Below are 72,089 nucleotides of genomic sequence, written 5' to 3' on the forward strand. Positions count from 1 at the left end.
AAAAAAAAAAAAAAATACAATTCTACAAGAAAAGTGATTTTTAGCGGCATTTGAAAGTGCCACTAAAGATAGGTAAAAACGCCACTAAAGGCTATTGCGGCATTTACAAATTACACCACCGACATCTAAGTCGGTAAAAGTTTTAGTGGCATTTATCCCATTTTTAGTGGCACTTAAATAAATGCCAATAAAACTTACTTTCAGTTGCGTTTATCCAAATTTTAGTGGCAATTATATAAACGCCGATAAAAACCATTTTTAGTGGTGCTTTATTCATCCTTTGGTGGTAGTTTCAAATGCCATTTTTAAATTTAATAATGGCATTTATTGGCACATTTAGTGGCAATTCGTAGTGCCACTAAATAGCAACCACTATAGTGGCAATTATAAGTGCCACTATAAGGGTACCATAAAAGCGACATTTTTAAATATTTATCTGTATAGTGGCATTTATAATTGCCACTAAAAAGTCTTAATCATTTTATTCATTTAGGTTTTAGTAGCATTTACAAGTGCCTTTAAATGTCTAAATGTATTCACATGAATGCTAAAAAATAGTAAAAATGAAGCAACAAAAAAGATGTTGCTTATTATATAATGGTATTTGGACATGTATCAATAAATATTAATTTCATCATGCCCTTTAAATCAAATGCATATTATATATTTAATTAAAAAAAATCAAATAATTATAAAATTTAACCAAATAAATAATTTTCATATAAAACAAATTTATAATAAAATGTTTATAAATACAACTGTCACTTTCAAATCATAGATCCATAATGGATAAGTCCAAAAACCAACAAAAAATTATTTCGCTCTATGATGTCCAAAATCTTCATCAAAATCCAAAGTATACATCTTCAAAACCCTCCATGTTAACAATTTCCTGAAAAAACAAATACATCTTGTTAATAAAAATTAGATATAATATTATATCTTTGGAGTAATAATAGATGGCTTAGAGATAGATAGATAAATAGAGAGAGATCTTACATAACAGATATTAAAAACTAAAAAACAAACACAGCCTAAGACATCATCAATCATAGAAAAAACTAAAAGGGTTCGACTATGATATGGAAAAGATATGATATCTGAAAATTTTTTGACCAGTCAATTGGAGTCATAAACGTGGTAGCCAATTAGGTGTTATTTATCAAAATTCATGGGTGGGTTTTGATTGGCCAAAACTCTTCCCAAACCATATTTCCACATCATAGATTTTCCCAAACTAAAAAAATTTCAATTCGATGGCTATCTATTCAAACTTTCAAACTAAAAACCTAGGCCACACATAAAGAAGGTTAAATCTATTCAAACTTTCAAAGTTCTATGGACAATCAACAATAGAACCTTCACAAGTTATTGGGTATATTTGGAACCATGGTTGTTTCTCAAACAATGTTTATACCTCAGTTTTGTCTTGGAAATCATAAAAGTAGGTGATGTTGTGCAAAGAACCTCCCAATTGAAAATATCTAACAAGTTAAAATAAATTAGCAATCTAATGGATTAAAAGAGATTAATTTTTTTTTGTAGAATGTGGCTTGTCCTCTGCATGGACCGAATATGGCAAATGGTGGAGCATTGTGCACGGAAAGTAGAGTGGGTAAAGAATAGAACAAGGTAATTTTCAACAGTAATGGCTACATAGAAATCATACATGGATGGAGAGGTAAATACCCAAATGGGCTTTACCTTTGACAGACAACTCTGGTACCACCTACCTGACAAGTCAAAGGGCCAAAGCAGCTTGTGAAAAAGGGTTATGGCTTTTCGAATTGAAGTTTTAATGGTTTTGTTGATTGACACTCATAGTAGATCTAAGATGAAGTAAATTTTAACAGTGGTTATTTTGGAACAAGGTTCCTAATGGACTCATGTAAACAACCATCCTATTTCTGCCTTATCAAGTGATCATCCCTCCCATCTAGACTGCAGAAATTTGTCTCCTTGCAGAAGGTGAAGAAGATAAAGCATGTTTGGCCCCAATGCTGTCAAAAAGCAACATCTTTAGTAAAATAATTGTTTACAATTTCAACATCTGAAGATGAAAGAGGACAAAATGGCTGGCTGATTCATTGTCACTCTAATCCATTTTTTCATATAGAATAATATAAGGGCTCATGAGGCATAAGCCTCTCCACCTTATATTTGGAATTCTTGGTGTCTTGACCTAAAAAATGGCTAGCCGCCATATTTGAATGCAGAATATGAAAATGATAAAGTTGAGGTACAGCCAAAGTTAATACTATGCAGAAGAGCACCTAACAGGTTCCCATAAAGGTTTAACATGTTCACATATATGCTTCACAGTTTATTCAAAAAAGTTCATGCATTAATAAACATTCAATGAGGTATTAATGACTTGAACAACTATGTCCAATATCCTAACGGTAACTCTGAGGATTCATGGGGCATACATGATTTACATGGAGTCATTTACCTTCTTGTAGAGTTCCTGAAAGTAAGATGTTGGCAGTTTCATGTTCTCAACAAAATAGTATTATAATAGAGGAAATGATTTGAGAGTTCTTTAAGGGACAAAACCATTCCGTATGCACTATATAGCCATCAACATATATGAAGAACAATCAGAAATCACAATACATGCAACAATGAGTAGTTGTGTCATGTGTGCATGCACAATTCCTCAAAACTGTTGCAAAACAATGGAACCTACAAGTTGTACACTGTTCAAGCACAAGACATCAGAAATCGTTGAATCATGCCATTTGAGTTGCAACTTGCAAAGATCCAATTTTAGCTTAAACAATTTTCAAATGGATTGTCAAAAGAAAATAATGAACTCTATGGTCGATGGCAAAACTGCCATAAACTAATTAACAGGTTTGAATTCACACTAGTTGGTGTTGGTCACAAACTAATTAACCACTCATAAAGGAGAAACACAAAAATCATAAATATATACTTCTGCTTATGCAACGCAAACTCCAATCAAGAATTGTGAATAAGGAGAGTGATCATTTTGGATAAAGAATTAAATATGTTGATAAATGAAGAAATAGAAGCCTAATATTGAAAATTTGTTGTTAAACAGATCCTAAAAGTAAAAACAAGCTACTAATGTACAGTATACATAGATTAAGATACTATGTGCTTAGAAAAATATAGTCGGGGTCTGCTTCAAACACCAACATGTAAAATGGGCTATGTAACCAATCACAAGTAAACACACCAGTGTTTCATACACATGAGACCCACATGTGGTATGCATGTGGGTCTCATGTTTACTAAACACTAGCCTATTTACTAGTGATTGGTTACATAGCCCGGTTTAGACATAAGTGTTTGCAGCAGGTCTGGAGTTGGAAAATGCTTAAGAGTGGGTGTGAGATAATTGAAGATCCTAAATATTTCCAGCATATAGTACTGTATAATAACATGTCTAGTACCAGTGACATAATCTAACCTAGAATGAAATATGCGGTGAATAGACAAACTAGATCTTCAATAGTTTTAAAATATGAGATTATATAAGTCTCATGTTAATGGCAATTGCTTGGTGCAATGGTAAAATCTCAGATTGATAAGTGTGAGAGAATATGGATTTTAGTATAAGAGTAGCCACTTTGGGCAATGGAAAATGAAGACATAAAGAGAAAAAAATCCAAGGTTTAGTTTCATGTCCATTCTACTTGTCTCCAGACCCAAGAGAACCAGGACAATCATTAGGTAATGGCCCTTTTAGATTATATAGGTCTCAAGGTTGAAATGGGATCTTTCTCTGTTATTTGGGAGCTTATTGTTTATCCTTTTTTATTAGTAATCAGACCGGACTTTATTAATAAACCAACAAGGTGTAATTCAAATTACACAGCAATCTGAAACAATTTTCACCACTTGGCTAGTCAACAAGCTCCTCATTATACACAACTGCATTCCCTAAATAGCAGGACTACAATGCATCTTTTCCCCATTATGCCATATCTGGCCAGCTCACCTTCCACTAAGTTAACATATCTTTGAACCTACCTGAAAAAGAAATTTGATCTGGACATAAAGGACCTCAACTCTTCTCTAATGTAACATTATAATATCTAAGGAACTAAGGTCCCCTCTTTGTTCATTCATCCATTCTATTACCAATTTGGAATCTCCCTCAGAATCATTGGAGAATGCATGCCAAAGATCTACCAAATTGTAAACCTAGTAGTAAAGAAAGAATCTCTGCCTGACTGAAGTTCAGTACCCATGGGCCCTAAGTAGACCAATGGTTCCTTCATGATTTTTAAAAGCATTCCCCCACCTTGGACAGGTCTTAATTGCCTAAAAAGAACTATTTGAAGTTTAGTTTCAGTATTCCAATATGAGGTTAAAGCCGATGTAGGTTCTTTCTCAATCTCAAAGTATTTACATCCACAAAATTCATGAAATTAATTTAATCTTACTAACATCATTCCACTACAAAAAAAAGTTTGCAAACAACCAACCAATTTTGTAGTAAGACAAAAGTAAAGCTTAAATATAATTTTTGTTTTGGTAAAGGTTGAATGAAATTTGTCTTGGTTGCAAACCAAGTTTCGTTAATAATCCTTGCAAAACAAGCTTTGGTAAAATCATGAGTTTTTTTTTCTCAATCTCAAAGTTGTTTCCATCCCTAAAACCACTCAAGTCACAAAAATATGACTAACACAGTGATTTAATAAGAAGCTTTGATTTGGGGAGGAATGCCTTTTGCGTCAGAGGAAGACTGTGCAGTTGTAGTTCAACTCTATAAAGGGATAAAGGAGCAGAATTGGGCTGACTATATGTACACATATAGTGACTATACTTGTATGTCATCATTGTATATATTTTACCATCAAAAAGCACCACCATTTATCAATAAAAAGTTATTCAAGAATTGTTGGTCTTAGAATATTATTAAAAATGCTCTATTTCACTTGTTCTCCATGATGTCTTAGGGAAAAACCTATTGTTGTTTTATTTTTGTACTGTACGGAGGCTACAAAGCTGTTAGCTAATGGCTGTTGACTGTAATTCTACATTGGAACTGTCAGTCTAAAAGGACTCCACGTGTTGCTAATTGTTAGCCCTTCAATGGGAGAGGAAACCCTTTTCTTCTTCTTGGGTTTCCTTTTTCATTAACAAACATGAGGCTGAAAGGCTCCAATAATGGGATTGGCTTACTAATTAATGAGTTCAAACTTCAATGGTGGACAGTACCATCCCTCCACATGGCTAAACTCCAAGTGGAATGTTGATTTAGTCAAATCTAAAACATCCATTTAGTTGGGATTCCTTAAGGTTGATAGCACCAAATTCAAATGGGTATCCTTGCTTCAAATCCAACAAGGTATGTTCTGAATCTAGTGGAAAATCTAGAGAATAGGTATTGGTTTTTTTCTAGTAGCAAAGAACTACAACCTACAAAAATCCAGGTAATAAAAACTTGCTTTGTTGTTGAAGCAAAAACTTTTCCTAGTGCATATTTGTCCAAAGATCACATGTCTACAGCCTACCAAAAGAAAATAAAAATTAGTAAATCAAAGGTTCTAAAAAGGTACGAAAACTAAACTTCAATGAAAAAAAAAACTTACCAATGAAGTCAGCCAAGCAACACTTGAACCATTGCATATATTATGATTTGCATGTGATGTAGTGATACGATTCGGTAATCCTTCGATGTTACAGGTCTCAGAAATTTGAGGACCCAGTAGAAGGGGAGGAAGCCCTGGTAGCAAAGTTCAAGAAACTACATGAGAGATCCTAAATAAATTCAAGAAACTACATGAAAGATTCGGTAATCTTCAAGTGATCTGTTCTTTCTGATCACATGTATTAGTTAGTATTCTTATTTTATAATCTTCAAGTCTGTCAAATATGAAATACAAATACCTACTTAATAGAAATTATCATTCTTATTGTGAGAATACAGTTGAAGGACTTTCATTTGGGAATGGTCTGCACTGGACTTAGAAATTACCAGATCCCATGCAAAACTTACTAATTAGAATAAAACAAGACCATGAAAGTTCAAAGAACAATCTGCATAAATAAAAAAGAAAGATCATTCTTTCATAACCTTTTTTAGTTGTCTATAATAATAAATATATTCTAAGATTATTTGTGGGGATACTGTTCTTGAATAGTGTCACATATCAGAAGAGGTCAAGAAGGGTAAAGCTGAAATGAAAATCTAGAGCATCCACTCTTGAAAAGAAGATCCTTCAAAGCTTTCTTTGCATCTGCACGTTTTTGACGTGTTGCATATCTCACATAGTTTTGATTCCAGGTATGTTGCATTAGGGAATCTCAAAGAAACATATATGCAAACGTTAAATGGAGGTAACAAAATAAACTAATGCAATGCTGACCTGGATTGTTTAATGCTGAATAGGGCAATCCTTCTGGGCTGGATTGGGCAATGTTGACCTGGCAGAAATGATCAAACCTTAAATGGAGGTAACAAAATAAACCGATGCAAAGGAAGAGGTAATATCAGTAGGTCAACATATATGCAAACACATGTTTCACAAGTTGCACTTTTAAGACATTAGACTATTAAGAAAGACTAGGAAAAAATAAAGAAAAGATCATCAATTTTTTATCGGAACACAACAAATAAGGGAATAGAATTCTTGAGAATTGCAAAGTCAGATGGACTCTGGCTCAATTGAAAGAGGTTCTTGGTCATACTAAATAGGCTTTGCATACATACAAGTGATTCAGGTAAAACCTAGTACAATCTTTCCCATTATCTGGATGCAAAATCAAACAAGTCCTTTAGATCAATTATTTTAAAACAAGGAGGCAACATGCAAGATGTTCTACCATCCTAAGGCATGAGGTGTAAGCCTCCCAAGCATGGAATTTTTAATTAATAGATAATTAAAAATAAGATCAAATAAACAAAAAAGTAAATATCCAAAGAATAGGAAAATTTACGAGAAATCAGAAAGTTTCATATTTGCAATTTCTAATAATAAAACTATCACATCTAAATATAGAATTGAAGCATTCGTATGCAGCTAACTTTTTTCCCACATCAAGTGGTCTAGCCTTCTCTTCCAACATCTTTTTCCGCCAAGAAATAAAATCCTCATTATTTTGAGGGGGACTTAAAACCATATCTACACACAGAATGGCAATAGGGAGAGATTAATCTGAACACCCCTGTTAACTAAGTTCAATTTTGTAGGTAATTTATCTAAAATAAAAAACCAAAGATATACTTTTATTTTTTCTAGACATCATAAGCTCTAGGGTTTCTTTAGTTGTTTTATTAGATCACCATTTTGCACTACTTAGCAGTACAAATAATATTTATACCGAAATTTCTAATCAGGAGCAAGTGGGTGGCTCCTTAAAAAAAAAGAAAAACAGAAGCTTGTGTTTGGGGGCTTATGCAACGAGAGAAGATAAAAAATAGAAAAACAAGTTCTTCAAAAACTGTTACAAGAAGATTGCCCAAATATGAGACAGATTCGATTTGGCAATGACAAAAATAGGTTCTTCTCTAGAACCCAAAGAAGCAAAATGATACCCAATAGAGAAAGAAGATAAAAAAAAATAGAAAAACAAAAAAATACATAAATTGAGAACGCCCAAATGTGAAGGGTTCAATTTTGAGAGGAGATTAATAGTTGAATCAGCAACAAGAAGCTTCTTCGATGGGGATTGTTCACCAGAGAGAGTTCGACTGAGTTCTTCCTTGAGAGAGTTGAATCGGCAGACTGAGTTCTTCCTTGAGAAAGTTGAATCGGCAGACTGAGTTCTTCCTTGAGAGAGTTGAATCAGTGTGGTGGTAGACTTCGACTCTGAGAGAGTTGAATCAGCAGAGAAAAGTTAAGGTGCGACTAAGTTCTTCTTATTCGTTCTAGAGTGAAAATGAGCGGGTAGAGAGAAAATGCGCATAGGAGGAAGAAAATTGCATCCCCGCCTTTTTTCTTTCCTCTCATTATTAGATTTTTCATTTGCATTCTCAACCATTGATTTTAATTCCAATCAATGGTTCAAAAAAATAATATAGTGGCGTTTTAATGGCAAGTTCATAAATGCCACTTAAAACAAAGATATAGTGGCGTTTTATACATGCATTTTATGGCAATTCTTAAAATCGCCACTAAAACTAACATTTAGTGGCACTTAAATAAATGCTACTATAGAAAATGCCTCTAAATAATGATTTTCTTGTAGTTAAGACCTTTATATACCTCCTCTATAATAAACTACCATGGAAAAAGAACCTGCTAAATTGAGGAATGAAGATTGATGGGGTCTTGTAGTATTTGTGGTAAAGGTGAAGAGTATCTTAACCACATTTTTGTCAACTGCAACCATGCAAAACAGATTTGGTTGATTACCCAAAGTATATTTAAGCTCACAAATGAATTAATTTTCTTAGTTCAAGAGGTGTAGAAACGTTGAATGATAATGATCCAAATATCTGTCAACATTCAGATATTAAGGAAAATTTTGTAATTTTATGAAAAAATAGAAATGAGAAAACTTTCAAAAATAAAATTTTGCATCATGCTATCATTCTAGATAGAGCTCTCTGCTCTTTTTGGGAGATTAAATGGCTGAGTCTGTGTTTAGATGCTATTAAAGTAAATTTTGATGCTTCCTATGTAAATGGACATTGTTCTATAAGTTGTGTTGCAAGGGACCATTTGGGAAATATTCTTGACCCAAAAGCCTACAAAATCGGATCTACCACTATTAACTTAGCTGAAGCTTGGGCTGTTTGGGAGGCCCACGAGATAGCAAGCAATTTCAAAAACAGGTACATCATTATTGAAGGTGATTCAAAGCTCGCTATCACTGCCTCAACAAAACCAAACTGCCGTGGAGATTAAAGCCTATCATTGAAGATTGTAGGGCCATGAGATATAGCTTGGAAAGAAAAATTCAATATCAATATGTTTTCAGAGAAGCAAATATATTTCAAAATTGATTAACAAAAAAAGAAAAGGCTGCGTTAGGGGCTGTGTAATCAATATGCTCCACTTCTTTTATCCATGCAAAGTGAGGGATTGTGGGACAATACACTTTGTGGATTGTGGTTGACGTGGGGCGTTATTATTGGTTACACAGCCCCTAACGCAGCCATCAAGTATAGCTAATTCAGGCTCAGTGAAGAGAGAAATTGGAGCTCCTGATAATCTAATAGGAAGATATAGATGTGTGTACCACAGTTTCCTTACGGCCCTAAAGTTGGATCTGGGCAACAGTCCAAGCCCAGTAAAAGATGTAGATTTTGGAAAGGCATTTTGGCGACATTGAGTGGGCCAATCAAAGCTGCACGTCTCCCTACCTATTTATTACCTAAGACCCACTACGTCTACGAGGGTTATTTTGAACTTTGAAAGGAGACCAGTTTTATAGTAATTACATTGAATGAATCAAAGCTCAAGAGACCAGTTTTTATAGTAATTTTATTCAATCGGATGGAATTTGGTTCACTCAAAAATCAGAATCCAATTCCTGGTTCAACTGCGGTTGAAATGGGTTTGGCCAAAGTCTGGAGTTTCTAACCATATTCCAACCTCTTCAAGTCTTCATATCTGGAAGAAAGGGTCAATGTCCGGTTGGACCCAGTTCAACAATCTGGTCTAGTCTGGTTTTCAGAACCCAAGATTTGTCTTAGCAGTTGGCATTGAATATCAATTGCAGGGACACATGGTGTGTTTTCTGTTTCTTTTCTTTTTTATTGAAAAAGATTGCTCGGAGCTATCAACTTTGTATACTCTAGGCTTATTCCACATTGTGTCAGTGACTCGGTGCTCAGTGGGTCCGATCTTTTGGAATAATCTCACGTCTAGATCGATGTGGCAAAAATAGTTTGTACTACTCATGAAATGAGATGCCTTACTGCACTAAGAATCAGTGGAAAGAGACAATGGTGAAGAGATGGTAGAGAAATATAGTGATAAAACCAAAAACAAATAAATAAACGAATTTAATTCCAATGGTTCAATGAAAGAAAAGTGCTCAATTGAATGTGGGCTGGGCCAGACATTTACTTTTACCTAGTCTAACGATTTATGGGAACCATAGTGTTTTGGTCATAAACCCATTTCATAGCCATTGTGGGCCGGGCAATTTTCTAAAGCCCCAGTTGGGCTAAAATAGTATTTTTCTTGTTCAGTGTGGCTGGCTAGATTCTCCCCCAGCCCCAAGGGGAAGTAGCTCTAATAATCAAATTATGAGGTTGATTTGTAAATTCAAGAAATAAAACTCTGTTTTTAGAGGAAAAATCTAGAGCTTGACCATTCACGAGGCAGGCTCCTGCATTCTCCTTCCTCTACGCAAATTAATTTAGGTGCTGTTTGACAAATCCTTTTTAAGTAGATCTTTTGACAATTCAGTAGATGGGAAGACAGCTTTTGGAGTCTTGTCTTTAAAAGACCAAGAATGTTTGCTAAGCATCTTCCTCTACCGGACTGCTAAAAAACGGATTGGAAGGCTATTTTAAGCAAGGAAAGACCAAAAAACTTTATTTGAAGTTTCATGAATTTTGGCTATTTATCTTTGTGTACGTTCTCATCTTAGGTCAAGATACCAAACAGAAAAAGATCTTTTTTTTTTTTTTTGACCTTTCAACAAGCATGCCTGTTAGTTGAAAGAGGTTGGTTTAGGCTAACAAGTCTCAATCCAAAGAAAAAGAATTAAATTATACAATTTTTTTCTTTAGGTTCCGTTTGAGAATGATGCAAATGGAGTGTAAATCCCGGTTCAGGGTAAATGTGTACTCTGATTTAATTTTGCCGGTATTTGGCAAGAATGCAATTATGCATTGACATGACAGAAAATACATTTTTTTATGCATGTTTATATCCAAAATGAGATGTAAATGTACATCCATAAAAATTAAAAGAAGTAAATTTGCATTGAATGTGTTCTTTTGTTAAAAAAGACATTTTATGAGCCCAGATTTCCTACCCACCGTGAATTGCAGCCGCACATCTCTCAATTCATAATACAGATGCGTGGCTCCAATTCACGGCGGGTAGAGGGTGGGTAGGAAATCCCTAGTGATATTTTATTGGCATTCTTGTTTACATCCATTACAGCTAAATCACATTCATTAGATCATATTGAGAGAGAACTGGGTGCGTCCTCAATTGACAAAATCAGATCCATTTCATTCTCTTAGTTCGGTAATTAAGGAACCTCTTTGATTAACCACTTGTACAAAACCCATGTCCATTTAACCTGCACGCCCTTCCATTGATACTTGGCACCACCTTTGCAATTCTAGAACTTTCAGATGAATTCTAAAATTTAATTAAAAAATAAAATCTCGTTAGTATATATATAATACTGATTCTGTAATTCACTTCTTTGCTACTCACGTAATTCTAATAGAAAGAGCAGTAGCAGCATGAGTTGCTGCAGGGTTTACGATGTCCCACCTCTCCAGCTGGTATGGTAGGTACATCTGATCCACCAGTTTGTTGCATTTTCTTCTTCTACATTTAAAATTGTTGAACAAGTATCAAACATAAAATTGTAAGGATAATAATCTTGGCCATTAAATCCTTATCCGATCCCCATGATGACTCTTGAATCCATGAAGAAGTGAAAACTGCCATCTGATGAGACAATATTCTTTGAGGTCAAAACCAAATAACAACTAAGAGACTAATGTGCTTGGTACCATTGCTTTTGTTTTGGGTTGATCAATACAAATCAAATTTGTGAGAGAGATTTTTTTTTTTTTTTTTCATCTGCAACGTTTTGGATTGATCAATATAAATTGCAGTTTCTACTTGAAACATCAAATTTGATGTATCAACTGCGAACGTTAATTTGTAACTTTGTATCATCACTGATAACTTTGCCTTTCAGTGGTTGATTTGTAACTTTGTATCATCACTAATAATTAACAGAAAATCATCTGTTTCAATCCAGCTTAATTATTTTATTAGATAATTAAACCCATTATCCATCAATTGCAGAATTCCATCTCCAAGCTATTCAAAATGGTTACCACTTGGACAATGGAAGGCCTGTTTTTCCTACTGTTACTAACACAAGCTGAAGCAACCTTGGCTAATCTGACTAGAGGCTTTATATCTGAGGGAAGTTGGAGCCCAGGATCCAAAATCTCCTCAATCTTCATGTCTTTAATAAATGGTAATGCCCACTCAACAAGCATCCCTTCTTCACATCTCCTCCCACTCAAAAGCTCCAACAAAACCACTCCAAACCCAAACACATCACTTGCCTTGCAGACTCTCTTCTCCGTCCAGTACTCAGCATCAACATAACCCACAAGGCCTCTCCTCTCCTGGGGAGCCAAGAAAAAGAGTCCATAGTCACCAACTCTAGCACAGATTCTCAAATCTATCAAGATGTTGGAAGGCTTGACACAGCCATGGACGACATGGGGTGTCATGTCCTCGTGCAAGTATTTGATACCTCGCGCAGCTCCTGCGGCAATCTGGAGGCGACGGCCCCAGTCGAGAAAAGCTGCACCGTTGCAGTCATGGTGGAGGTGGTAGTCCAAGCTCCTCATACCCATGAACTCCATCAGAATTATTCTCTCTCCCGGTGCCTCGGAAAACCCGATGATGGGAACTATGTGAGGGTGATCAGCGAATGAGAGAGACTTGACTATTGATGAGAACCCAAAACCGGCATTGCTCAATACAAGCCGTGGGTGGATCCTCTTTATAGCAATCAACTCCCCTCCTGTCAAATGAGCTTCATACACAGTTCCAAGGCGGCCCTGCCCGATAATCTGCCGCTTGTTGAAGCCATCGGTGGCGGCATCAACATCTGTCAAGGAATAAGCACGGACAGAAAGCTTGAGATGCAGACTTTCTTCCGACTCCACAGCAGCTGGTTCCTTCTTCTTACAGAGGATGAAGATTAGGGCGACACCGAGGAGGAGCAGGGCTGTGGCAAGAAGTGCCATGACGCCATCGTAGGCGATGATGCCAACTTGGCTCATGTTTGTGATCGACCTTCCTCGAGCTCTTCTGTGACTCGGCCTCTCTGGTTTTCTGACTATGAGCTTTTATATATATTGGGGGGTTGGGAGAGAAATTAATTAAGGACTGACAAAGAAAGATGTGAATGTGAGGATTTAGCTTCTGAAAATTGAGGAAGATTGGTACGTAGGTTGGGATTCTGGTATCTGGGTATGTGAGGTTGGTTGGTCGCCCCTCTATCTATCCTACTTAATTAATCATGCTTTTGTCTATTACTTAAATAGTTTTAGTTAAAACAAACAAAGTACAATTGGTTTACTTATACAAAAATCAATGGTTCCAACATTAAAGAACAATTCTTATTGGTTCTTGAAGTTGAAGTTAGGTGGGAGATTCGTAAGAGGGAAAAGACAGTTAACAACCCATGGATAACAAAATTGTGAAAAACAATAGGTCGAACTTGAATAGTCTATTGGGGTTTTGGATTCATCTAAAAAATCAATCAACATGAAATTTTATCAGGTTCAATTAAGTGAAGCGACAAGGCCAGAGGCTCTAGCTTCATAACTTGTTACACTCCTGCTTTTGATTGATTGATCAAGAAACACGCCATTGAAATTTGAACAGATCGAGTTATTATAAACTGTAAGCCCGCATACAGCCAGCTCATCAAGTATATCTTTGGCATCTATGCTGCATATAAACACCATTTTTTGAGAAAACGTTGTCTTTTTTTTGTTTGGAAATGTTGCTGTGAGATAGGACGTTTCATGAGGCAACAGCAACACTTTCTGTTTGGTACCAACGCTCTATATTTGTTTTCAGCACTGGTATTCATTATAGGAAGTCCATGTCACTATCACATCATGTTCTCGTTGGCAACAAGAAGCTCCAAATTGAGAAAATGTCGAATTCGTCGTTTTCCCATACCACGTCTTCCCGATTTCTAAGGCATGGTTTGGAATATCATTTTTTATGGAAAAACGATTCCAAATATATTATTGTTTTCTAGAGCATCGATTTTTTCAACGTGGTATCACCATTTTCTAGAGCAACGACATCGATGCCAAACACAGCCTAAATGGGCCAAAAAATTAGCATGGGAAGACTTGGCCGGACCAATATAGGCCAACATGAATGGCCCCGGCCCAGACCTTTGGATTTCAACCAAGACTAGGTCGAACCAATAAAAATGGTAATTAATTTACCTCTTCTTTTCTTTTAATTGTGAATCAATAAAAATTTCATTAAGTGCTAAGTACATAGCAAGTTGTTTTAATCTGAAGGTATTTCATGAAGACATTCAAAGATACGAAAGTCATGTGGCTATTATTTTATGTAATACTTGATCATTTAGTGAATCCCATGTTTTTGCCCTAATCCATGGTAAAGAGAATGGGTATATATACGAGGCATTCAAGTAATTAAGAATCTAAGATCTCGGGCTGTTAAGCGTGAAAATACGATTTTGAGTTTGAGAATGGTCACTTTATGTAATAAATAAAATAAGTGTGAGTTTCGAAAAGCTCATGGCCGATTCAAAAAGTAGGAGTCACTACTTATTTTATTTAGAAGAAATGGATTCTCGTTTTTAGATTCAAAATTCGATTTACTTGTTTTGATAGTGACTCTGTTCTCCATAGGAAAGGACACAAGACCGAAAGACTTTAAACCCAAAAGGACTGGGAGAGGGAAGGTGTTAGGCACCCCTCTCTCCAAGTTGTTGTGGCAGCCAAAAACAGGAATTTGGGCTCAATTTCTAATGGAAAACAACAATGAAAAGTGTTACTCAGAACTCCAAAATCAGGCGAAAACGCTCCCGACTTTACCCAAAATTGAATTAAGGTGATGTTATCAGATCTTAGGTATTGATATCCCTAAGACCCCAGCCTAGGGCGGTTCGGTTAACCGAACCGTGGGGTGATTTTCTGGACCGAACCGAACTATTCAGTTTTTCAATTTAACCAAACCGAAACCGAACCGATGCAACCAGTCGATCGGCCGGTTAACCACGGTTTGGTTTTTCTGTTCTTTTATGCCCTCAATATTTAAACAAGGGGGAAAAACCTTCCCTGCCAATGGTCGGGAGAGAGTGAACACTGGACAGAGCCGTGAACTAAGGAGAGCGAGATAGAGAGAGATGAGTGACTGAGGCTGAGAGAGATCAATGAGTCTGAGTGTCAAGTGAGTGTCAAATGAGAGAGAAAGACTAAGAGATGAGAGATTGAGATTTCAGATTTGAGAGGAGACGCCAGATGCCGATCTGAGAAAGTGAAGGTTGAATCTGAAAGGAGACACCAGACGTCGGTCGAAGGCTCGCCCGTCAGTAGGTTTGGCCTGTTGGGGAAGAAGAAGAAGAAGAAGAAGAAGAAGAAGAAGAAGAAGAAGAGTATGAGAGAGAGAACAAAGAACAGAAAGTGAGATAAGACAGACACAGTTGGTTGCCTGGTCAAAGTGTCGAATGTCGGTGACTCGATCTGTCAGAGGCCGTCGGTGATTCGGTCAAAGGGCAGAGCACCAGAGGCCGTCGGTCCGTTGGGAAAGAAATAACTAAGAGTCTAAGAGAGTGAGACTGTGAGAGACTGTGAGTCTAATTCGAAGAAGTTGTGGGAAGGAAAACCACCGAGACAAAAGAGAAGAAAGGGCTAAAGGCTTGAAATTTTTCGATTTTCGAGACTGAGAGACTGATAGTCTCGAGTATAGCACTCTGGCAGAGGCTGAAACTTTCTCTTTGAAACTTTCAAAGTTTTTCTTTGAAACTTTTAGAGAAAAAGTCTGAAAGTCTCTTAGACTGCCCAAAGTGCCGAAACCGAACCGAAATTATCAATTTTTTAAGAATATCGAACCAAAACCGAACCGACCAGTTCAGTTAACCGATTTTTCGGTCGATTTTTTTAGTTTTTTTTCACCCCTACCCCTACCTCTCTACCTATTTTTCTCAATCTGGATGAAACTAGAAATGCAAGTATTCTAATGGTTTCTAGACTTTAAGCAACCCAGAACTAAACTAAGAACAAAGATTACAAATTCAAGTTCAAATGCTAAAATGAGAAACTTACCTCTCGTGTACAACCTTGATAGGAGTTTCCCAACAGTTGACCTTAACAAAAGAGTGGTTGGATAAACTCGAAAGAGGTTTGAAACTATTGAATGCTTAGAGGCTTCATGCAAATTTCAAATCTGAAACATAATAGAACAAATTTCGAATTTTGGGTTCAAATTCTTGGGGGTTTTCTCATGAATAGGGAACCTACAAGAGTTAGGAATACTTCTTAGATCTCTTTTTTGTTTTTTCTCTTATTTTCCTCCCCCCCCCCCCCCCAATTGAGTTCAAATTAGATCAGTATTTATAGAAAAATGGAGGGGGACAAGTCTGAATTCTTCATTTACAGTGCTTAGAATTTAACAGAGGTTTTTCATGGAAATAGGTAAAGACTCTTCAAAGAAATAGATACCCAGTCAAGTTTTCCTATTTGGTGAAATATTTTCTTCAATTTGGGAGTGATTTTCATGGGTTTTGTGTGTCCAATGGGAGCTTGTGTCGTGCCTGACATGGCAGTCTCGTATTTGGGGCTGTCAATGGCAGAAAATGTAAATTTAATGAACTTTTAAAAGGGTTTTGTCTTTTCTTAGTTTCAAATGGGGTATCTTTGGGTTTTTAGGTTTTTTGGGTCTTTTTAAGCTCAATTTCATTAGTCTAGATGTTTGAACAGTTCAAGAATGACATCAACCATCACCTTTTTGAGGTTTCAAGTTAGGACAAATGAGGTGACGATTCGATCTAATGCGTCAAAATGTTTTTTAGTTTAACGGTTGAACGGGTGAATTAGGACTTGAAATTTGAAGTGTTCAGGGTTTCTTGGGTCTCTAAACACAATTGTGAGGTCTAATTGGCCACATAGGGTCGGGATCATAGAGATCTATGGCTGACATGTTCAAATCAATAGGATTTGCCAAAATAGAATCTTTATTTGATGAAGGATCAAACAAGGGAATTTTAAGTGGGTAGGCATTTTTGAATGTCCTAAATATGATGGAAGTGATGGATCTTTGATGTGGATTGATAGGTTTGGTTTGGGTCAATGGTTTATCAGTTAACGAGACGATCCAAAATGGAATCTCACTTTTTTAACGGTTAAATGGACGAGTTTGGTCGTGAAATTTGATGTGCTAGGGTTTTTGGGGTTTTCAAAAACAATGATGAGGTCTGATTGGTTAAATGAAGTTGGGGTGATGGATGACAAGCTCTATTCGATGAGATTTGCTGAAATAGGACCTAGGCTTGATGGCGGGTCAAACAGGGGAATTTTATGATGAAATTTGGTGGGTAGGCATGGATTAAGGTGTGGAGTCAAGTGGATGGTTCTGATCTGAGAAATAAATGGTTAATCTAAGTTTTCTAAATCTAGTTGTGTAGGGTTGTTAGAATGAAATTTATGTGTTTTTGAAGTTGGTCATTGTAGACTTGTAGTGGGATTCGCTAGTTGATTGTATTCTAATGATCTTGAGGCGATGGGTGCATTGGACCAAGGCTGTTATAAAGGAAGTTGGCATGATTAATGGTGGATGTGTGACTAATTTATAGTTTCCTAAGTCTCTAGGCCGTATTTAAATAGACATCGATGTTGATCTCGAGGCTTTCATTTGTCCTATGGATTATGTCAAAGGAAAAATTTTTGGCTTTGTAAAGCTCAATTTGATCTAGTTGTGGTTCAAGTTTTGGAGTCTAAAAAGAGGGTACAAAGAGGTAAGGTGAAGGGAACAAGCAAAAATTGGGTATTGACAATAAGAAAATAAAGTTAAGGTTTAGTAAAATCTACATGCATCATTGGATTTAGGGCGTTTAATAATTTTGCATGAAATTGATGGAGGGTGTTTTAGTAATTTGAACAACATGAATTTTAAAGCAAAGGGTGTTACAACATTACTTTGGTCAATGTGAAGTGGAGCTTTGATGTTTTGATGTGATTCATTGAATAGCCTAAAATCCATGTCTCCTTCCATTACCAGATTTTAACACTTGAAAAGGACTCTAACACTGTATTTGATTGGAAAAGAGAGAAAAGAAAGATTTTCTTTAGGAAGAGAGTGGGGAGTGTTTTGTTTCCTCCCTTTCTCTACTGCTCTTCTTTGCTTTTTGGCACCTTTAAGAAGAGAAAAATAAAACATGTCAAAATTAAAGAAATAGTAAATTCCTATTTCATATAAATTAACTATCCATCCTTTAATTATATGTTATGTGCCGAAGCTCAATCTGATGTCTCAAGATCACCCTTATTCTCAGAAGCCTTCTCATGGAGTTGGAGTTGGTGAACATTCTGAAAAGAAAATCCTCGGCCAGGTCTGGTTAGGGTGCACTCATATCTTGTTGAACAGTTCCACATGAATCCGGATCAGCTGAATGCTTTAGCTGTGTAGTGGGCTGTGAAATCAATAATAGCGCCCATGCTACCTACAAAGTACATGAGATGAGACCCACACTGAAAGGTTAAATTAATGGTTGTAGTCCCCATGTATTATAGGACTGGTGTGGACTGCTGAACAGCTATTGCATTCAACTAAGTGATGCATATTCCTTGTTTCAGCTATTCTTACGTGCATGTGGGCATTTTGGTCAATGCATGTGTGAAAGTGACAATAAATTAGGGACAATTTAACTAATAAGAATGTTTAGTATTTTGATCTCTTCAGGCTTCATCTAAAGTCTAAACATTTCAATTGCATTATTCTTGAGGCCATAAAAACATCTAATTACTACTTTATGTTAAAGGAAAGAAAAGGTTTTTTTCTCAACAAAGAATAAAAAAAAAAAAAGAAAAGGAAAAAAAAGGTTTTTTTCTCAATGTAATTTTTTAAATATTTCAAACTCCAAAATAAATTTTCATGGAAACATGTTTAGAAATGAAATTTATCAACTAATATGTGGTTATTTCATATAAGTTCTTGAAAAATTCTGAAATAAAGCATGGTTGAAAGTATCGAACACGCAAGCATAAAACACAAAAATTGTGCACCGCACGATTCAAAGGATGATAGCCATCCATAGGAAGGGTATCAACAACTGAAAATGGTATGTTTGGCGTTTTGATGGTTTCAAAAAGCAAAAAGTATTGTGTTGAAATAGTTTTTGAACCTTGTTAAAATCTGTTATTGCACAAAATTATATATAGAGAGCCATGGATGAACCCTCCGTGGAAAAAAATTAAGTGGTAAGTGGACTCTAATCATATGCTTAATTAATTTCTATGGAAAAATAGGAATGAACAAAATTATAATCCTCCGAAAATAGTATTAAAAAAAAAAGCTTTGGGAGCCTTAGGCTATGTTTGATTTGAAGGAAAATGTAGGGAAAGGAAGGAAAAGGTAGGGAACCTATACAAGATTTGTGATGGTTTTCCAACCTATCCCTTCCTTTCCCTACTTTTTCCTTCAAACCAAATATAGCCTTAATGGGATTATAGAAAAGCTAACAATCTCTTAAGGAACGGGATGATAAGAGGTTGAATACATCAATTGGGTCCCAATTGAAACTGATGGATTCCTCAGAGTTGAATTAAATTAAAATTAATTTTGATGCATCAATGAAGATCCATGCTAGATGTGCCTTTAGGCCTGTCAACGATACCCGTAAACCCGCGACCTGATCCGATATCCGATCCTATAATCTTGGATTTGGATGAGGTAAATGTCATATTGGATCGGATTCAAATGGCAGAAGTAGAATCCGATTAAAAATCAGATCGAATTTGGATTCACCCCATCTGATCCAATAAAAATCTGAGTCTGATATATTTATAAATATGAGTATATTTTATATTATATACTTTTATATATTAATGGAATAGATAAAATTTCTTAGGGGTAAATGAGGAAATCTGTTCTTCAAACCCCCAATTGGTCAGCCCTAAAATCCTAAGCCCTCACTTAACACTTCAACAATCGACATTTTCTTCTCACTTCTCCTCTCTTGCCGTCACCTAACTCGCATTGCCATTTGCCAAGTTGCTGCCATTCTCTGCTCTCTCAACTCTCACTCTCTGCAACAATCAAGTTGTTGCCGCCGTTCTTTTTTCATTGTCGCCGTTATTTTCTCGCCTAGGTTTTCTTCTTAACCATAGAGCTCTCATGTACTATTTTCTTCTTGACCATAGGTTTTCATTTGTTCTGAATAAATTATAGATTATTTCAAAATTTTTGAAATAAAAATTTAAATTTTACAGATTATAAATAAAAACTTTTGAGTAAAAATTACCATTATAGATTTTGTTTTAATGATATTACAGGATTTAGATGAATCCAATAATCCGATGACAGCCTATGCGCCTTTACTTGCTTAGCCCAAATGATAAAAGCCATCAAAGGAGACTAGCTGAAATGACGGCAGCTCTGGAAGCCCACGAGCTATATCGACCCAACTCCCAGCTCCACAGTAATCATGTGGTGATCGAAGGTGACTCCACTTGACAATCCAACTTCTCTTGGGTCGTGGTAATCCTTGCCGGAGAAGCTGCTAGATCTCGACGGTAGAAGGTAATCAAGCTGCAGATTGGCTTATAAACAAAGGTCACTGTGGTATTCAAGTATTAATTTGAGGACAGAGATAGAGCCCCTTTATCTGCTTCTTTCTTATCTATCTTCTTGTTGAAAAAAAATGAATAAGTTTTTGTTGATGGAGGGTCCATGTTATCATTTCTGATGGTGTGTATACAGTAGACACAGCTGGGCGGCACAGTGACTTTTGCCTTCCATGAGTAATTTATTGATGGATCAATGAGGAAGATTATGACATTGACACCCACTCAAATGTCTGTAATTCTTCTAAGCTATCACCCTTTCGATGTTTAATGTGACAGTTATGCTTGGTTAGGTTTGCCTTTTAAAACTTTAATCTCTACTTCTCAACTTGGTCTCGTCAGCTGAGTTTTAATAAATTTTAGTGGGCTAAGATTTTGCCTATTTGGTCCCATCTTAACATAAAGATAAGAATTGGAAAAGTTTAACTTGGTCAAGTCAAGCCTCATTTAATAATTTTTGCTGAGCTGGACATCCCTGGACTTATCAACAGTCTACACGTACACGGTGGGCATTTCATCTTTATTGACCAGAGAAAGAGAGAGAGGGATGGAGAGATGGGCTTGGTGAGCCCAACTCACTCAAACTGGTTAATGGGCCATGGTCATTTACTCATTTAGTGATGAAGGACCCATTGTTGGGGCTTGGAGGTAAGTCAGGGAGCCCTAAAACTTTCAGTACTTCATTTCAAATTTTTAAGTTTTTAATTTCTGTGACAGTTCACTCATTCACTGAATGTTGATGTCAAACCTCCAGATACTGGGCCAACCATGAAACACCACGTCAGTCTGATGTAGGACTCATTTTGTAAGGAACTGACATGGCTTATTACAGTAGAACTTTAGACTACTTAAACTACCAAACCTCCTTGGCCTTGAGTTGGACTGGCTGCATGTTCAGACACTCCATGTCTGCTGGGTACAGCACAAGGACCCTGAAAAAAAGGTGATACTGTTTGATTACATTACAAATATAACATGCTGAGTAGGAGTATCAATGAAACTTAAAACATCACAAATTCCCGGGTCAGGTCTCTGGCTAGTGGCTTCCATGAATGAATTGAAGCGTGAGAATCAGTTCCTAGGATAGAAATCATGTGAACCCGCCTACGAAGAATACAATTCCCATGATTGACAATTGACTGATCATGGAAGAGGGAAAAGAAAAAGGTTGATATCACCGTTGACAGATCATGGAAGGGAAAATCTTTTTTTATTTTTCTTATGTCATTTGCATCACTGTATGAGAAAGATGGGCAAATAGTAAATCTTCTGTTGATGAGAATAATTTGAAAACTCCTTGGAGAACTTTTGTGGGGTTTTATGGTTGCCCAGAAATTTACAGGAGACCAGGTGCTACAGAGTCCAAAAGCAAGAGGTACCATTGAATGAGAAACAGAAACAGCGGAAGTAGGGGGGCCTTTCACTAAATGGGAAGGACCATGAAATGATCAAGATGGAAGAGAGAACCAACTGGCAACTGCCTTAATTAACTGGCATAGCTCTGCAACCACATGTAGGTCAAATTTTCAGTGCAGTTTCAGAGGACAGTAGACACAGCATTTAATCCTCCATGAAATAACAGTAATGTAGAAGAAAAGACAAGCCCATGCTTTGTTTCACTAGCATTAACTGCAATTACCAATACAGGTACAAGTGCCAATGTTAATAATCATCTGCCATATCCGAGAAGAAAAAAAAGGGAAAAAAAAGGCAACCAGCACTCTACTACTGATGAGAGGTCTTACTATAGATAGCTTTCTAAAAGCTTGTTTAAGAAAACTTTTAAGGGGTTAATTAATTTACAGTATACAACACCAGCACCTTAATAGAAACACAAACTCCACTGAGCTCTCACTCTCTCCTTGTTTCTTCTTCTCCCAATCTCCCTCCATGACACAAACAGCAAGAGGGGCTTAAAATTAGTAAATGAACCAGAGGAAAAGCAGTTTTCTTCTCACTTCCTTTTTAAGATTGTCTCTGCAAAACCTTGCACTGAGTTGTTAAACCACACTACCCAGATCAGTTGAATCCCCGTAGTAATAGGGTGACAACTTCCCATCCTTCTTTCCAGCCTTGGGCTTGTTTTCTGCACCCACTTCCTGCAGCATCTTCACCACCCTTCGCATGGAGGGACGGTTGATGGGGAGAGAGCTGGAGCAGAGGAGCCCAATATTAAGGACCTTGCATATTTCTTCCTTGAAACAAAGGTCAAGTTTGGGATCAAGCACATGTTCAACACCTTTTTGATCCATGGTGGTGCAGACCCACTTAACCAAGTCTTTCTCTCCGAATTCGGGGTCAACAGGAAGTCTCCCTGTAACCAACTCAAGAAGAACCACCCCGAAGCTGTATATGTCGCTCTTCTCATTTACACGAAGCGTGTATGCATATTCTGCAACAAGTTTAACAGAAAAAAAAAAACAGATTATTCAAAAAAAGAAAGAGAAAGAGAACAAATAAAATTAATTTCTTGAATGGATCACAAGCAAACCAGTAACCGTGATAGGTTAATGGTCCAAGCTTAAAGCAAATCCCAAACCAGAAGACGATTTTGTAATAAACAAAAGATAGGCCACAGTAAACAGAGCTTTCAAATCAAAAGCAGTATAATAGATGAACAAGGTAAGTATCACGGATCAAAGGATTGAAGAAAAAAACATCTTGGAACCATTTTATCTGAAATTTATGAGCATAAAAACAAACGATTACTATACCCAAACAGGAAAATGGAAGATGTAAGATGAAGATATGCATAAAGGATCAAGTGATCGAGTTTCACTAACCTGGAGCAATGTAACCACAAGAACCAGCAATGACAGACATAGACTTGGGCCCTTTTCCAACCATATCCACAACCTTGGCAACTCCAAAATCTGCCACACGAGCCCCAAACTCCCCATCTAACAAGATATTGTTGGATTTCACATCTCTGTGAACAATTGGAGGGACACAGTCGTGATGCAGATATGAAAGACCTTCTGCAGCATCCACAGCAATCTTGTATCTTATAGGCCAGTCCAACAAGCCTCCCTTACTGCTATGAAGCAAATCCCCCAAGCTTCCATTAGGCATGTATTCGTAGACAAGCAGCTTGCAATCCCGAGTTGTACAGCTGCACCATAACTTGACTATGTTCTTATGTCTGATCTTCCCCAACGTCTCCACCTCTGCCTCAAACCCACCATCCGCCATCCTGCCATTCTCAACATCACCACTGTCATCTCTTTTCTTGGATGCACCCCATAGCTTCTTCACAGCAACTGTCTCTCCATTGCTGAGTACAGCCTTGTAGACCTTCCCAGAAGCGCCACTACCGATCACGTTATCTTCATCGAGGCAATCCAAGATCTCATATTCACTGAAGCCCAGTTTGTGGAAGGACGTCAGCGTCCATTTCGATTTATCGACACCATTCTTTTCCTTCTTGTAATTCCTGTACTTCCACAAAAACCAGGCAACCCCAACGACAAGGACCAGAGCAGCAAGTATAAAGATTGACCTTAGCAGCCAAACAAAGCCCTGCCTTTTCACTTCAGTTTTGGTTGGACACAGACCTGCCAAATCTTTGCATAAACCAGGATTGCCCAAGAAGCTACCCCTGTAAGCATCTTTAGCGTAGAGAGGGGGAATATCTCCAGAGAGGCGATTGTTTGAAAGGTTGAAACGATTAAGCTTCAAGTTCTGCAATTCAAGTGGGATTTCCCCAGAGAAAAGATTGCCCGAGAGATCAAGGTAATTAAGTACCGGTAATGTCCCAAGGTCCTCTGGAATTTCACCGGCTAGTCTATTATTGGAGAGGTTCAGTTCATTGAGCTTCTTCATTGACCGGATTCCTAATGGAAGCTGACCTGAGAGCTGGTTATTGTGAAGATCAAGTGTGATGAGTTCAGTAAGATGCACCAGTGTTGAAGGTAGCGGGCCGTTCAGCCGGTTATCACCAGCATAGAACTCAACGAGATTATTCAACGATCCAACTTCTTCTGGGATGTTCCCTGTAAATTGGTTATTCGAAATAAGCAGGACCGAAAGATTAGAGGCGCCGGAGATTGTCTTAGGGATCCCACCAGAAAACGAGTTTCCAGCAAGCTCAAATAAAGAGACACGCGGAAGGCCCCAGAACGCCGCCGGGACTTCACCGGAGAGCTTGTTATTTAACAAACGAACTCTATTCAAGCTTCGGCACTGACCAAGGCTCTCAGGAATTTTCCCAGAAAACGAATTCTGGATCAACAGAAGCTCTTCTAGCAAACCTTTCTCGCACAAATTAGCGGGAATCTCACCGGATAACTGATTTTCTGAAACATCTATCAACATCAACGGGGAATTCTTCCCGAGATCCTTCGGCAGTTCTCCGGTAAGCCGGTTACTAAAGAGTCTCAACTCGTATAGATTCGGCGACAGAGCGATACTTGCTGGCACAGTTCCCTCAAAGTTGTTCTCATACAAATTCAGCGACTCGAGTGGCAAGCTACACAATTCATCAGGAATTGGTCCCTCTAAACGGTTCGTGGAAGCATCGAATCTCCGCAATGCCGTCATTTTAGACATTCCCCTCGGCAAATTACCGGACAACGAATTGTTGTAAAGCTCAACCTGTACAACACTCGAAAGCTCAGTAATCGACTCTGGAATCCGACCGACAAGGTTGTTCAACGCTAAGTCCAAGTCCGTCAGACGTTTAAGCCGGCCGACCGAGTCAGGAATCTGACCCTCAAGATTGCATTGAGTAAGCCAGATAACTTCCAGATTTGTCAAGTTACCTAGATCGGGCGGAATTGGACTCGGCGTAAATGGGTTGTAAGATAGATTAAGTTGCCTAAGAGTGGAAATGTTTCCAAGAAATAAAGGAAAGGGGCCATTGAGGAGATTCTCAACGAGGGAGAGCACCTCAAGTCTCTGGAATCGCCCAAAACTCTCCGGGATGTCGCCGGAAAAGTTGTTTCCTGACAGGTCAAGGCTGCGAAGAGTTGGGATTTCGGCGAGCGAGGCCGGGATAGGACCCACTAGATAGTTCTGGGCGAGGTTGAGGTCCCGGAGATTCCGACAAGCAGAGATTTCAACGGGAAGAGAAGAGTTGATGGAGTTGTTGTAGAGGGAGAGGAAAGCAAGGTTGCGAAGACGACAGATGATAGTTGGGAAAGGACCGGCGACGTTGGCACTGGAGAGGTCGACTGAGATAACCGAAGGAGGAGTACTGGAGTCGCAGCGGATGCCCGTCCAGTTACATGGAGTGTCGTCTCTCTCGCTCCAGTCGGCAAGGGCGCCATCCGGGTCATCGAATCCGAGTTTGACTCGTTGAAGATACAGACCTTCCTGGTTTAGAGAGAGAACCTGAGAAGGCAAAAGAAGAAAGAACAGTAGCAGAAGCATTGTTTGTCTCTCGAGACTTGCGAGAGGGACAACGGAGAGAAGAAGACACGATTTTGGTTTTGTATAATAAGAGAGAGAGAGAGAGTCGAAGGAGGATACTAGTCGAGCGTACCCGTCGCATCATTATGATTGTGGATCCCGAGACTGTTATAATGACATCGAATGGTCAATAGGTCTTGACCTACTTTAACTTACTAAGATGCAAATGATGGTAACTTTTTAAGCAAGTTGCCCATTTGCCATTTGCCAACGAAATGCAGTGAGAGACACGGTTCGACCGGTTTCTCCCGGTTCGTCTGCCAACTTTTCCTTTTTTTTCCCATCATCGAAAGTCCTCTCAGCTTCTGCTGAAGTGCTGAGTGCTGATATTTTCAAATTTCGGAAGCTTATTTTGGAATTTGTAAACATGCGCGAGGAGTGCGTACGGTACGCAAATCTGCAGACTGCAGAGTGCACACCGCACAATCCACTGCGCCATTCACCATTACTTTGTGCTCTGCCTCACGCTAAATTGCTTAGAGGGAAAAACCGAAAATCTATGCTTGACAGTCTTAGCACTTCGAAGTTCAAACCAAGAATTCTGTTTTCTTACAATGAAATTGTTTGGCCCGTTCATCAATGATCAGACGGTAGAAAATGACTGTAGTGACCGAATCTAACTATGAAACGAGTGTATGTTGCCCACGTGTCAATATCTTAACTGCCTTATGTACAGTCAGTGTCAGGCAGGCTTGAGCATTGACTGAAGTCCGTCAGTGGTCAACAGAAGAAACTGGGTCCCGCTTTGATTCAGTGCATTTCGAGTGGATCCAGCAGTACAGTATGGACGATCTCAGCGGGAAGAGATAGAATCCCATGCAGGTGGGGGCCGATGGGGCGCAAGCCCATACATCTTCTTATACAGATAAAACGGTTTGTATGAAACTAAACCAAGTGATTGAACTAGATGATGAGGAGCCGTTGGATTACGGGTGAAGTGATCGAACTGGATGACTAATATTTTAAGGAAATTTTCGAATTTGTGAGGACGAATGGACGTTAGATTGTTTATATACTATTCCTTAATTATTATTATTTATTATTTTATTATTATAAACAAATTCAGCCCATTGGGATAGTAAGGTGGAAAGAGAAAAGAGAGATAAAGGAGAGGAAAACCAAAAACGTGTGAAAACTGTGGTCTCCAAACTCCTGTCTCTCCCTAATGTAGAAGTCGTCCAAAATTTCCCTTTTTCGACAAATTTCCGAACAAATCACAAGCCAGCCACAATCTGTACGGGTAGACCTGGCAATTGGGTAGGGTAGGTCGGGTTCGGGTTGAGTCGAGGTACTTTGAGTTGATTTTGGGTTTCGGGTTGGATTTTCAAATGCTAAACCCTAATCTTAAATATTCGGATTAGGGTTGACCCATGGGTCAATTTGAGTCATCCTAAAAAATAATTAAAATTTAAAAAATAAAGAAAAATTACATGAAAAATGTCAAAATTAAAAGAATTAATCTTTAAATTCCAAATATAAAATAAAAAATTTGAATATTTAATAATTTAAAGAGTAAACAATAAAAAGTAGAGACTAAATAGAAAAAATTAAAAAGTGGAAATTTCTAACAATGCACAAATAATCCCAATTAGATTTGACAATTGGATCAGCTAATTGACCCGTGACCTAACCCAATTTTTTTCGGATTGGGTTGGATTCAATCATTTTTACATTCGGATAATTAAATATGAGACTCTAACCCTGTTTTTTCGAGTTGGGTTGGGTCGAATTCACAGATTGGGTCAACTTTTTGCCACGTCTATGTACAGGGTATGGACCGTGTATTTCCTGCATAAAGATCTGGCCCTGGCTAAATCAGCACCATTTCCAACCTGTTTTTGTTGTTATGTTCTGAGCCCACCAATCTCCATGTGGCACCTATCCTAGATCTACTCCATTCCCTAGAAAATCCACTGTCAGTCTCTCACCTGGCGAAGGAGGATGAACTGGAAGTTGCCAAATCAGATGAACCAGATTGGCTAACATTGTAGGCCCCATGTGAGTTCAGCTAATTTGGAATATAGACCCGTAGAGACACGGGCAACCACCGGCTACCGGCACTATATATTAAACAAGGAAAGATAAAGAAATTAATGACTTTAATATAATAGAATGCATTATATAGTCATCTTATTTCTATGCTTTAAATGCAACGAGCAACGAGTCAATAACGAAAATTCTATGATTTCTTTTAATAATACAGAAATACAGAGAGTATCCCATTTTGTAGATCGCACCTTGAACACTTTTTACACCAGAATTCATTTAGCAGCTACAAATCTTATATGAACGAATATGAACTAATAAATCCATCACTGAGCCTCAGTTTGGGAAGAATGTAAATATAAATATATTTAGACCGTCAGACCTCTTTGCTTACTTATGTATTTATCTATATTTATATATTTTCTGTAACTATGATAATGTCCAATTGTTCATGCATCTTTAGAACTTATTATTAAAAGGGATAAATTTCTTCCATTCTAGTGTTGATAATCTTTCTCATGAAGGAAAATTAATTCACCTGGAAGATAGATATCACTTACCTAGGTTTTGATTCATTCAGTCAACTACGTTTCATTCTAAAGGATTTAATTTGGTTTTTCATAAGACCATATTAGAAAAAAAAAAAAAAGTTATAAGTTAAAAGGGGTAAGAACTTAGAAGAACAAAGAGCAAATTGAAAAGAACTTGATGGAAGTCAATAGAGGAGTCAAAAATTTTCTCTTGAGGGGCCAAAAGATAGGAGAATGGAGAATGGAAATCAGACAAAATACTCTAAAGTGCTTATCCAACAAAAAAATCGGTTTGAAGTTTTCCTAGGGTTGAAAAACATGAACTCTATGTAAGGTATTATTCAATAAATAAGCCATTCCAATTTGAAGCCCAACATGAGAACCCAATCCAAAGGAATTAGATTGATCCAAAAAAAATAATGAAATAGGTTGAATTTAAATTTGGGGATTCAACAAATCGAATTGAGTCTGGGTGGAGGTCAAGTATTAAGCTCACTCCACCCCACCCAGTAACATATTTTCTGAAAAGTTCGGAGACCGAATGGTTTAGCTGAGGGTGGACAAGGTCCCCCGCCCTATAACTGACTTCAACCCTGTTAGAAGTAATAAAAAAATAATATAAGCGTCAAGAATTTAATAATGGATTTCTTTGGTATTTATTTAAGGATAGAATTTTTTTTTAGATATTTATTTAACGATGGATATGATACTGAATAGAACAGAATGACAAAACAAGGCTCAGATGAAATTTAAATCAAAATTGGTGGTATTATAATGTGGTCCAGTACTTGAGCCTGAAATGTTGAGTTTTCCTCCAGCTGTGTCAAGCAAATCCATCACTAGATACTATGTATACTTGCAGCAGTACAGGGGGCCACCTTGTGAAATCTGCTGGATGAGGGGACAATGAAGAAGATGAAGAAGACAAGTCATGCCTCCACTGACTAATCTTGCATATCTATTTCACCATTTTCTTAGAAGAGACTCCATTCTTTGTTGTTATTTTTATTGTTATTACTTTTTTTTTTTTGCAAAAAAATGGATTGGATCAAGCTATTCCATGTGATTTTTAGGCATGATCAGCCAAAATTGGGTCCTGATGTTCCCCATATCACCTTCTTATCATGTGGAAAATGTATTAGGGTTAAATCAAGCATAAGTAGAAATTTCTCTACACGATTTATTTGAGCTTTGTGTGATACTATTTTTCTTTCTTTTAGGCAAACTAATCCCTCATTGTGGTTCGGAAATACGACATTGTAAACCGCTAGGTCTTGGGTTGAATGGTTCAACCACCCGGTTTTGATTTAAAATGAGAGGTAACACAGCTATCTTTTAAAACCAGGGATTGTAAAAGAAAAACATTGTAACCATCAGTCCTTGTTACAACCATTAGAATCTGACAGGTGGCAAAAGAAAAGATGATGGTGGGACCCTATACTACAATAGTGCAATATGGCTATTCAATATTACTTGCTTTGAAGGGAAGCTGAATGTACCAAAAGTAGACGTCGAATTTTGAATTGAGAGGTAACAGCTACATAGTGCGGGCAGAGTCCACGTAGAGAGAGAGTGGGTGGTTTGAATTTTCCATGTCGGCTTAACGCCTATACTCTCTTTATGGGTGATGGTAATTGGTAACACCATGCGTCTGCCGTCTGCGGTCTCCGTGGCTTAGTTAAGCACACGTGTCAGTTCATACTACATACAAACGTAGAATTATAGAATTCATTCTTTCATTTACCAGTTACCACTGGAACTGAAAGCTACTCCATAGAATTCGCCACGTGGCAATTTCGAGGTCATTCACAGTGTTCTGATTAGTTATTTCTATTTCTCTGGGAACTTATTAGGCGAGTTATGTGGGCCCGACAGTGATGACCAACGGTCCAAGGAGAAAAAAAACATGATATGATTGGGCAGGGAAATCGGAACCCGGTGCTTAGCGTGAAATCGGGGTCAGAGGGTGTACACATCCTTTATGAAATGTCCGGAGGCGTGAAATGGAGGTACTCAATCGTGTACAGCAGCACAACCAACCAACACTCAGAGCAAATGAAAAATACTCAACGACCCGGTGGAAAAACTAAAAAGATTGAATGACTTTTGCCACGAACCAAAGCGTGCTCGCTAGATTGAGGACTGAGGTGAATCACAATTATGCCCTGCCACTTGATTTGATGACCGATGGAAATAGAAGCAAAGATATGGCCCACCAACCCTGCAACCCATTTTCCTCAATGACACGTGGCAAATTGAGTATAGTATAAATTCTCCATGAAGGATCGGTACTGTAGTACAGTGTGTCGCGGGGTTTATTGTAAAGAAAGGAAAGCAGATCAGAAGAATCGGAGCTTTGGAAAAGGGAGAAACTTACCACAATCGAGGCCACTACCACGACTTCCCAGGAGTTGCATGGGATGTTGTAGCTTTCTGTTTTGTCTTATCTAGTGTAATTGCCAAAATTATAATATGTTAATCACCCACTCTTTGACTTCTGCTCCTTCCCAATCCCATTTCCATCTATGCTAAATACTGATTGGGTGGATAATCACTACTGAGGTCGTCGTACTCACTGCTTTTGATAAACAAAAGATTATGGTCCCACCATGAATTCAATTCAACGGTTCCGATCAAATCAACGAATAATAAACACTGGTGACCCAAATCCAATGGGAGCGCGCTCGTTGTGGTGGTGTCTCGTCGTCAACCCCAAAAGTCTCGAACTTGGGACTTGGGAGTGTTCTTTCACCAATCTGTGTATCTCTCTGTATCAATTTCTCCCACCCAACTAAACCAATTATTACCACCACTTGAAAGTTCAAACTCGGATGCCGTCCCCGGTCCACCCTCTTTCCTCTCCACTCGATCGAAGTAATTGAAATTAAAAATTTAAGAAAGTTTTTCACACCTCGCAAAGTCCACGTCAGAGCCTAAACGTGCGGTCATGTGCCAACGACATCAATGACGGTCTTAGGATTCAAAAACAATTCTGATTACTTTGAATACGGTTTCTCTGTGAATCTGTGCTGTGTTCCAATTATAAAGATCCCCCTGTATTATTGGATCATTAATAAAGGACAAAGATGATCCCTTGAACTTTTACTTTGCAAATATATCCCTCCTTAGAGTTACATCACTTAACATGGAAAAAGATCGTCAGTTGTTTAATTTTTTTTCAATGTTTTCAACCCCATTGATTCGGCCGGTTTAATTTTTTTGACCTTAAATTACAATTTTTAATATTTGTATAAATAAATAATTAAAAACTATATATTAAATATAAAATAATACATATAATATATCTGAAATATATTTATATATAATTAATTAATTTCTAATATATATATATATATATACACACATATATGTGCATATATACATAATATAATAGATAATGATGTGGCATGGTCTTAATCATTCAACCCGGCGACCCAGCAGGTCGAGCTAGTGGCCCATGACACGAAGATAAAAATGGTTTGGTCTTCAGTTTAGATTTTAAAATATTGATTTTTTTAAATCCTCAATTATCTTTTTTTATTTATTTAAATGATTTATTATTTGATTAATTTTCTAAATATAACATTGAAGTTCTCCTGGATTTTTAGCTGAATACAATATTCAAATAAAATGATAAAAATTTATTTCTGATAGATATATATTTATAATTTCATTTACTTTTTATTTGTTGAAGAAAAGGAATGGATTTTTTTTCCAAGGCAAAAAGCCATCCAACAAAATACCGGAAGCAATTCATTAACGAATTTGCTCAGAATTTCAATTGGATAACGGTCTCAAGCAGAAAATCAGGAGTCGACCATGTGTTCAAATCAACAATACCGAGTACAAATCAACAATATGAGAGCATGTTTTGCCAATAAAAGAAGACATTCATGTCAGCAAAATAAATCACGAATTTAAAATAAAACCTTTTTATGCTAGTAAAATAATTCTTGTTATTATAGATGTTTTCATTTGAAAAAAATGGAGATATTTTTGGTCTATTAGAATTTAAGAGAAAGGAAAATAAAAAAAAGTTCAGATAAACATTTTAATAATTTAACACATTATATTATTTGATAATGGCCAGGGGTACTTAAGGCAAGGTGAGGAGGTATATTAACCTATATTATTTTGTAATTTACCTAAAAATTTAAATAAATATAATATACAACTTGATCGGTCCACACCGTTGATTTGACAACGAAAGGACAGCGAATTAATTCATTGCCTACAGGCTACAGTAGTCCTTGAACGGTGTCGTCAACCAACAGACTCCGGTAGGGGTCCTACCAACGCAGCAAAGCTTTAATTTAGAGCAGGATTCACTCACACCTTCTAAACATCGTCATCATCATCATCATATAAAAAGATTCACTTACTAGTTAAGCACTTTTTATTTCTTTTGGGTTTTAAAAGGAAGGTGGGCCCCCAATTGCACCACCGATGACGGGACCCACTAATCAAAGAAATGTAGCGCCCAAATCCAAATTATGATTTCTTTTACAAACTTTGAGGCAAAGTGCATGTCTCTGGAAAGTTAAAGCAGGTCATTTTAGACTTTTTCGTCAACATAACCAGGTTGGGTTGGACCGTTCGGTTCAATTACTGTAATTAAAAAAAAGGTTCAGGTAAAACCTCCTTTGAATCTCCACTAAGGTTTCTGACAATCATAAAACCTCCTTCGAAATTTCTTTTTAATAAAAACCTATCCGGGGAGTTTTTTATATACTTTAAGCCAACTTTTTATTAAAGAATTTCGCAAGTTTTATGAAGAACTTTCCCTCAACATTCTGTTTCTCTCTTTATTTTTCATCAAACCGAAAAGATTTTAATAAATTTCTATTTAAAACTGTCTTTAATATGAAAAGGTTCACATGTTTCTATGTCCAAAACTGCAAATGCATATTAATTTATATTAAATTTTATTTTTCGGCTAAATTTCTTTTTTGAAATTACATATACTTCGTCCATACCTTTTATACATTTTTTGTCATCCACATCTATTCATATTAATTTAAAAATAAAATATACTATATATACTAGTGTAAGAACACCTATTATGTATGTACACATATATATATATATATGATATATGGTATTTTGATTTAAATTTATTAATGTTATGAAACTCATGGAAAGTATCCGCTTTATGTAATAAAGATATATACATCGTATCAATATTTTTAAAATTTAAAAATTTCTACCACTTCATAAATCATACCCTTGCTCCACGATGAAAACTTTCAAAGTTTCGTTATTCTTGGGTAAATTTTTTGTTTTTACTAATATTTTTTTCACCAATATTGTTGGTTTTCACTACTTTATTATTATACAATAAATTTGGTTTTAAAGAATTAGCCAAGAGAAACCCTGCCAATTCGTCTATGATTCCAGCGATCTGAACGTGGGTCACCGAGTTCCTGGTTTAACAACCGGCGTAGAGCTCGAGCAAGGCCGGTTTTATTTTCCTCTTCCCGTGTATATACTCTGTTCTGTGCTCACGGACGAGATGGAAAAACTTTCATTTCATATAGGGCATCCAAAGCAACCAAGCGTGGAAGCTCTAACAACACTGAAAAGGCATTCCCTGTGTAGACTGTGTTCAATGACTTCTGCTTGAATTCATTGGTATTTAAAACAATGAAGCCACTGGATGAAAGACCACAACCTACCAAGAGATGCTTAAAGCAGCGGACATTGAAATCTTCATTGGATACCATAGTTGAAACCCCATGTATGCTTTGATTAATGATTGTCTCTTCTTTTTCTTACGCTCTTAATGATTTTGGAGTAATTTGTTAGATAATTTCAATTTAGTCTGATTATTGTATTACATGGAAGAACTTCTCTCTCTCTCTCTGTTTTTAGTGGAGGGTGAAAGACATTTAAATATCTCCTCCTCCATCGGAAAAGAGCAATAGTTAACAACGACGACTTACCAATTACCACTTTCTTGAATAGAGTATCTGTTGTTGTTCTTTTCTCAATATCTAGCTATTAATTAGGGGAGAATGCAGAGGAGAAGGGAAAATGGGCTGACAGTGTAATGAATGATGTATTTGAGGACCTCTTCTTTTTCTGGTTTAAGAGGGAATGACTTGGGAGCATAGAGAGAATGAAAGAAAAGGGAAATGGCAGGCAAGAAAAAAGAACATAAAGAAAACTTGGTGGCATATTTTGGTAATTTAATGTCTTCTATCATCTAACTTAACGGTCAAGTGGATTTTTTGTCTAATGGTTAAAGTTCAGGGGTCTTTATGACCAAAAAAAAATACAAGGAGAGTCTTTGTCACTAACCCTATAGTACGGGAGGTTCCTTGTAATTTACCAAAAAAAATCCGAACCAAAGTAAATCTTCTCAGTAGCTATGACTACAATAAAAACAGAAATCTTGCAAAACTAAATAAAATTTAAATCAAGTGGGTTGAGGGTTTTTTTTTTTTTCATTAGAAAGAAGCGTGATGCGTAAAATGATGTATTAGAATCAATGGATAAGGGCCATATCGATCACAATGCCAAAATCTTTAGGCATTGCGTGAGGTCCATGGAAAAGGATAATTAATCACCACCGGCCACCGCCCCTCCCTCAGCTCATCAACTGATTCCCCACAACACATTGAAAGCTCCATCTAAACAAAAACAAAAAGCAAACTAAACATCACACCAAATGAATGTGTTGGTTTGTCCATTTTTATGTTTAAATACCGATAAAAAAATAAATCCAAAATTAGTCTTCCCATATTTTGTAGCACCCACCAAAGTCAGATACTTTGGGATGGGGCCCTTCCATTCCACAAATTCTACAATTAGACAATATTGGATTCCCAAAATGTGAAACACACACCCACACCCATCTTTTTCCCTCTCATCAAACACTCAGACCCTCAAGTGATTGAGGTTGATCCAAGGAATACTTTTTTTGGTTACACTTGGTATTACAACTTTGTTTCCCATGATGTTTTCTTACATTATTTTAGTCGCCACATGGCCATATTATCATCAAAGGTTTTCAAAAGCAAAAGCTTAGTTGATCAACCCATCTTCTACTTCTTGAACTGGGCCCAATCCCCAATTTCCTCAATTAGAATAGTGGAAGAACGGGAACAGAGTCTTTACGGTGGGTGGTTATGAGGACAATTACACTTGTCGTATATATTTCCATATAAACATAAAAACAAGACAACAACCAGCAATCCGTTGTAGTCTAGTTGGTTAGGATACTCGGCTCTCACCCGAGAGACCCGGGTTCGAGTCCCGGCAACGGAATTTTTTAATTTTTACCCTCGATGAACTTGAATGTGACAAGAGATGATAAAGTAAACTGTAAAATTGGGACGTAATTATGATCCTTTTCTTTTCTTTCCTTCTCAGTTTGATAGTAAAACAAAAAATCCTTGTAGGATTCCTATTTTCTATAGAAAATATCTTCATTCCCCACAAAGTTTGTGGATAAATATAGATCAGCATTCATTTCTGTGCTTCAACCCACCAACACCATGTCTCTACACTGTTTACCTCAAAAAACAATTCTGCTCTTTCATGAGCACTCATGAGTCGGTGTGGGGTGTGGCCTGTGGCCTGTGGGTGTATATTGAAACAGCTCAAGATCTAACAAAAGCCACAGAATCATTCCTTCCTATCTCTTTTTTCCTTTTCTTTTTATATGTTGTTTTTTCAATCTCTCTCTCCCTCCCTTTTCTCAAGTATGTGGCCACAAAGGCTTCAGGCTCTGCACACACATTGCAGACATGTGGAGTTGTGGACCCCATGCAGGTGATTTCTGTAGTGAAACTAATCCTCATCAGGTGGGTAAAAGTACAGCAACCATTTAATTAGAGGCCTCTGAACTGCATAACAGATTGGGCCTACAAATCAGAGTTTCTTTTCTTTCCTTTGCCTTTTTTCCTTACTGTATAAGATGCTTTCTTAGGTTTCACTGAGCTTTACAACTTAGTTTGCTAGAATAATCACCTTGTTAGGGGAATCAAACTTCTAGTCTTTTTCAACCGACACTATGACTGTGACTGTATTTGATTTGATGGAAAATAAGAATGAAACAGAAAGTTGAGGCCATGAAATTCTTAAGAAATTTCTTATTTTCTATCAAACCAAACAAGCCTAATAGTTACTAGGTAAATCCACTGAATGGGGTCTCAAAAGCCACAATATATGGAACCTTGTCTGAATATTAATCTTTATTTATTCTTTTTTCCTATCATCTTTATTTATTCTTGCAATCCTGTTAATGGCTCAAGCTGATATTTTTTTTTTTTTTGCGTTCAAAACCACTGTATTAATTTAGAGTAATATTCTGATTATTAGAAATCTACTTCTTCATATTTTTCCAGAAAGCCTTTCAAACAAATACCCTTCTACTTTTAGAGTGCATCATTGTGATCTAATTAGTTAATTTAATTCCAGCAATTGCAAATAACTAGAAACTAGTCACTTGACCAGTTTAGAAAGCTCTTGTCTTTAGTGTTCCCTCTTTTGTACTGAAAGGGAGCAACACTGTTACAAGACATGAACATAGGCATGCATTAGAACCAGTAGCTTTTAATTTGTGTTCTATCCTCAGCTTCCATCATCAACTCTATTATTATTATTACAAGGAATTCTAACAAACTACAGTTGTATGCAGCTCTTGTGGATTCTTTGCCTTACACACATGGTGGGACCATGAAAAGATGGACTATAAGACTACATCTTTCATACCAGCTATTATAGGTCCCACCTTATCTGTAGTGTTCAGAATACCAAGATCTTGTCTCTTTGGTATTCACCATCAGGAATGAAGCCAGAACAGAATCATTCATTGGAAGGTCGAAGGTAGCCCATAGCATAAACCTTAATATAATTAGAGGGACCATTTTATTAGGATGGTTTCATTCTCCCATCCCTATAGGATCTCCCTTGTGACTACTCCTATTATACCATTGCCATGAAAACATTAAGGCCGATATACACACAACCCAGAACCCTTTCAACGGCACAAAATGCTCCGTTCATGCTTTTGCTTTCATGATGGTGGTAGTGGTGATGATGACGAAGAAACTTCATATTTCGTATGGGTTCATGATCATATAGTCACTATTGACAAGCATGTCTTATTTCACCTTCTTTTCTCTTTTTTTAATACAAAGAAAAGAGTTAAAAGAAACCTGGGGTTAGCTTGTTATTCCCTTATTCCATATCGACATCCAAATTGTTATTCCTTCCTATCATACCTTTTGGTAAGCAATTGTTTGCCACTTGATTTTCTTCTCTGTGGATGTGTGTGATGTAATCGCATTCTGTTATTAATGTCTTGCTATGTTCCATAATCCAATATATTCGCCTGGAATTTCATCCATAATTAATTTGTGGTAAAAAAAAAAAAGGTATTGAACAACGATGATCCAGTAACTGAGATCAAAACCATATGAGTGCAGACTCTCCGTGGGAAGTCAGTGGACCTCACATGAACCCTTCTGTCCCCACCCCTTGATCCTTCTTTAATCTCTAATATGTAAGACCGAAAAAAAAGGGATAGCAATAAGTTAAATTCTATGCATTTTATAAAATATGAATATATGTAACAGTAAATAGCTTGTCACATTCGAGAGAGAGAGAGAGACCCAGTCAAAGGAGGAAAGAAAGAATTCGATTGAGAGGTGAATTTAGAATGGACAAAGAAGAGAGACCCGTGAATGGGTTGTTGCATGATTGAGAGAGTTAAGGAATAATTTAATGGGGCTTCAATATTTAAGGGGTTTGATGGTCTCACTCTCAGTTTCTCACACTCATTGCTTGGGCAAAAAAGTAAACGCCGTTGCCGGGGATCGAACCCGGGTCACCCGCGTGACAGGCGGGAATACTCACCACTATACTACAACGACACTCTGTTCTAAGAATCCTCTTGCACTACTATATAAATTGTTTCAAAAGGGTAAAAACAAAACCACTAAATTACACAAAACCCCCGGTATTTTTGTAGGAATAAGAGCACAGAATATAAGACAACTCACAGTTGTGTCACGTTGTCTTAGCTATGAAAGTTCTTTTTCTATTTTTTTTTTTTTTTTGCTAATACTTTGATGGCCTATTTAATCTTTATTAAGCTTTCAATAGTCTAAATACTTAAGAAAAAGGGGTCCATGCACACAAGAAAATTTATATAGAATGTCAATTGGATTTGAAGTATTGTTCGTATAGGTGGGTGATCTCTTTTATCTGCCTAGTGTTGGTCGCTACACCTCTACACCTAACTCTTTGCTCAAGCAATTGACTTCCCAATTGTAAATTTTCTTCATTTTTTTTATAGGAACCCTCCTCAATTCGTGACTGGTGGGTGGTTGGTAATGTGGTGTTACATTGCAAGGAATGCAGTGGTCCCATCTAATGGATCCCATTTGACCTAGTCTAGATAGAAGCAAGATTTGATTGGATAATCACAATTTTATAACCATTTAATTTGACCAATCAGAGTAGTTCAGTCTTTTGCTTTGAAGCCTCATCTTTGGCATATTAACAATAGAATGAGATGGAATGGACAACAATGAATGTTCAACTTTTTCTTGATAATTTTGGCTTAAAAAACTTTTTCTTGATAATAACTAGCAAGTAAATCCATACAGATGTATGACATTGAGTAGAAATTTGTTTAGATTTGGGTTTTAAAATCAGTCTGGTTCTAGGCCAAGATTCATGTTTAAGAGGAAATAGAGGGATTTAATTGGGGAGAGGAAATGTTATAAAACTTGACTATTAAAGTGAGAGAGAGAGAGTAATTTTATTAGAGAAGAGTAATGATAGATTTTAATGGAGAAAATTAAAAGGATTTTTATGAAGAGACTGAGATTTATAAGACTTTATATAAGGCTATGTTTGGTTTGAAGGAAAAGTAGGGAAAGGCCTACGTTTCCCTTCCTTTCCCTACTTTTTCCTTCAAACCAAACACAGCCTAAAGAGATTAAGACGCTTAATTTAAAAGTTTTATATTTCATTTTAGTAAATTCTCTACTTTCGATTTTCCATGTGTGAAGGAGAGGAGGGGTGACTCCATGTGAGGCTTGTGGTAAGAGGCCTTCCACCTCCCTACACTCATCTTTCTTATATAGATATAGATTGGTAATTTATGTGGCAATCCCCATTTGATCATGAAATACCTCACTCATGGATTTCTAAGTTTAGGTAGGTGTTTGGAGCCATTGCCATTTCTTCAAAAAACAGTGCACATCAGCACCATGTCTAAAATCCGTTTTTTCAGAAAATGTTTGATGTTCGATTATGCATTTTTTCAGATTACGACTTGAAAATTGGAAAAGGTGTAGTTTGAGAAAACACCCATTTTTTGATATATTCTCATTTTTTACTGTTGCTAGCAACAATATACTGACATAGCATTGAAAAATGTCTGTGGCGGCAACAACAATGGTAGCAAGTAAAAAAAAAAGAAAAAATATTTTCTGAGAAAAATACATACCAATGCAGCACCATTTTCTCATTAAAAAAAAGTCCCTCAAGAAACAGCATTAGTTCCAAACACCGCCTAGATAAACAAACAAATAAGGGTTTCATAGTTTTTGAACATTTGTTAGTTTCAGATCTACGTTATAACAAATTGGAAATGGATGGTATATCTACCAAGACTAGTACTAGTCAGCATATAACAAGCTAAGAAATGGTTTTCAAAGATTCAAAACAAATTCTCATAATGATGAAATAAACAAGGTATCAATAAAAAGGAAAAAACCGACTATAGGGACGGGGTGCCTTACGCCAAACCCAGTTAGAGGGTTAATGGGTTATATGCAGGCCCATTGGCTTTCATTCAGTACATGGCAAGATCAAAATTTTGATATGATATGCTCCGTATCGAATGCATCGTATGATATCTTTTGGTTCTTGAGACACTTGTTTATAGATGCTTTTGGAACCTTTTTTTTTAGTTTTTTTTAATAACATATATGTTTTTATATTATTTAAAATCAAAGCTTAAAACAAAACAAAAAAAAATTAAAAAAATGAGAGAATATGTTGAAAGTATTGATACACCTCTGTCTATACACAGGAGTATCAATACTTTGAACCATGGTACATGTAGGGTCTCCCATTCAGCATGTTTGAACCTGAACCTCCTCAAAGGAAGGGATGCCAAATAATCAAAGGAACTACTGGGTCATCGGTGTATCATCAACAATTTATTTACATTGGTGTAAATGCACGGGAGTGAAGATAGGTTGAGTGTAAAGTTTGCTTTACATTTTCTTCAGATTTGACTATCCTATTTGTTTATGAGAGGTAAAATGATGTGATTCCCACCACCATGCATGAAGGAGAATAATGGGAGTCTGAGTCTCCTGCACATTCATCCCTTCATATTTACCTATACATCAAATTGGAGGGTGCCTTATCACCACCCTAGCTCTCATGCATGAATTTGACATGTGCAAGTGATATTAGCAGAGTTTTAGAAGTCCTTCCAATCTCTAATCCCACTTTTTATATATTAAAAAATATATTAAATTTTAAATCAAATAAAAAACAAGGGTTAAGGGCTTATTCTTCTCCTCTTTATCCTTTTTTGTCCCTCCTATATTTTGTTTTATCAACACATAAAGCTCGACAATTGCTTGAGCTTACCTTGTGGCCGCTCTTCATTGGTGAACCAATTGATGTTTCAATGGCCATGGTCCATTTAAGATGGACAGGACTAAGGCTAAAGCATACTTAGTGTTGGAAATTGGGGTCACGAAAATTTGAATGGGAAACTCTAAGGTGTGTCTAAAGATACTATCTTTAGAACATTATTTGCCCCTGTTCAGTTTTATTGAATTTGTTGTTGGGTTACAGGAAAATTTGTTCCTAGATTAGCAAAGTTGAAGAATCCCCAAAGAAATCTTCTGTAAAATAGTAGCAGATCAAACTGAGAAAGAACAATAGTGATTTTCGAAAAACTTATATTCATTTGCTTGATCCACTCTCCTTAAATAATTTCTGAAGATTCATGGTGCAGAGGAATGTGTTGGTTCAGAAAATGTTCATTGAACAGTTACAATGTCAAACATTGTGACTATTAAAATATAGTTAACAGTTAATGACTCTTAACTTTGAACAGTGTCTCTTGATCAGTTAAAAGTCTCCATGTTCTCTTCTTATATTTCTAAGGATTGTAAATAAGCTCCTATTTGAAAACTCAAAATAAGTTTAGTAATTTTCTAATATGAGACAAGTTGAAAACTGGTTTTAATTATAGAAAAAACTATTTTCCAAAATATGTGTATAGGTGTGTTTTTTCATGTAATTGATCAATCAAACCTTGTTGGATTTAATCTCTAATGAGATTAAAATCCAACATTTGGAACCTAAAATATGTAGAGCCCATATACAAGCTACCCTTGTATGTATGTATTTTTCTTTCTGGTAGGAATATTGAGCTAGTTGGAGGAAGATTTGAAGAGAAGAATAAACCCTTAACCCCTGTTTTTTATTTGACTTAAAATTTAATGTAATTTTTAATATATAAAAAATGGGATGGAAGATTGGGAGGATGTTTTGAAACGTCTATTAATATTACTCGCACATGCCAGATTCACACATGAGAGGGTGCTGACATGGCACCCTCTAATTTGATGGTACAGAAAAATCTGTAGGGATGAATGTGCAGGAGATCTAGACTGTAATAATGGTGGGAGGAGAATGCAGGTAAAATGCAAGATAATGTGATAGTCACTTTGAATGAAAGAATTGAGATAGAAGGAAAGTGGTGCAAACTTTACATTAAATTTTAAGATGCAAAATTTGTATTGACAATAAGTACAAATTTTGTGTCATATTGGAGGGCAAATGTAATTGCAAACAAACAGAGTCATGCACCCATAGATTTTCACAGATAAACTCGAATGGGACAGAGGAAATCTATAAAGTCATTAATAAGCAGGGAAGTAAATTCAAGATGGTTCCTTCGAATTCAAACAACAATTCGACAATTTGTACTGAAAATAAGTGCAGATGAGACAAAAAAAAAGCACAAACTTTGTGTCATATTGAAATGCAAATCATAATGTCAAACAATCAAAGCCATGCATCCATTTGTAACTACACATTAATTTTCAATGAAACTCAAATGGGACAGAGGAAACATATAAAGTCAACAAGGGGGAGGTAAAATCACAATTCTGGGTTTAAACCTTTCATGAGACTGATTTGAGCCTACACGCACAGTCACAGTCTGCTACCAGTAGGGCACTCCAAGGACACTCTCGATCCCAGGACACTGAAAATGAAAGAAAGTACCTCGTACCCGAAACCCAATTTGCTTGAAATTTGATTGCTGTGTTTCTGTGTTGGAGGTGTACGACTCCAGAACCTGTTTCCTAGTGACTAAGGTCAGGTCAAGCCTAGTTTATCCAACCAAAATGAAAGTTTTGAACAAGAAGAAAGGTGATAAGTAGAATCTAGTTTATGTGGCGTAGAGACACAAGTGTACAGAGTCCAAGTCAAAAAAGGGCTCGAGAGGACTGAAGGATTGATTCCATTGAGACCAACTTAAGTTTGCTTCAGTCAAAAATATGGTAGTTGTTCTTCTTTGATTGTAAAGCTGGTTTAATGGTTGCTTCGTATTTCTTCAAGGCTTCAAGCATCGATTCATGTTCCTCCCGAGTTTGGAAACAATGAACAAGCCCCTCCACCTTTCTAACCTAACTTGATACGATGCTGTGCAGTTGTTTGCCGTTCATTTAATCCCGGGTCGGTGGCATCCATTCCAAGATGGGCTGTCGGTCCGTCCGGTCGCTATTGTCTCGGCTTTTGATTTTTGGGCTGGACTGTGATTGTCCGAATTCGTACGCTGCCTGGCCCATTAATAAGTTGTACATTTACATATTCATGGATAGAAAAATAAGGATTTTGCTGCAGGGAAAATTTACTGCTCAGGCTCAGTTTGTTTGCAGTGTGGCTGGTGTAAATGCATGGAAATACAAATAGGCTGAGTGTAAATTTTGGTTTAATTTTGCTTCAGATTTTATTTGTTTTATATGTTTGTAACAAGTAAAATGAAATGGTTCTCCATTTTATATGAAAGAGAATGGAAATAGCCAGATAGGAGGGTTATTATTTTGGAAATGTGATAGGAAGCACAATTAGATATCCTACTCACAAGACATTACAGTTATGCATCTAGAATATCTCCCCATGAATGAAAATATATATAGGAGGATGTTCCTAATGTATGGCTGAAATGTCTTGTGTGTAAGAGATCTGAGCACATAGGAAGCAAAATGATGTGGTCCCCATTTTATAAGAGATAGAACGAAAGTGATACAAGTTTTGCATCAACTTTAGGAATCAAAATTTGCACTGCCAGTGAGTGCAAATGAGACAAAAAGTACACATTTTGTATCAAGTAGGACTGTAGGGGTGCATTTCATAGTTACAAACAGATGGACGCAAAACTGAACCAGCTGCAGAATTCGTATCCAGTTAACACTTGCATTGCAAACAAACAGAGCCTCAAGCATTATATTTATACCTTGACAACTTTTCCTTCCCCTTTTCAATGAAACAAATGGATGCTAAATGGCAACGCAAAAGGTTCCCTAATCTGGCATAGTAGGAAATTTTCCTTCACAACCTGGTAAATCTTTGCCATGTGGAAAGATAATATTACCGATCATTGCCGTTCACTAATAAGGGATCTTTAGATTGGTCATCTGTTCAATCTTCCCGGTCTACACTACCACCAGCCCAGTCCCCACCCTTTTTTGTGTTTTCTACAAGTGATATTAGCCATTGGTTTTAATATTTTCATAATCAAATTTCCACAAAAAGAAGGATTTTAATAGAGGATTGTGAGATGAAGCTAAAAAAGAAATGGAGGATTTGCGAGAGGAACTGTCAACTATGGTCATTTTGGGGCCTAAACAATTTGCCACGTGGAAGGTCCCTTCATCATTCAGTACCTGCATTTCAAGAAGGGATCTTTTCTTATTTTATTTTAATGCTGTAACCCATGCACCTTCTTCTCTGGCATTAACTAAAATCACGGTTTTCAAAAACCGGATTGGATTGGATGGTCGGACCGAAAAAGTTGGTAATCATTCAGCCCTCGGGTCTGGTTATACTGTATACTGTTAATGCCTAAATAACCATTGAAAAGGTTAAAACACTGCTGACCCGGGTGATCGAACCATTAAACCGTTCAATCCGATTATCTATTCACGAGTTACAAAAAAAAGGACACTCATGTCCCCCGATTCCCAAGTTTACAAGTTAGGGTTAAAACGAAAGTTCATTTCCTTCCTCTCAAACGACCTGCAGCAGCCACGACCGATGGCGATCAATGGTGAATCACGACGATTGGTGACGTCGGTGAGCTTCATCTATGGCCGATTTCTGTTTGTAATCAGTAGGAGCAACAAGGAGAAGCTGCGGCAGGCAATTTTGCAGCGGCGGCCGGGGGTTTCTATTATATTGCGGCAGTAGCAGTTGGCAGTTGGCAGCACCAACAAGGTGACAAGGACTGCGGCGGCCGATGGTGAGTTTAATTGCATACCCTGTGTTGTTTTGGATTCTTTTTATTTATCCTAATTAACTACCACCACTCGGCATATCCTTTTTTGAAAACTCAATATGATACCATGGCTGTCCATTCATGAATTTTAAATTTTGTTATTTTTTAGTATTTTATTTTTTCATAATAATACAATCAACTGAATCAAGGAATATTGGCTTGAGCAGGGTAACGTGTTTCCATATTAATTTGCACCCGTAAATCAACACCATCTACCTGGCATCCTCAACATGCACCATAGCTGTAGAAATTTTCTGTTTTTTTTTTTTTTCTGTATCTTTTGAATTTTTTTGTGTTTTGTACTGTATTATTTTTGTATTTAGATAGTTTTATTTTCTGTATTTAATTTAATTTAATTTTATGCTATCTTTTATTATTTATAAATATATTTTTCTTTTTAATTTATTTATGACATCATGGATCGAACCATTCGACCCAGACAGTTGAATCATTTAACTGGAAACCGGTCCCCTGACCGATTCTATTTCCAGGTCATTTTTAAAAACCTTGACTAAAATACATTCTAACACCCTATCCGACTTAACCATGTCATTCTTCTTTCAACTGAACTCAGATCAAGTTGCAGTTGTAATCTGTTCACAACTATCAATTCCATTGTTTTTTTCCTACACCAATCCTATTATCGGCCCTTAATTAGATTGTTTCTGCTTTGTATGGTTGATGCCTCATTGGTAGGCGTGCAAATGGATTGGATCATCTGATCCAAAATCGATCATATTTTTCCTGATTCAGATATTTTCCTATGGTAGTGCAAATAATTTGGATGCAAATTTTGATTTATTTTTGTTTCAAATTGTATCTTACTTTGCTTGGTTGCTTTAAAAATGAAGTAAAATAAAACCCAAAGCAAAATAAGAAAAATCCAAAATAAAATTAAACCAAAATTTACATTTTTTTATTTGCACTTTCATACATTTGTACTAGTGCAAATAAAATTGCACTGCAACCAAACACAAAATTTGCATTTTTTTAATTATATTGTTTTTATATAATTGAAAAAATGGTTGTATTTTTTGTTTTTTTATATAGACTATTATATTTTTTCTTTTAATAATTTGTTAAATTTACAAAAATTATATTGACGAGATCAAGATCAGATATCCAACATCCTTAATGCATTCGAATTCGAATCGACCTTTTTGAGATCTAATTACATATTTAGATTGGACCAGATATAGAATTTATATTATCGGATCTTTAAATTGATTCGACACCAATCCAATTCATTTGCATCCCAAAAAAATGGCAATGTATATAAACCATGATGATTGATGGGGTTATTAAGCTCACATATATACCAGCAGCCAAGCAAACGAATTTGAAGTTTAAAATGCTAAATATTGATCTCGGCTATCTATGGTCTTTGGAGGGGAAAGTGGCCGCTCTTGCATTCTCACACTTGTCAGTTCAAAATTTTATATACATCATAAACATTGGGTGTTTGTTTGTTGTAATTCTAAAAAAAAAATATAGAACAGTACAAAATATTTCATGCAAGGATTAAAATATTGATACGATATATATATGTATCAATGTATTCCGTATACATGGTGTATTGATATATTGAGTATTCAAGTACATAGTAATGTATCATATACAAGGATTGAAGTATTGGTATTGGGTATTGTATTAGATAGCTCAAATATGGATATGGATAGGGGTACATTTTGGAAATACATGAATAGGGATGAAAGATATGAAAACACTTGGATATACTAAGGAAATACATACAAATCACATAAATATATTAATAACACTAAATTAAAAATAAATTATCTATGAATAAAGTATGAACACATGAGAAATTCATACTTTAATAGGCTATATAAAGAGAAGCATTACAACTAACAATACCGGGACTCTAAAACTATACACATCATATAATAATTATCACTTGATTTCAATTTTTATAATTATAATGTTCAATTTTTATAATTATAACGTTCAATTTTTATTAATTTTGTTGGAAACTTTTATTTATTTGTTTAATACTTTATATAAATAATAACTATTTTTTGAATAATAAATATGTTTTCATTTTTAACATATATTTTATATGTAAAATAAAACATGTAAATCATTTGAGGTAGACTTGAGTTATTTATTTCAATTCTTTATAATCATAATTTTTTATTTTTGTTAAAGTTAAAAGACAATCGAAAACCGATAAATATACAATTTCGTCAAACTAAGCACCAATAAATTTCCATATTGGTGTGTATTGGACAGTATCCATTGATATGATGCACTATACTTTTACCTATGCAAGTGATTTGTTGTGTGTGCATGATTCTCTAAGTCTCAGAACCCATTTGGGGGAGGGCTTATTAGGGGGTGCTCATGGTTCGGTGAACTGAACCATGAGCCTTTTTTTTTTGTAATTGAATCGGTACTATCGGTTTTTAGAAAATCGATAACTGAAACTGAACCAAGTTAATCGGTTAACTGGTTCAATTAATCGTCGATTTTTGGGTTTTTTATTTTTATAATATATATTATAAAAATATAATAAAAATTATAAATATGCATAATGCATATTTATTAATTTATAATATATAAAAATATAATATTATATAATATACATAATATATAAAATATATAGAAATATAAGTATATTGGTTGGTTCGGTTAACCGTCAGTTTTCTATATTGGTTAACCAAAACCAAATCGGTACCTTCAATTTTTTATAAACATTGAACTAATCAGTTCGGTTAACCAATTTTTTCGGTTCGATTTCGACCGATGACTTTTTTTCTCACCCCTAAGGCTTATACAAGTTGTGTAGACCGAGCAAATTTGGATAAGCTACCAAAACTAACTTTCATCGGAACAAATTTTCAGTTCCAAAGACGGTATTTTTGGGATTTTCACCAAATAAGGGTTCTGTTTGGTGCGTCTTTTTGAGAAGATCTTCTGGTAGCTCTAACAGTCAAAAGACGCATTGAGCTTTTACATGAAAATTTGAGCAGCCCAAAGCTAGTTTGGCAGCATCACGTCTTTCCGTGCGAGAATAAAACGTGAAAGATGCAAAAAGTTTCATTTGGAGTTTCCTGAAATCAGCCCAAAATGAGCTTCTCGCATCTTTTCAGTGCTTCAGCTTTTAGCGGCTAAATCTTCCATGAACCAAATGGGAATAGACCGAAAATCGGTTTGCTCGACTAGTAAACAGCCAAAAGACCGTACAGAAAGATGCACGAAACAGACCCAAAGTTTCTTCACTTTTGATATGGGGCCTACTTTATAACGTTAAATCCAATGGGTTTGATTGGTCAATTACATGAGAAATTGCACCTGCACACTTGATTGAAAAATTAGCTTTTCTCTTACAAAACCTAGTTTTGAACTTGTCCCACATTAGAAAATTATAAGCTTTGTTTTCAGTATTTTAATACGAGTTGATTTACACTCCTTAGAAATAGTAGAGGAGAGTATGGGGGTTTGATACCGCGCAACGCGCGCGCACGCATGTGTGCGGCACAATGAGGGGCTTTAGAGGCGCACTTTGCTCGCACTATGCATGCACCCACGTGGCTCGGGAAGGGTGATTTTGGTTTTGATGCGATGCTAACCGTTGATTACCATTGATTACCGTTGATGAGATCAACGGTCACGATTCGATCGGGTGTGATCAAGAGGCACAATTCAAAGTTAACAGTCATTAACTGTTAACTAATTTTTAAACAGTCACAATGTTTGAAATTGTGACTGTTCAAGGTGCCTTCTCTGAACCAACACCTACCTTTTCTTCATACCTTTTCATAAACTATTTAAAGAACATGGATTAGACTTCAAAAACACACATTTTCGAAATCCACTTTCTCTCTCTCTCTCAATCCGGTCTGCTACAGTCTCACAGAAGGTTTCTTCGGAGATTCTTCAACTTTGTTGGTTGCAGATTCTCGCCTAAGGCTCTGTTGTATCCTGGGAATGGATTTTCCTGTAACCCAACAGCAAACTCAGTGAAACTGAGTTGGGGCAAATAACGTTCTAAAGACACTGTCTTCAGACGCGCCTCAGAGCTTCTCCTCTAAAGTTACAATGACCCCATTTTCCTACAATAACTCTGCCCATGTCTATCCATATAACATTACAGTCATATATTAAAAACATCTCATCCTCCAATATATATATAGTATTATGTATGAAAAGATATTCTCAATGCATAGAGATAGTGTATTGTGGGTAGACATGGGCAAGGGATCCGGAATCCTGCGGGAATGCCCTCCCAAATGTCACTTAATGTAAGATGAAACAAAAAATGGAGTTATATAGCAAACACGGACGAAGCGTCCAGGAACAATCCTGGCCTAGATGGAGCCGTGGCGTCATAAATTTTAGAACTAGAACCTTTTTAATGTGCTTTCTCATCAAACTGCTACGCGGTTTGCAGTTCTCTTTGGGCGTAATTTTCAGCGTCACTTGATGTTCTCCACCTTTGTTTACACAAACATTTCCCTTACAACAGAGGTAGAATGTGATAATCAGCTCTTGCTGGACATTATAAGGAGTGATTGTTCTCCACGAACTGTTCAACTTAAGAGGCTTAAGCTGTGTGATGAATCTCTAACACGCCCCCTCAGTCTCAAGTGAAAGCCCATAACCCATTCCACTTGAAGAGTGAACAAGCACAGACTTCACCATATCTTATATTAAAATTTAGGGCCTATTTGGTTCACAATCGAAGTCAAAATTGAAAAGGTCTATTTTCAGTTTGTTCGGTTCAAACAGGAAGGGGAATGGGAATTAGAATCAATAGGAATGAGATTCGTTCCCAAGGGAGAGTCAGGGATTGGCCATTTCAACAGAAAAGGGAAAGGGTTTTTGATTCCGCCCAACCAAACAGTTGGAATCAGAATAGCCCATTCTGATTCCAATTCCAGACCTCTATTCCTGCAAACCAAACATGGCCTTAATTAATTGCAATGGGGACAATAAGAATCAAACACCACAGACTACTTGGTCACGGGAGTGCAAAATGGGCCCAATCAAACACCACAGACTATTAGGGTTGTGATTTAATGGGCCCAACTTGAATTCCTAACCTGAAATAGTGTAAAATGTTGACTTGGGTTGGGTGCCAAACCAAATTGCACCCCTATTTAAGGGGTTAACTTTGGCTGTTGGGGTCCAACAGCATAGGCTGTTGAGACAATTTTTGGGCTGGACACGTTCGGGCAATTCACCTATTCATGCCCATCTTTAGTTTTTTAGACATAATAAATTAAGATGTAATTATTAATTTATCTATTCTCATAGTAACGTAGCATTTCTAGAAATTCTCTCATCAGCATAGACTGTTGGCTCCCAACAGATAAAGTTTTTCCCTATTTATTTAATCAACGATCTAAAGGAACCATTCAGCTTAAGAGGCTTAACTGTTATACGAGGTCGCTGAATAGATTTTATTCTAAAAAAATTCAGCGTTGGGTTCCCTCACGTTTTCAGCGAAACTAACGGAATTGCAGATTGCCTTGCAAATAGAAGATCATTGAAGTGAGAATCAATTCGTTTTGTTTTCAGATGTGTTTGGTACACAACTACATCACTTAATTGTGACTGGTGAAAATCATTTCGCCATGTCAGTGATTGGTGAGTTGTGACTTCGAATCATCAACAGTTCTACTGGTAATTGTGTTCTATTAATGCATCATCTCCTTACTTTTGCTTATGGGTCTCAACTCTCTTGTGTTAGTCAGGGCTGAGAACCGAAGAGGATTCAATTCAAAGTACTGTATTGTCCATGCTCCAAACCTTGTTATGCACGTCATTACCGGACTGGGCCGCCTTGGAAACCGCAATGGATGGGTCTAACTGCAACAGTCATGGGCTTTGGACCCAAATATCTTCTTACAGGTAATATGACGGTCCATGGGATTCACTGTCCAGAGTTCATAGGTTGCTAGTTGTTTTAAAATTCAGAAGATGGGATGACTGGATGAGGACACCACACCAATACACCATTGAACACCATCAGAAAATAGGGCCCGTATAAACCTGGGTGAAAGTTTACTGGTTTATATTTCAGTCCATCCTTTGAAGGGCTGTCCGTTTCTTCTTTGAGTAGCTTATCCAAGGCATCATCAGCTCAGCCCCTAAAACTAGAAGAGACCCATAAGGTGCAGAGTTGGTGTCAAAAGATGCCCATATTCTACAGGAAAGTGATTACTGAGATTGGATCTGTTAAAAGTGTTAATGAAAACACGCTTTCAATTGGCCAAAAAAAGAAAGACAAATGAAATAAACCCCCAACCCTTTTCTCTTTACCCAAATGCCAACCCTCTTTGGGAATTATGCACATCTCATGGAATCCAATTCTGATTCCCGTCTAAACCAAACAAGCAGGGGGAATGGGGAACAGGCGATTCAGATTCCAGTTTCTAGGGATTTCTGATTTTTTATTCCAACCGCAAACCAAACAAACCTTAAATTCCTTTAATTAAGGTTCTGTTTTGTTTGCTTGAAGGAGAAATCTGAATTAGATACAAATTTTACACCTGATTCAAATATGCATCCATTTGTGTAAAACCATAATTTGATCATTTTACCTTTTATTTCCCAAACAAATAATCTTCACTTCTTTTGAAATAAAGTTAGGATCACATCATTTTACTTCCCCCTTTCACTCAAAAAAAAAAAAAACAAACAAAACAAAGTGAAACCTAATGCAAAAGTAAATCAGAATTTACACTTCTAAGCATTTAAATTTTGCACCTGGTTCAATTTTGCATCCATTTGTTTGTAATTATGATTTGTATTTCCACCTTCTATAAAAATTATACTTTTTTTCTCATTTTTAATCATTGGCAATGCAAATCAGTGTTTTAAAAACTAACCCAGAGATTGATTCATTTTTTTCCTTCCATGACATAGCTTAGCAATTCAACGATTAGGTTCAAATAGGTTAACTCAGAGCATGAGTGTTTGTGTTTAAATTTTTCTAACACCTATGTGTCCACAGTTAAATATGTAAAAATAATACATTCATAAATACATAACTTTATCTATGCACTCACATACATATATACATACAAGAGCATAGATATACGTGTAATTGGAAAAAAATCAAACCTAAAAATAAAAATATATATTATAATTTGTAATCCATAATTTGTTGTCCGATTTAAGTGGATCAATGATTCAACCACCCAGGATTTTAGGTCGTGAACAAATTCAATGGGTTTTTGGCTAAGAGTAAACAGCAGTTAGGGTTAACCCGAACAAGACTCATGATGGGATGAAGTGAACAACCCAACCAACCATTTCAACTACTAGTTGAAAATGACAATGCAAATTTTGCATCAGGTTTAGATACAGAATTTACATCGCCTTCCTCCTACATAATACTCTTTGTCACAGTGGACTGGATCCACCCATAATGTGGACCGTGCCACCGAGTTCCGCATCCATTAGGGCAACACCCATCGAGCAGTCTTTACAGTCTTTTGGGAATATCTCCACACTCATGTGCTTTATTTCATAGAGAGATATTCTTGATGCAAAGTTGCAAGAGGCTGTTGGGGTGGTGTAAGCACAAGCTTGCCCTGAAGAAACTAGTTGCAAAAACAGAGAAGGGAAGGGAATTATAATGCTGTTGGATGAGAAATAGAAGGGTTTTATGAGAGAATGAGGACAAACTTGAGAGGTTTTTTCATTGCAAGTATTTATGAATTTGTATTGGAAACAAAGTAGGCCGAAAGATCATATTGAATGAAGTAAACAGATGGATGGAAAATGAGGACTAAATTAGGAAACTGTATGTTAGAAATTTTCTAAATCCAACTCTAAGGCCCCATTCGCTTTTTGGTAAGTTACTTACCCAGGTAAATGCAGTTACCTGGGTAAGTTTTTCCTGGGAAACACTTACCTAGGTAAGTGCATTTATCCATATTCTTTTATTTCTCATGTAAATAAGGTAATGACCATTTTAGTCATAAAAATCCATTATTAAAAAGGGTATTTTTGTCTCGTTCAAGTGTTGGCAATTTTTCCCCTAGGTGGGAAAATAATTTACTCACCTAGGAGATGGGTATCACTTACACGGGTAAGTGATACACAAGAAAATAAACTTTCCCTGATCCCCACATAAATCTGAAAAAAAAACATAGGATTCTTGGCCCCCTCTCAAAATTTGAAAAAAGAACACCCCCAAGTGAAATTAGGGAAGCAGAGTTTCAATAAGGATACAAGTAGCATGCAGCTTGTCTATTTAAACAATAGATCTTCACAAAGGAAATAGGCAAATTGTGCTCTTAACTGTTTCAGCAAAGAAATACTTCAGCTACTGATTGTGTACCTAATTCTATGGTGAAAGTGCGCAATAACTCTAGGTTGGATAGCGATCGATACAGAGAATGAAACGAAATTACAAAGAAAAGGGATGGGTTTTGTGAGAGAACGGGGAGAAACTTGAGAGGTTTTAATGGAAAATGAGGACTAAATTAGGAGAAATTGGACATTAGAAAGTTTCTAAATCCAACGTATAAGTGAAATTAAGAAGGTGAGTTTGAATATGATCAACTAATTTGTCTATTTAAGTCATGGTTTTTAAAACTGAACCGGTCAGGGGTCTGGTTACCGGTTCGAACAGTCCGACTGTTCGATCCGAACGACCAGCCCATTCTGACAAAAAAATAAAATAAAAATAAAAAATGGAAAACGGTCAAAACCGTTCAAACAGTTAACTGGCCAGTTTAGCGGTTTATTGACCAAAATCAACAGTTTTGGAGGAAAATGAAACCGGTCAGATGATTGGTTTCCGGTTTTTCCGGTCCGGTTTAAAAACAGTGATTTAAGCACTAGATCTTCATAATAAGGAAATAAACAAACTGTGCTCTCTAACTATCTGAGCAAGAAAAACTTCAGCTACTGATATTCAGTGCCTCTAATTCTGTAATGAAGTATGAAGAAAACAAGCAGACCGGGGGTACGACGATGGCATTAATGGCTAATTCTTCCACTGTATCCAAGGAATGGCGCCTTTCCCTTTCAGTTGGATTTTACTCTTGATGGTACACGAAATGATAGTTCTCTAGAGAAAACAGCTCGGACGTTGAGTTGATGGGGTTGGCAAGTCAAGTTGCAAGAGAATAGTCAGAATACCCGAGGTGTTTTAGTCGAGGTGGGCATTTCAATGTTTAAGTCAAACGATTCATCCACGAGAATGCAAGAAAGAAAGAGAGCTAGAAAGTCTGATAGCAAAATTGTGTATACCTTCTGTGGTTGAAGGAGGTATCTTTATATAGGCATGGGTAATTGTGGGTCCCACATAGTGGGTCCAAGTTCTCTAGAAGGATGTGACTTATCAGCCTGCCACCCTCGGAGGTGGTTTTCGCAAATAGCAATACTAGTCGGACAACGTGATTTCAGAAGACTCAGAAATAATGAGTCACACATAACAGAAGTTGGTCACCACCTTGACCTTGATCAGGTCGGTAAGTCCTCAGGAGGAAGTCTCCCCTCTTGCCGAGGTCACTGGTCTGTTCCATTGAGGTGCATGCGTCGCATAAGGCCATGCCTTCCCCAGTCCCCAGCCGAGGTGCCAAAGTGATGCTGGGTGGCCAAGGTGAATCCAACTAACTTGGTAAAGACGCGTTACTATCTACGTGGCTCCGAGGTATTATACAATGATTCATATGTGTCACGTGGCGTGATGTCAATGGAGAGCCAAATTGCCCCTCATCAACTCTTACCAAGTTTCACAAGCAAAAGAAGTCACCTTCTCTCATTTCTTTTCCGGCAAGGGGAGCAACACCAAAAGAGAAGAAATCATGTTCTCTGTCGCCCATGCTGATAAAATAAGGGAGAGAGGAGAAAGTGAGTTCCAAGTGGACCCTGTCACAGTTGAAAGGATGAATCACTCATTTTTTAAAAGGCTCTTGAGGTGAAGCCAAAGGCCTAAGCCTTGAGGCAAGGCAAGGAAAAAAGGCCTAGCCTCAATAGCCTCAAACCCCACCAACAAGGCTTAGGCCTTGAGTTATTTGAGGCTTACGACTTTGAGCCTTTGGCCTCAAAACGTCCAAATCTTAGGCCTCAACTATTTAGTATGCTAATATGGATGGAATAGAAAGATTTACATAGGGGCAAACATAAATTTAAGATAGAAAAAAAAAAAAAAAAACTTGTTTTGTATACATTGGTGTAATAAACAAATAAATAAACATTCAAATAACAAAATCTTGCATGTAAAACGAGTAAGAAAATAACTTGCTTCATTGTTCATGCTTTATTCTTACCGATTTGCTGTATTTTTGTTTCTTATCTTCTAGTTCTAGTTAATAGAAATTGATTTTTTTTTTATGTTCAATAAATGAAAAATTAATTTGTTCGTATCTTCAAGCTGATTATATACAAGAATTGATCTAGGCTTTTTTTTTTTTTGAGTACCCAAAAAGAAAAAAAAAACAAATTAATTAATACACTAAAATAAATGATACAATAAAAATATTTGTTTATAAAAAAGTCAATCAAATATTATTTTGTCATTTTCAAGCAATTAATACATGGAAATTAAGGTTGTGTTTGGTTTGAAGGAAAAGGAAGGAAAAGGCAGGAAAACCTATACAAGATTTGTACATATTTCCCTTCCTTTTCTTTCCTTTCCCTACCTTTTCCTTCAAACCAAACAAAGCCTAAATGGATTCACATCCTGTGAACCCATGAGTTCACACGTGTTCGTTGTATTTGTTCTGATTTTGTGGTATTTGTTCTATAATTTCTAGTATTCGTTGTATTTTATTTTCTTCTATTCGTCAATGCCCTCCACTCCTCCAGTTCCCAATCTTTTTCTCAATCTCATGTTTGCCTTACATTCGGTGGTGCATTTGTAGATAAAACATGTCGCCGGTGTCATTGCGATCCTTTGTTTTAAAGCTGCCACACCTTACTTTCTCCGGTGTTGTCTCACCTTATTTCCTCCGTTTTCATCACTTCTCTTCTCTTTTACCTGTTTTTCCCGCTTTCGGATTTTGCTTCCTTTTCACAGAATCTGTCGTTGTGGACTCTCTCGGTTGTTGTGGACCTTGTGGTTTCCTGTGGTCTGGTCACGGGACGCTAGGTTCAGATGAGAAACTATTGGAGGGGAGTTACAACCCACATATGGTGAAATGCTCTAAGATCAATGGGCATACATAAAAGCTAGCAAAATGGATTGGAATGAAGAGTTCAATTATATGCAGAAAGGTGTTCGAACTAATCCATTGGATACTTCAAGTTAATATATAAAGATATTTTAGTAATCAGATAGTTCAACTTAATGCAATGCAAATATGACTGAGCTGTTGATAGTGCTTCAAACTTAGTGGGTGAGTTACTTCCTAGTTGTTAGGCACTATTTTGAGTTAGTGAACCATGTTTATCCACTTTCTAGTTTAATTGCTTATTTTTAGCTAAGGCTAGTTTTGCTGTAAGTCTATTTATTTGGACCTCTGATGTTGTTTTTTTTAGTGAAGTGAATTGAATTCGAAGTGGCTGTGTTTTTCAAAATAGAATTTATGTTCTTTTCCCAACAATTTCTTTGGTATCAAAACTGTGTTGGGTCATTATCTGGGCAAAGGGAAAAATAAGAGAGGAGAAAGAGTTCCGCCATGGGTAGCAACGGAGCCAATTCATCAGCTCTGCCCCTAATTCCAGTCTTTAAAGGGGCAAATTATCACTTCTGGAGACTCAAAATGAAGACCATGTTCAAGTTTCAAGAGCTGTGGGACTTGGTGGAGAAGGGATTTGAAGACACAAATCCGGCCGAGCCCGATCAACGGTTGCGAGAAACCCGTAAGAAGGATGCAAAGGCCCTATTTCTCATTCAACAGGCCCTTGATGAAGAAATCTTTCCCAAAATTGCAATAGCTAGCACCTCCACTCAAGCATGGGACATTCTAAAGCAAGAATTTCTAGGCGACAAGAAGGTAATTACTGTAAAACTACAGATCGTCGTGATTTTGAAACATTGGCTATGAAAGAAAAAGAATCTGTGCAAGTATTTGTATCTAAGGTGTCTGGGATTGTTAATCATATGAAGTCATATGGTGAAAGTGTTAGTAATGAAACTGTTGTAAGGTTTTGAGGAGCTTAACCTCAAACTTCAATCATGTAATTGCTGCAATTGAAGAGTCTAAGGACTTGTCTACTTATACTTTTGATGAATTAATGAGTTCTTTGTTAGCCCATGAAGCTAGACTGAGCAAATCCTATGAAAAGGATGAGGAGAAGGTTTTTCATGTCAAGGGGGAGTTTTCCTACAAGGGAAAGTCAGAAAATTTTGGAGGCCAGGGACAGAGCAGAGGTGGTCGAGGTCACGGTGGCGACAGAGGAAGAGACCAATTTGGTGATCAACGCCAATACAAAAGCACCACCCAATGCCGATATTGCAAGAAATTGGGTCACAAAGAAGTAGATTGTTGGACCAAGCAGAAAGATGAGCAAAAACAAGCCAATTTTACAGAGAAAGTTGAAGAGTAGAGCAAGCTATTCATGGCTCATTCTCCTATTGATAATGCTTCCAATGGAGTGTGGTTTCTGGACAGTGGTTGCTCCAACCATATGTCTGGGGCAAAGTCTCTTTTTAAAGAACTTGACGAGTTATAGAAAAGTGAAGTTTGACTCGGAGACAACAAGCAAATGCAAGTTGAAGGAAAATGTACAATTGCCATCAAAACCTCACAAGGTAATGTAAAACTTTTCCATGATGTGCAATATGTTCCTAATTTAGTTCATAATTTGTTGAGTGTTGGGCAATTGATGGATGGGGGATACTCTATTTTGTTTGATGATGGTTGTTGTTCTGTCCAAGATAAGAAAATAGGGCACAAAATAGGTAGCATTCCTATGGCACAAAATAAAATGTTTCCATTAGAAGTCTCTGAAGTAAGAAATTGTGCCTTGATTGCTAGAGCTAGTGATGCAAAAATGTGGCATTTGTGTTATGGGCATTTAAATGAGAAAGGGCTGAAATTGTTGGCTCAAAAAAATATGGTTGTTGGGTTGTCGAAAATTGATGATCTTGATTTTTGTGAAGTCTGTGTCTATGGGAAACAAAGTAGAAATTCATTTCCTGTAGACAAATCATGGAGGGCTTCTGATTGTCTTGAATTGGTACATGCTGATGTATGTGGACCAATGAGTATTGAACCATTTGGTGGAAGCAAATATTTTTTGTAATTTTCTGATGATTACAGCCGCATGAGTTGGGTATATTTCTTGAAATTCAAATCATAAACTTTTGAAACTTTCAAGAAATTCAAAGCATTAGCGGAGAAGCAAAGTGGGCATTGACGGCACCGGGAGTGGTGAATTTACCTCTAATGAATTTAATGTTTTCTGTGAGGAAAATGGCATTCACAGGGAGTTGACGGCACCATACACGCCAGAGCAAAATGGTGTGGTTGAACGGAAGAATCGAACGGTGGTTGAAATGACAAGAAGCATGATGAAAGCATGTGGTGTTCCAAATGAGTTCTGGGCAGAAGCAGTGGCAACAACAGTTTATCTTCTCAATATCTCACCTACAAAGGCTGTCATGAACCGGACCCCATATGAAACTTGGAAGGGTAGGAAGCCACGGGTAAGCCACTTGAAAATTTTTGGTTGTATAGCCTATGCCTTGGTTACTTCTCCAACCCGCAACAAACTTGATGAAAAATAAAAAAAAAATGCATTTTTGTTGGCTATAGCCCTTAATCCAAAGCATATAGGTTGTATAACCCTGTGAGTGGCAAAATAATTATTAGTAGGGATGTTAAGTTCAACGAAGAAAAAACTTGGGCATGGAACAACGACAATGCAACACCTACAGCACCACAAGTTACAGAAAATGCTAGTATAGCTCCTATGATAGAACCTCCAGAACCAGCTAGTCCACATGCTAGTAGCAGCAGCTCAACCATTTACTCATCTCCCCCCAGCAACAGTAGTGCATCTACTCCAACAAGCTTGCAGTCCTCATCTTCAAGTTACTCTAGTGAAACACCTCCAAGAAAATTCAGATCATTGAGGGATATTTATGCTTCATGTAGCTTTGCTTTGTATGTTTCTGACCCCACTTGTTATGATGAAGCTGCAGAAAGTCAAGTTTGGCAGGACGCAATGAAAGAAGAGATGTCGACTATTGAAAGAAATGAAACTTGGGAATTGATCAACCTATCGGAAGGCAAGAATGTTATTGGGCTCAAGTGGGTGTACAGAACAAAGTATCATGCTGACGGTACTATACAGAAACACAAAGCTTGGTTGGTGACGAAAGGGTATACTCTCAGCAACAAAGTGTTGACTTCAAAGAAACCTTCTCTCTGGTTGCTCGCTTTGAAACAATGAGAACCTTTCTAGCCTTGGCTACACAATTAAATTGGGTTGTGTACCAGTTTGATGTTATATCCGTCTTTTTGAATGGAGAATTAGATGAAGATGTGTATGTTTCTCAACCTGAAGGTTTTGTTAGTGGCGATGACAGCAAAGTTTACGGGTTAAAGAAGACTATATATGACCTAAAGCAAGCCCCGCGAGCATGGTATAGCAAGATAGACTCCTACTTTCAGGAGAATGGATTTGAAAGAAGTAAAAATGAGCCAACACTTTATGTGAAGAAGCGAGGTAACTCTGATTTTTTGGTGGTGTGTCTTTATGTTGATGACATAATTTATGTAGGATCTTGTGAGTCTCTTGTTGAGGAATTTAAGTCTTGCATGATAAAAAAATTCGAGATGTCAGATTTGGGTTTGTTGCATTATTTTCTTGGTTTAAAGGTCAACCAAAGTGCAAATGGGATTTTTATTTCCCAAAGAAAATATGCTAATGATTTGTTGAAAAGGTTCAATATGTTAAACTGTAAAGCAGCTCCAACTCCCATGAATGTGAATGAGACACTCATAGCTAATTATGACACTGGAGTGGCGAGTGCGAGATATTTTAGAAGTATGGTTGGCGGTTTGAACTACTTGTCTCACACAAGGCCTGATATAGCATTCACTGTCAGTGTTGTCTCTAGATTTATGCATAGCCCAACAATGCATCACCTCGGGGCAGCAAAGAGGATCCTTCGTTATGTTGCTGGAACTGTTGATTTTGGAATTTGGTACTCAAAAGTATCAGATTTCAAACTTTTGGGTTTTACAGTGACTAGGTAGGTTGCTTAGATGATTGAAAAAGCACTTCCGGCTATGTTTTCTCCCTTGGTTAGGGTGCTATTTCATGAAGTTCAAAGAAACAAGAGATCGTGGCATTGCCATCATCAGAAGAAGAATATGTTGCTACAACGGCATCAGTTTGTCAAGCAGTTTGGCTAAGGAGATTGTTAGCTGATTTTTGCCAAGTTCAAGAAGGTGCAACTCAAGTGTTTTGTAACAACAAGGCAATAATCGCTATGGCGAAAAATACAGCTTTCCACAGTAGAACAAAGCACATTGACATCCGCTATCATTTCATCCGAAATCTGGTTGTTGAAGGAACAATAGCAATGAAGCATTTTGGGACCAATGAGCAAGTAGTTGATGTTCTTACCAAGTCACTGCCACGTGCCAAACACGAGTACTTCAAACTGCAGATGAGAGTAACAAGTTTTGAAGCAAGGGGGAGTGTTGATAGTGCTTCAAACTAAGTGGACTTAGTGGGTGATTTACTTACTAATTGTTAGGCATTATGTTGAATAGTATTTCAAACTTAGTGGACTTAGTGGGTGAGTTACTTCCTAGTTGTTAGGCACTATTTTGATTTAGTGAACCGTGTTTATCCACTTTCTAGTTTAATTGCTTATTTTTAGCTAAGATTAGTTTTGTTGTAAGTCTATTTATTTGGACCTCTGATGTTTTTTTAGTGAAGTGAATTGAATTCGAAGTGGCTTTGTTTCTCAAAATAGAATTTCTATTCTTTTCCCAACATGAGCAATGTTGACTAAACCTTTGGAATGGGAGTGCAGAATTGAATGGTTCACTTAATAAAGGTGGGCGTGGGCTGACTAAGACATTCTGAAGAACACAAGGTGGTCTGGCATGGCAAGTGGATTGGGCAAGGAGTGGCTAGGTGGATAGGTTGGTCTCATTGAGATACTTTGTCGAACACTGGGTGGCAAGTCAGGTAAGTTGGTCTCACTAAGACATTTTGTCAAACAATAGTTGCTTGGTGAGTGGGCTAGGTTGGGCAGGGGTGGGGGTGGGAGTGGTTGTATAATGTGAAAATTCAAGAACCCTTGCCAAGTTTGGACACGAATCCCAAAGTGGAGGCTATTTTTTATCACAACTAGAATAATAGTCAAGAAAGATTAAGAGAGAGTGTTATGCTGAGGGAGAAAAGTTCTCAATATTTCAAGTGCATTCCTCAATATTTTGGGTTTTATTTATAGACCCTTTATGACTATTGGGTTTGTTCCAATGGATATGAACTACTCACAAATCTCTCTAAACAGTTGGGATTAGTCTCTACTGGGATGAGACACTTGCCCCTGGTTGTTGAGACATTTTATCAACCAACAACTACTTTAGTGGACCAAATTTAAAAGAGAAATGTCAAAACAAATTTTATTTTATAGGAAAATAATAAATAATAATAATAATAATACTTGAAAAGAGGTGTTGATTATGTGCATGTTGGTCCACATAGAATAAATACTCCATCGATCGTGTGGCTATTCCCATTGGCCTACGAATAGTCTTACATGTCAAGGATGATATATATCGAGGGCCATAGGCCACTCGGTCCAACAGTGGTTTCCAGGCATATTGTGATTTGCAACTTGGGAAATTAGGTGGTGTATATGGGTGGGGGATGGGTTTTCTATACTGCCCCCATTTAGACATTACATCGAACAGATGAGGTAGGCTATTATATGCAAGTTCTCATCTATTGTAGGAATAATGAAAGGGAAAACCAGAAATTTTTTTTGTTTTTTTTTTCCTTTCGTTCATGAAACTATTGACAGTAATGGAGACATGCTCCAAAATACAATGAGAACTGAAAATCATTAATTACATAACCAATTTTAAAGGCATTATCCTCGAGTTCAAATCAGCCCCCCCACAAATGAAAGCAACTCAATCAAATCTTATGTTGAGCTCCTGAAGATCAAACCTACAATGACTTGCACCTTAAGATTGGATAACTCAAGGTGATAACTGGATGTCGGCAAGAAAAGTTGGTCGGGTATCGTATTATTGCTTGTAATCACCACTCAACAGGAGCAGAGCTCTATGCACTCTATCAACTACTACATCAGTATTATTTAGTTTCTTACCATGGAGAATATATTACCTTATGCTTAGTTCTTTCTTACTAGATCTGTTAATAAGATGATTGATTAGCATATTTCTAGATAGTACTAACCATAAGCATTCTAGTTACATGTATAGTTTAGATTTGGTTCAAATAATAAGTTTTCTATTATATTCGCCTTGTTTTCTAGTTACACCCTGACTTGTTAGTTGTTTTTTCTTTGTTCTAGTTTTGATTTTGAACTAGAAATCTCTCAAATCATAGCTATTATCAGTTTTCGGTCTTTTCAAAACGTCTTTTCGCATTTTCAAACATTAATTTGATTACACCTTTCTCTGGTATTCATAGTTATTTTCTGCCACTTGGTGAATAACGATATCTCACTTAAGTAGGTGTCATTATTTCAAGATTTAGTGAATCATTTTTCAAACGATTGTTTCTATCTTCTTCTTTTGCTTTTACGTTCTCGTTACACCAGGCGCTATTGTTCCTTCTCCCATCTCTCCTATTCTTATGCTTCCCACAATCAAACATGGAAGACTTAGATGCCCTAAATGAAGCTTTCCAAAATATGCTTCATGCCAATAATATCCCGGGAATCGACCTTGTAGATATTCGTCCACATATTCCTAAAAATCTCTAAGATGGTTGGAATTTTTCACTTATCTGTCGCTTATTTCCTCGTCTCACTAATCAATTCTCAGAACTTGAACATGGCCTTTACACCCTCTAGAATTAAGATTCGAATCGCCTTCTTATGGCACCCTTTCAACGTGGCTATTTTAGACTATGATTTAGATATAAGGAAGACTGCACCTGGATTCGAGATAATGGACCCTGGATGCTTAATGGTCAGTGGATTGTTCTGATAACTTGGGAACTTGGTCAACCCCAATATGAATGGTAGCTTAATCAGATTGAAATTTGGGTTCAACTACATGATCTCCCTTATGAAATCTTCTTAGAAGACATAGGTAGACCCATCTTTGAATGTATAGGTCCTACCTGCCATATTCAGGTCATCCAAAACTACATTCGTGCTAAGGTTTTCATTGCCATTAACCAACCGCTCAAAACTGGTTGTTTTTACAGTATCATGAACTGGGTTACATTTAGGTATGAAGATCTTCCTGTAACTTATTTCCCTTGTGGTCGAGTTGGCCACCTTTACCGACGATATTACAACTCCTTCCTCATATTTCTGGTCAATCTTTTGAGCAATACTTTAATCAAAGGTCTATGCACCTTCCGGGTCTCTAGGTAAGAGTAAAACTTCCTATGCGACATAACTGGCATTGGCCTTCCTTCCGCGACTTTGTCCATATTCCCACTCAACCAAACAATGAACAACCTTCCCCAGTAGCTTCACAACCTCCTACTTCTCCATCACAACCCCAACATGCAACCTCTAATCCTGACTCTACACTTGCTAGAATTACTTCATCTCTCTCTACCACTGACATATCCACTAGTCAACCTTCCACCATGAGAGTCTCCCTAGAAACCTATCGCTTAGCTCAATAGACACAAAACACCCTCACCAGCCTACTTTTTTTCGATACTACAAGCGCCTCATCTTCCATGGGAAAACACCCCAGGATTGATCTTTTAGAAAATCTAGAGATGGAAGATACTCCAGATCTTCCCATCTATGACCAACTTGAATCTTCAGACCGAAGTAATCAAACTGACAGAATCCTTACTATCGTGCGATCTGATCTGGAAACCGATAATGAACTGTTCAACAAAAATAGAGAAACTGTGGATCAAGAGGATCCCCTTGCAAGCACGTCAGAACTGGTCAGTTATCTCTTTATAAGTTTTGTTTACTTTTTAGTGAATTGGGCGATGGTGGCTGGCCCCAAACAGCCACAACACCGCAAATGTTGATTATGAGCTAGAACTGTCGTGAGGCAGAACGCCCTAAGGCAGTTCAAGGTCTAGGAGTTTTGGTTAAAAAATATAACCCAGATTTTTTTTTTTTGTGTATTGTGAAACCAAAATTCCATTAGATAAAATGCAAATTCTAGCCAATAATTTTCATTACGCTAACTGTTATATAATTCCTCCTGAAGCACGTGCAAGAGGGATAGTTGTTTTTTGGAAATCTGGTATCCTTGTTTCTCTCTTTTTGGTTCACTCAAGGTATCTTTTTCTTAAAATATCATCTCCTCTTGTTCTTGAAGATTGGTTAGTAGGTTTTATGGTCCTTTAATTAAAGCCCATAGAAATAAATCCTAGTTAAATCTTAATCAATGGCTATAGTCCTTAAGCCTACTTTTTTTACTTATAGCTGACTTTAATGAGGCAAATACAGTCATGATTCAATACCCTACTTCCTCTAACAGCATTTCTAGACATACCACCACCCAGTATCGTAATTTAGTATTAGATCAAAATCTTATTGAAATCATTATTCAAGGGGGTAAACTTAGTTGGTCTAACAAAAGATCTATTGGTCTTATTTGTAGAACATTAGATCGAGTCTTAACTACTCCTGATTGAATCTCAAGGTTTCCACATACAAATCTTACTTTATATGCTCGATGGGGTTTTGATCATCACCCTCTAATTTTAGATATCACTCCTGAAAAGAATCAATATCCAAAACCTTTTAGGTTTTATGAAATGTGGTTGTTAGATAACTCTTGTAGAGAAGTTATTTAAAACAGATGGAATTATCAAATAAATGGATATGCTACCTACAGACTATCTCCAATGATGGATCGTATTAAAGCTGATCTTATTAACTGGCAAAAATCAAAATTTGTTGACCCTCAATATGAATTAAGTGAGCTAGAGCAACAGATAATTCAAGTTGAACAAGCAACCCCTTGGGATCAAACAAAAATCATGTTTTTATATAAAAATTATGATGATACAAATCCCAAGTTGAGAGTTTTTGGAGACAAAGATTTAAGCAACTTTGGATAACTATGGAAAATAAAAATACAAACTATTTCCATAAAAGACATAGAAGGAGTCTTTATTTCTTATTTCTCAAACCTTTTTTCCCATCAACCTCCTGACGAAGATAATGCCTTTTTAACTGCCATCCCTTCTGATGAAGAAAATAAATCAGCTCACTTTAGTATAGATAGTCTTAAATCTCCAAATCCAGATGGGATGCCAGCCTTAGTCTACAAAGAGCATTGGGATTTGATGGGCACAGAAATTATAGCCTTTGCCAAGGAATTTTTCCAAAACAAGAAACTACTAAAACGTCTAAATCATACCTTTATATGCCTTATACCAAAAAAAGCAAACTATATTAAAGTCTAGGATTATTGTCCAATCAGCCTTTGCAATGTTCTCTATAAAATCATTTCAAAAATTCTAGCTACTAGATTATGTACTATTTTGGAAAAATGTATCTCCCCTAATCAATCAGCTTTCATTCCAGGGCGTCAAATGACAGATAATACTATTATTGCTCATGAAATGTTCCATTTTTTAAAGCATCACAAAAAAAGTGTGGGCTATGTGGCCATTAGTTAGACATGGTAAAAGCCTATGACTGACTTGAATTGTCTTTTCTTCTTTTAGTTTTATAAGCATTAGGGTTCTCTCAAGACTTTTGTCGCATCATGTTAGAATGCATTTCTTCTATCTCCGACTCTATCTTTATTAAAGGTACTCCAGAAGGAAAATTCTCACCCACTAGGGGTCTTAGATAAGGTGATCCTTTATTCCTTACCTTTTTATTCTATCAATGGAATGTCTGACTCAAATGATTGTTAAAGCTGAAATTGATGGTCGGCTTAAAGGTATTCAAATAGCTGCTAGGGCCCCTACTATCTCTCATTTACTCTTTGCGGATGATATACTTTTGTTTCTGAGAGATCATCAGGATGAATCAAACACACTAAAAGTTATTATTCATCAATTTCAAAATTCTTCAAGACAATTAATTAACTTAGATAAATCTAGAGTTTATTTTAGCAAGAATATTCACCCTAGACATCAAAGAATGATACGGAGACAACTTCAGATGAAAGCCCTTCCTGAAAATACTAAATATTTAGGTCTTCCTCTGAGTTAGGGACGAAATAAACATTTCCAGTTATCTTTCATTCTGGATAATCCTAAAGCTAAGCTTAATAGGTGGAAAGCTTCTACTCTAAGACAAGTTGGGAAAAGAATCCTTGCTCAATCCGTTCTTCAAGCTACAACCCAACTTCCCCAAAAAAACTATTACTGCTATAGACCAAATTATTAAGAATTTTTGGTGGGCTAGGTCAGATACTAATCCTCATCCTTATCATTGGTGTTCCTGGAATACTCTTTCTTTCCCTAAATCATCAAGAGGCTTAGGATTTAGAAATATAAAATTGGTGAATATAGTCTTTCTTAAAAAACTAGTTTGGAGATATCTCAATGAACAACATAAAAAACTAGTTTGGAGATATCTCCTTCCACTAGTTCTTTTTCTGGAAATCTACTGCACCAAAAATTCAAAATCTACTTCAGGAAGTAGGTTATTAGTTATAGAATCTTCTACTTGTAAAATTGATCAACTTCCCTGGATCCAAAGTAATGAGAAGTTTCAAATGATAACTCATCCAATTCCACCTAGTATTTCAAACCTTACTTTTACAGATGTCATTATTAATGGAAATTGGAATACATCTATTCTCCGAACTTACTTTGATAATAACCAAAATGATTATATTTTACAAACACCTATTTTTCTAGCAAATACTCCTATTTCCTGGACGTGGACCAAACACTCATCAGGTAAACTTTTGTCTTCACAGCATATACAGATTTAATTCAAACTTCTTTGCCAAGACTTTCTGACCAATTAAAATCTTGCGTAAAGTGGATATGGAAACTTCGGAGTCCCCCTCGTTACCAGTTATTCCTCTGGCGTCTTATGTTGGACAGTTATGCCCTTAGCTCCAATCAGATTGATGTATGTTTTGACATTTATTGTAAATGAATAAAGTACATAATTAATTCATGTCATTGTGGTGTGTTTTTGTGTAATACCCTTAAACTAGACACTTATGAGACTCGTGTTAGTTTAGAATCTTCACAGCTATTGGATAGATCTGAGGAGATTTATCTTGCCAAGGCTGACACTGATGTGCCACCAAGTTGGTTGGAGTAGTTGTCTCAACTACCAGTGTGGGTTTTCTTGACACCCTGAACCAGACCAAAATTCCAGTATTGCCCTGGACCTTGGAGATAGATGGGCAAAAGTGGAAAGTTACACCTGACCCCTGGACTCGATTATGGTACTACACTAGGTGTCAGATTGGGTTGTCTATGATATGCCAATCAGTGAGATCCTTAGAGGGGGTCAAAACATGGGTATGTTGGGACAGTCCGAGAATTCATCTGAATGGGTGATCATAATGACAGGATTAACCCATTTGTCAAACAAAGTGAATGATCGGGGATGCACTCTCTCTGATGAAAACCTAAACTGCCGACAATTGATTTCAATCGTTGAAATTTGTTTTCGCAAAATATATTTATATAGAGATATACTTATATATATTATGGTTTCAAAATGTTTGCAAAATGTTTTAATTCTCGGGATCAATGTGAGTAGAGAGTGCAGGACTGCTCCTTGCAACCAAGGGAAAGGTTCTCTCTTGTCGGGCAGTGTTTGATCATTATGGACTGAGAGGTTAAGTGTAAGATCATTGAGGGTAATACCTGATGGGTTAATCTTGCATTTGCCCACAGTCCTTGGGTTTTCATAAGGTGGCTGGACCGAATGACCATTTAGTGTAAATGTTGGGCCCATTAAGAGCCCATGGTGATGGACTCGGGGGTTCACCGTCTTGTATAGTGAATTTGGCCAGGCCTTGTAACAAAGGTTGGGTTGAACCCACGTGGCTGATGTGTAAATCAATGTAAGGGTCTCACGCCATGCAAAGAGAGCCAACTAGGCAGCAAGTTAAGAAATTAAGTGAGCATATAAGCTTAATGGGCCTAAAGCCCAATTAAAACTGGGCATAAATTGGTTAATTAAAAGGAGGCAAGAACTGATTTATAATCAGATTAGGATTAGCTGAAATGACAATATAAGTCTTATCCATTTAAGAGTCCAGATCCAAAGAATTCTCTCCTATTCTTGCCATCCCTACCCAGTTTGATCTCCTCTTAAGGAATTGATCAAAAAATGTTCTTGATATTGCTTCTTGGCTGAAGAATCAATCTGAAGTCATGCTCACCATTCCCTGTTTGATTCTTGCTGAATGATCTGGGTTCTTGCTGAAGAGACATCATGTTGATCCTGCTTCATTACACACTGTGTCATCTTTAGTGGAAGCGGGTTTTGGTATTCTCCTTGGGCGTAAACACCTTCACTACTAATTCGTATCAAATATATCCCTCTCCTCCCTTTTAGTTTCAAATCTAGTCCAGTTTTGGATTCAAGAACGATCTTTAAAAATGCAGTTTTCTAAAATAGGGAATGCGATTCACAGATGGGAGAGAGAAATTTTTGAAATTTCGCCCAACCTTCTTGTAGGGTTCGGCCATCCATATGATGGATCTCTCATCCCTTCAATGTTATCAGAGCCATGGTTTGATTCTTGAACCAAAATTGAACCATATTTGATTTGCACAAATCGATAGAAACTTTTCTACCCGATTTGCACAGTTAGTGTTTTTTCTGGGAAATCCGTTCCCAATTTTAGGCGAATGATCTGAAAAATAATTATTTATTATTTTGTTATATATTTAGAATTGTTCTATTTATATTTCGTGAATTTTGGGTTGTTTGTATGGAGGAAATCGAAATCTTTCTGTAGCGCAAGAAATCTACGCATCTGTGTTTTTTCCTATTCATTCTTGGTCTATAATTAATTTTGTTATTTTTTTTAATTTTAGACGAAATGTATAGGAATTCGAATCTGATGTAATATTAATAGAAAAATTAGGTTTTCTATTTTAATTCATTTGAAGACGAAGCTGAAAGCACGAAGGAGAAAATTTCACAGATTTGGGTTGTCATGTGAACTAATCTTTGTTTTGCAAGGTAGCAGCCTTACGAACAGCCCTCTTACTGATTCTTGATTGTCATGTATTAGTTTCTTTATTTTCAAATCATGTTTCTTGAATTGGATCTTGAATTAAACATCAAACCCTACACATTCGGACCAAATTGGACCAAACTTGTTGGACCGAATCTGTGGTTCGATGGGGGCTGTTCGCAGCCCTAAAAATTGCTATATGGGCCAAGGAGTTGATGGTTAATTGCAAGATGCAATTGGGCCCACATCTGAAAACCCAATTTTGGATTGTTAAAACTGCTTTAGCCCATTTCAGCATAAATGCTATATGGGTCGAACTGTTCTTTGCAGTCCAGCCCATATACCTAGATAAACTTTAAATGGGTTGAAAATGTTTTAAATTTAATTATGGGTTTTACAGTTATTTAATTGATTGGATCAATTATGAATTACATGCATGTGATGTATGTGATGTGATGTGCTGCGTACATGGACCATAAGTGATTGGCCCATGTTAATTCAATAGTGGCTCTTTCGAACACCATGGTTGAATGCACATCATTGCCATGGTGCCCTTAAGATCATTGAATGATTTTCCTTCTCAATGGGGCTCGTTTCAGTTTCTCCCCAAGAGGAACACCCCGGAACCCTACCCGTTTTGGGCCCACTTTGAATGTGGCTTTATGAAAGTCAGTGGGAACCACTTTGGTTTGACATAAATCAGATCTAGGGGTTTTTTTGTTCCCTCAATTAAATATAAGTGCATGTGATAGGAAATTTCATATGATGAATTCTCTAAAAGCTTTCCATCATTAGTATGAAGGTTGGTTGTATGGGTGGGTGAAGATGCACCATAAAATTAGGCTATCCATCTACTAATCCAGTTATTCGGATTGCATCATGAAATGATAGAGGCGTCATAGACCGATGTGGGAGGGGCCTATCCTAAAATGGAAGACTCTCACCGTACCTTGGCATTCACAAACATGACGGGTGAACACTTACTGGACAGAAAGGTTTAACCTAAAATGGCTATGAACCTTGTCTGACAGAGGCCAAAGGGAAAGCTCATAAGATGAGTGGATGAGATCCTTCACAAAAGGTGGTTGGGTTTTGCAGCTGAAATAATTGGCTCCATGCATCCCATGTGGTTTCCCACATTTCCAAAGGCACAACTATCTCTGTCACTAAGATTGAAGGGAATCTTAGAGATGCCCAAAATGAGAATGGAACATAGATTAAAAGTCCTTTCTATGTGATGACATGAATCAATTAGGTTGTGGACTTATAAATCTACCTTGGCTTTATCAAAAATGGCAAACGGAAACTTCACCAAATTGTTGGATGATAACAAATTCAAGGGCCCTAATTATGCTGACTGGTTCTGAAACCTTATGCTAGTTCTGACGTCCGAGAAATTGGACAAAATTACTAAGAACCCTGTTCTAGATTGTCCGGGTGACAAGGCTTCTAAGGCCCAAAGAAGAGAGTATCAAGAATGGGAAGAGAAAAATTCTCTTGCCCGGTGTTATATTATAGCCTCTTTAAATAATCCAATACAGCAACAATTCGATAAGATCGAAGTGTCCAACGACATATTGGATAGTCTGAAGACTATGTACGAAGAGCAAAACCGTTCTACTCAACAAAAGGTCTTCAAAGTGTTTATGACTACACAGATGACCGAGAACCAACAAGTTCATGACCATTGTCTAAAGATGATGGGGTATATCAATGAACTGGAGGCTCTCGAGTCGGGGCTAGATCATGACACCAAAATTAATGTTATCATCAATTCCTTGCCTCCATCGTTCAATCAGTTTATCATGAATTACAACATGAATAAGCTAAACGTTAGCTTTCAGGAACTCAGCAATATGTTGCAATGCACTGAAGAACTGGTCAAGAAGGATAAGCCGATAGCCATGCTTGTCGAATGTGGCAAATCGAGAAAGAAAAAGCAAAAGGCTAAAAGGAAGGCTCAGAAGAAGGGTAGCAAAACTAAAAAGTAGAAGAAAGATAAAGCATCGGATGCCTATCGCTTCTACAAGCAGACCGACCACTAGAAGAGGAATTGTCCTCAATACCTGGAAACTAAGAAACAAAGTAGGTTCAATTCTTTCATCATAGAGACCAATCTGTTGGTCACTCCTGCTTCTTGGTGTATTGACTCCGAGACTTCGACTCATGCGTGTAACTCACTGTAGGGGTTCAAGATAAGTAGAAGACTGAGTAATGGAGAAGTGACACTTGGGGACTTCTACAACTGTTGCAGTTATGGCCATAGGCACTGTAGAATTAATTTTCAGATAATGAATTATTGTACTAAAAGATTGTATTTTCATACCTAATTTAGGAAGAAATCTGATTTCTGTCTCAAAATTGTGCATGGATGGTTATTCTATTTTAGTAATGTGATTACTATTAAACAGAATAACAAATTCATAGCATATGGGGAACTTGAGAATGGTCTATATGTTCTTCATCGCTCTCTGAAAACCAACATTATCGAAACTATATCGGAAATAATCCCCAAGAAAAGAAATTGTAATACAATTAGTCACACGTGCCTGTGGCATTACTGACTTAGCCACATTAACATAAATCATATCACAAGGTTGGTAAAGGATGGTCCTTTAAATTTTCTAACCATAGAAGATCTTCCAACCTGTGAACCTTGCCTTTAGGGTAAGATGACGAAGCGACCATTTCACGGTAAGCCTGAAAGATCTACAGGCACACTTGACCTTATACATACTGATGTATGTGGTCCCCTAAATGTTAGAACACGTAATCAACACGTTTATTTTATAACATTTACCGATAATTATTTTCGGTATGGTTACGTGTACCTGATGAGACATAATTCTGAATCCCTTGAAAAGTTCAAGGAGTTCAGACAACAAGTCGAGAAACAATTAGGATGAGAAATTAAAGCT

At 36.9% G+C, this 72,089-nt stretch overlaps 3 protein-coding genes and 2 non-coding genes across 5 annotated transcripts; 2 read left to right on the forward strand and 3 right to left on the reverse strand.

The window, feature by feature from the left end:
• Nucleotides 1-11,878: 11,878 nt before the first annotated feature.
• Nucleotides 11,879-13,026, reverse strand: LOC104589088 (serine/threonine-protein kinase-like protein ACR4). Its single transcript, XM_010247277.3, has one exon. The coding sequence runs from the start codon at nt 12,932-12,934 to the stop codon at nt 11,927-11,929; it is 1,008 nt and encodes a 335-aa protein (XP_010245579.1). The 5' UTR covers nt 12,935-13,026; the 3' UTR covers nt 11,879-11,926.
• Nucleotides 13,027-22,075: 9,049 nt separating this feature from the next.
• LOC104589089 (receptor-like protein kinase HSL1) lies at nt 22,076-25,975 on the reverse strand. The gene is made up of 2 exons (XM_010247278.3): nt 23,272-25,975; nt 22,076-22,880 (listed from the first exon to the last, which is right to left on the reverse strand). Exons 1-2 carry the CDS (start codon nt 25,856-25,858, stop codon nt 22,489-22,491), a joined length of 2,979 nt encoding a protein of 992 aa, XP_010245580.1. The 5' UTR covers nt 25,859-25,975; the 3' UTR covers nt 22,076-22,488.
• Nucleotides 25,976-35,609: 9,634 nt separating this feature from the next.
• On the forward strand, nt 35,610-35,682 carry TRNAE-CUC (transfer RNA glutamic acid (anticodon CUC)). The gene has a single exon. It is a non-coding gene; the product is annotated as a tRNA-Glu (tRNA).
• Nucleotides 35,683-38,222: 2,540 nt separating this feature from the next.
• TRNAD-GUC (transfer RNA aspartic acid (anticodon GUC)) lies at nt 38,223-38,294 on the reverse strand. Its single transcript has one exon. It is a non-coding gene; the product is annotated as a tRNA-Asp (tRNA).
• Nucleotides 38,295-56,571: 18,277 nt separating this feature from the next.
• Nucleotides 56,572-57,442, forward strand: LOC148803827 (uncharacterized). Its single transcript, XM_088897959.1, has 2 exons — nt 56,572-56,889; nt 57,041-57,442. The coding sequence occupies exons 1-2, from the start codon at nt 56,572-56,574 to the stop codon at nt 57,440-57,442; spliced, it is 720 nt and encodes a 239-aa protein (XP_088754085.1).
• The last annotated feature ends 14,647 nt before the right edge of the window (nt 57,443-72,089 follow it).

This window comes from Nelumbo nucifera, chromosome 1 (assembly GCF_055504915.1).
Source record: "Nelumbo nucifera cultivar China Antique chromosome 1, China Antique-T2T, whole genome shotgun sequence".
Taxonomy (NCBI): domain Eukaryota; kingdom Viridiplantae; phylum Streptophyta; class Magnoliopsida; order Proteales; family Nelumbonaceae; genus Nelumbo; species Nelumbo nucifera.

Bases quoted from the DNA above. Each gene is read 5' to 3' on its own strand.
- LOC104589088 (XM_010247277.3), bottom strand. From the start codon at position 12,934: ATGAGCCAAGTTGGCATCATCGCCTACGATGGCGTCATGGCACTTCTT.
- LOC104589089 (XM_010247278.3), bottom strand. From the start codon at position 25,858: ATGCTTCTGCTACTGTTCTTTCTTCTTTTGCCTTCTCAGGTTCTCTCT. The intron at 22,881-23,271 runs GTTAGTGAAACT...AACTTGTTGCAG, and splicing joins TTGTGGTTACATTGCTCCAG to AATATGCATACACGCTTCGT.
- LOC148803827 (XM_088897959.1), top strand. From the start codon at position 56,572: ATGGGTAGCAACGGAGCCAATTCATCAGCTCTGCCCCTAATTCCAGTC. The intron at 56,890-57,040 runs GTAATTACTGTA...AACTGTTGTAAG, and splicing joins AATTTCTAGGCGACAAGAAG to GTTTTGAGGAGCTTAACCTC.